At 43.1% G+C, this 72,089-nt stretch overlaps 2 pseudogenes; both read left to right on the forward strand.

Annotated features, from left to right (window-relative positions):
* Nucleotides 1-21,095: 21,095 nt before the first annotated feature.
* LOC147905102 (uncharacterized) lies at nt 21,096-33,146 on the forward strand (annotated as a pseudogene).
* A 41-nt stretch (nt 33,147-33,187) lies between these two features.
* LOC147905103 (rust resistance kinase Lr10-like) lies at nt 33,188-35,072 on the forward strand (annotated as a pseudogene).
* The last annotated feature ends 37,017 nt before the right edge of the window (nt 35,073-72,089 follow it).

Raw genomic sequence — 72,089 nt, forward strand, 5'->3', positions numbered from 1 at the left:
TGAGGCATCACCCTTCTTGTGAGAGTGAGATAGTGATTGAAAAACTGAGATCGAGTTTTCTCTTCCATGAGAGAAACTTCCATTGAGTGAGCATTCTTTCATTCTATTTATGAAAGAGATTTCCATCGATGTTGAGAGACTTTCATTCTCTCTTAAGTGTTTGTGATTATACTTCATAGTTGTCTCTATGTGTGTGTGTGTGTGTGTGTGTGAGAGAGAGAGAGAGAGAGAGAGAGACATCTTAATGCTCTTAGTGGAGAAAACCTAACCTTCCTCCAAAGGTTTCATGCAAGAGCCGGCTCTCCAACGCCTAGCTTCTCCAAACTCCACTCATATGCCTCAGCTGCTCAGCTCCAACCGCATGCAGTCCTCTGCATAGTGGGACGTTCAAAGACTCGATCTGCTCACGAGCCTCAACATGCTGCTTCGGCAAACAAAATCGAACAAACTTTGTTAGAAGTACCTCTCATGCACGAGGTATTCTTAATTTGATACATACAGATGTATGGGGTTATGCCCAGACCCACAGCATCAATGGTTCACTTTATTACTTGACCTTCATTGATGACTACAGCAGATATTTTTGGGTCTACTTTCTGAAAGAGAAATCTGAAGTGTTTTCCAGATTTCAAGAATTCAAAGCCATGGTAGAGAACCAGATAGGCAGAAAGATCAGGTCATGAGATCAGATAGAAAAGGTGAATACGTGTCTTCAGCATTCATGAACTTTTGTAGAAGTCACGGCATTCGAAGACAATTCACATGTGCAGATACTCCTCAGCAAAATGCTAGAACTAAAAGGAAGAATGGGACTTAGCAGACAGTGCTAGAGCAATGCTTAATGAAAAGCATCTTTCGAATCAGTATTGGGTAGAAGCAATAGCCACTACAAACTACTTGCTTAATTGGCTTCCTACCGAACTGATATAGGGTATGACTCCTTATGAAGCATTCACTGGACACAAGCCACACATTGGACATCACATATTTGGTTGCATAGTATATGCCCACAAACATGATGATCATCGTAGGAAATTGGATGCAAAGTCACGCAAATGCATCATGGTTGGCTATAGTGAAGAAAGCAAAACATACAAATTGTATGATCCCATCAACCGCAAAGTCATTATCTCCAGAGATGTACTCTTTGATGAGGAATCAAAATGGAAAACCTCACCTATACAGGAGATAGAAGCATCAACTTCACAGTCATCTACAGAACAGGTTGATGAAGAAGAGCAAGAATTGCCAGCATCACCCCAAGCAGAGCGATAGCAGCTCAGATGGTCTACTAGGGAAAGCAGACCTTCAACCAGATTGACATATGCTCAGAAAGGAAAAGCAATTCAGGTTGAAAGCACCAACTATGCTCTTATGACTACCATCATGGCTACAGAAGAGCCAGTGTACTTCGAAGACACAGTAGACAAGCCAGAATGGCAAACTGCTATGAATGAAGAAATAGATGCTTTATATAAGAATAATACTTAGGAATTATGCGACCTTCCACCAGGATAGAAGGCCATAGCAAACAAATGGGTATACAAAGTGAAGTACAATCCAGATGGCAGTATTCAGAGATACAAAGCCAGACTAGTTGCAAAAGGATTTGCACAGCAATATGGTCAAGATTATGATGAGACTTATGCTCTAGTAGCAAAGATGGATTCCATATGGTTCTTGATATCACTAGTGACACTCAGCAGATGGAATGTGTATCAGCTTGATGTCAAGAATGCATTTCTCAATGGTTACCTAGACAAGGAAGTCTACATGCAACAACCAGCAGGTTATGTTGAACTAGGAAAGGAGAATAAGGTTTGCCATCTCAAGAAAAGTCTCTATAGCATAAAGCAAGCACCCAGAAGTTGGTATAATAGAATTGATAAGTATTTTGCTGATCTGGGATACATGAAGTCCAATGCAGATCATACTCTCTACTACAAAGTTTAAGGGGAAGACATTACTATTGCACTTTTGTATGTAGATTATCTGATTGTGATAGGAAGCAAGGATAGCTTCATCAGAAAACTAAAACAAGACTTATCTATAGAGTTCGACATGAAAGATCTTGGACTGATGCACTATTGTCTTGGAATTGAGTTTTGGAGAGATTCAGATAGCACATTCATGAGTCATCTCAAGTCAAGTATGTTGACAGTCTCCTAAAGAAGTTTCATGTGGCAGATTGCAAGATTGTAGCCACTCCCATGGAACATAGTTTGAAACTTACTAAAGATTCAGAAAAGCCTACAGTCAATGACAAATACTACAGGTAGCTCATCGAATCTCTTATATATCAGGCAATCACACGGCCAGATATTTGTTATGCAGTAAGCTCACTAGCACAGTTTATGGCAAATCCAAAACAGTCTCACCGGAATGCAGCCAAAAGAGTCTTGAGATACATCAGAGGTACAAGATAGTTTGGGATAGAATACGAAAGAAGTCATCCATGGTTGCATGGATATTGTGACAGTGACTATGTCGGAGATCATGAGACCAGGAGATCGACACAGGGATATGCATTTTTCCTTGGTCAAATTGCTATATCATGGTTGCCAAACAAACAGCCAACTATTTCTTTGTCTTCGACTGAAGCAGAATATAGGGCACTCACTACATGTGCATGTGAGGCTATATGGCTCAAAAGACTATTGTCAAAAACAGATAAGTTTAATGAGTCAAAGCCAACAACAATATATTGTGATAATCAATCAGCTCAAGCATTGGCCAAGAATCTGTTGGAACACTGAAAGGAAAGAGTAGAGTGGACACAAACTCAGAATACTTGCATAACTTGCTTGTAGAATGAAGAAGAGTGAGGTCCTTAAGTAGGCACCTCATACATGCTCACTGACATCACTGATGACTTCAGAGCTCCACAATCATCTCCTCAATCTGCTCCTAGATTCTCTCAATCATCCTATGTGGCTTTCCACCACCTAACTGTGCTTGTGGGCACCTAACTATGCCTCTAGCACTCACACATAGAAACATAAGGTGTGCCTGAGGCATACACCTTGAGATATCCCAACAAACCCCCCCTCAAGGGAATGCCTCAGGCTATGTCAAGGATACATCTAGTCTCATAGTTTCTCATGCCATCTCATGGTGGTCAAGGATTAATCTATGGCTAGGTTCTCATGCTAGCAAGGGTTCCCTTGGGTGTAAGGTAAACAAAAGGGATACAAAAAGACCTTCCAATGGTTATCTCCCCTGCATGTACATGCACACAATGTCTGCAGGAGGTACCATGGAACAAAACATACACATGGCCTACATCATAAGGTGACCAGAGGTGTTTACAAAACACACAAAACACAATAGTTTATTTTCATTCATTTTGAAGGACTATCCAGGCTGAGTACCTTGACATAAAAAGAGAGATCTGGAGCATACATAGAGATGTGTTTAAAATGCATAATCTTCAAAGGATGCCTCATCTTGTGGAGGCAAAATATCCATGTCAAGGCAAGGTCTTACCACATGGGCAGTGTCTAGTGCCTTATAAGATGGTACTATGATAGAACAAGTGGATCTGAAAGTCATATCCTTCAAGAGAACAATTATCTTGTCATCTCCATAGTTGTGTAGAGAAGCATATCTTAGGTATCTGACCTTCATCTTTTTCTTGTACTTGGAGTCAAATAAAAGTGCCATGAGAGGGTAGATCTCTGTAGTTGCTTCCTTTTTGGCAACCATTGTTTTGGCAATCTTCAACAAGGAAGTCAGGTTGGCATTTTCATCCTTTGTAGCATAACAAGACATTGCTTTATGTTTTGGCTTTTCACATATTTTGCATAAGCAAGCCATGAGAGGCTCTAACCCAGGTATTGGGTAGTGTCTTCTCTCTTACAGAGCTTAGAATAACAACTAAAATGCTTCAAAATATAAGCATTTAATGTAGCAAAGTCTTGTGACCAAATTTCAAACAATGATGCTTTCACTTACATGCTTCATAGAAGTGGCTAAAATGAATACTTTCCAATCAAAACCAGGTCTAGTAATTCAAAACAAAAATGAAGCCACATTGTACTAAAGTTATTGAAAGCTTCAAAAAACCAGAAATGCTAGAGTAGCATTTTATGTAGCATCATCTTCAAAAACTTGTCCAAAACTATCAAAACTGAAAAGCTGAACTTGGAGGGCTTGTAGCTCACTCTTCAAAGCAAGGAAAAGAGGGCTTTCTGAAGCAAAAGAAAGCTCATATACCAGAGAGGGTCCAGCACAGAGGTTGGACGAAATGGTGTGCACTTTTGCTCGGGAAAGTTGCTACAGACTGAAACTGTTTTTTGACGATTTCTCCCTTGTTACTTAACCAAATGACCTAAAAACTGGCTCAAAATCTTTGTCTTGAGGTCGCCCATCTACTCCTAAGAGGGCTCAGGCAATGGCAGAGCAGCCAGGGAGTATTGAGCAACAGAAAAATTTTGCTTTTTGGAGAATGGCAGCCACCACAGACGTTTTTTCTTCAATTGCTTGCAGGTGGAAGTTTGCCCATACTAGAGGAGTTTCCAGCTCAGAGGGTTTGGGTAATGGTCATTTGTAGGTGGAGAACCAAGCTCTCAAAGATTTTGGGAAGAAAGAGGAAAATGGAGAAGAAGAAGATGAAGAAGAAGATGATGATGTGGCAGAAATGGGCTCAAGGGGGATCAAATGGCTCTGATACCATGTTGGAACACTGAAAGGAAAGAGTAGAGTGGACACAAACTCAGAATACTTGCATTACTTGCTTGTAGAATGAAGAAGAGTGAGGTCCTTAAGTAGGCACCTCATACATGCTCACTGACATCACTGATGACTTCAGAGCTCCACAATCATCTCCTCAATCTGCTCCTAGATTCTCTCAATCATCCTATGTGGCTTTCCACCACCTAACTGTGCTTGTGGGCACCTAACTGTGCCTCTAGCACTCACACATAGAAACATAAGGTGTGCCTGAGGCATACACCTTGAGATATTCCAACAGAATCTAGTATATCACTCCATGACAAAGCACATTGATGTCAGACAGCACTTCATCAGAGAAAGAGTGTTACTTGGTGACATCACACTGCAGCATTGTGATAGCAAAGAGAATGTTGCGGACATCTTTACCAAACCACTTGGTAAAGAGCTATTTGAGAAACACCGACTAGCTCTTGGTTTGACGCAGAGGAAGGACATTCCCATTAAAGGGGTGTGATGGAATGTAATGCTCAATCCTTCTTCGATTCCCCAGAGTCATCATCTTGAGGGAAGGCCTACTTCATTGATCTTGAGGGAAGATGTTGAGAGTACACGCTCAACATCATGTGATCATGTGTGCATAGCACCATCACGTGATCATATATATGTGCATAGCACTAACCTTATAGAGTGCTATAAAGGAAAGGGTTAGATCCCCTAACCCTAACCCTAAATGGGTTTGTATATATTCTATTTTTTAAACTAAATCTAGTGTAAAGTTAGTCATTTGTGGTGTGCTCTCTAGCTGTGCCCTCTCTCCTCATATCCACTCTTCTCCTCTCCCCTCTTCATATTTTGTCAGGTCAACCCTAACTTTTGCATTGTCTCGTAAGTCATGATATTGACACTGGTACCACCATCCACTAGCACCTCTGAGATGAAGTAGTCATCAATTTCCACCTCCACAGTAGGTGCACTCATGTCTACAACTTGGATGTCTACAGCTTGCATTGTCATGGCAGCAACCGACTAAGGTTCAAGCTATGAGGACAATCCTCATTGACATGTCCTTGTTCTTTGCATGTTTTGCACATGGGAATGTAATTAGTTTGCTTCTTAGGGTTAAGGAAGTTGGTGGATATATGTCCTACCTCACCGCACCAATAGCAAGTCACCATCCTTCATGGTTGTCAAGCATTGTTGTTCATGGTTGAAGGGTTTGGTTGTGGCATCACTGCCATTACTTGGGGTTGACTAGGATTGATCGTTGGACCCATGTTTCCCATTGGTGCCATCACAAAAGTCTGATATTCTTGCACTGGAGGTCGATAGGCTACCATCTGTACTGGCATAAGGGGATTTTGAAGATTAGAAGATTGAGTGGGTGGGTTATAATTCCTCCTTCAACACTGGTTCATATCATGATTGGTGATGTTACAATTATGGCAATACCTTTGAGGGTCACTAGAGCTAGGAATGCTTTTAGGAGTAGGGCATTCATTTTAATAATGCCCATATCCCTTGCATCGAATGCACCAAACATTGGCCCACTCATTCTTCATTGTGGGCTTGTCTTAGCTTTTAATCATGTTCAAATGCAAATCTTGCCTTTGCTTAAGCAATGCCACCATCCTATTCGCTTTGGCATCTGTAATTGGTACTGTAGGCGATATGATTGGTGTCGTAGCTTGTGACATGACTAGTTGTTGTGACAGCATTAGAGCAAAAGCATTCATTGAATGTACATTTGTCATGGATGGCACTGACTGCATAGCTTGCATTGGCTACACTACATGAGTACTAGCCACCAAAGGTATTGAGTTATAACTGCCACCCAATGTTCCAGGAGTAGAATACATGACATTTAATGGTTGTGTAGCTTTCAGTACTGCGGCAATGGGATTGTTCTACATATTTCTCGCTTGCATTGTCAACAAGGGGTTCTATATCATAGGTATGGTCATACCAGAAATTCCATTGGGATTAGACCACAAAGGGTTATCGAGATAACCAATTGGCTACATGACTGCTTGGTTAATTGCCACAAGAGATGATGGAGACATAAAGTGTGACATGGCCATGTTGCCAAATGAGCTACTTCATTTAGCTATTTTCCAATTCCCCACAATGGCAATTGCCGCATCTAGAGTGGTAGGTTGTTGCATCGTCACATAAAATTTCACCTCATTATGCAATCCCTATATGAACCAATCAACTTGGTCTTGCGGAATTGATGGCTACGCCCTTTTGATGATTAGCCACTTAACTTTATTGGCATACATCTGAAGAGTTTCTAAAGAAAGTAGTTGTACATTGGACAACTCATCTCGTACTCCTTCTACATAACCAATCGGATGAAATGGATTTAAGAATGCCATTCTCAATGTGTCCCATGTAGCAAAATGTTTAGCAAGAAATTGAGCATACCAGTCACTGACATATCCATCCAATGTGGTGGGAAATACCCTAAGCTTGTCTACGTCTGTTGCATGATTGTTAGCTTGTGCAACCATATTGAACCGATTGATGTGCACATTTGGTTCTTCACCTAGCCCTCGAAAGACATTGTGTCTTATGGTTAAAATCGAATTGGCCATGTTATCAGGCATTTGATTAGCATTCCCAGTGAAAATACTATCACCTGAATATGAGATTGATGGAGTTTTCTGTCAAATAGTTATTGGTCGACTCGAGTTCACACTCTCTGTCACTTGCTTCCTTGGACCTAGTCCTTATGAATCTCATTTATGAGCTCTCTCGTCATGCTCTCTAGCTTGAGCTCTTTTCTCATCTTCCGACATGCTCGTCCAAGGTCATCAACATGAAACCCTAATTCCAATGACTCAAATCTTCCACAATCCTAAGCTACACTTCCTTCCCTGGCAACAGCACCAAAAAAAAAATTGCGAGCCAAGGCAAACCTAACCCATGCACAAAGGTCCGGGATCTTGAAGGTGGGAAAGTAGCAACACGGTGAATAAGGTTATCAGCCAAGTATAGCCGATAATAGCCAAGGCTTTGTCATTGGACTTCTCCCATAAGAGAATCTCACTTTCATCTAAGTCTGGCTTTTGATCTCTTCCATTTACAAGGTTCCAGAGCCCTTTATGCATCAGGAGTCTCATATTTGTTTGCCATATTGGGAAGCCTTCCCCCATGAACTTCTCCGCGAGCATCGATCTAGAAGATGTCGAAGTCATGATGAATACAAAACTCAGAAGAAACATGATGTTGAGAGTCTGAGAAAGGAGAGATGCTTTAGCTCTCACGTGGTGATCAGCTATAAGACCTCGAGTAAAAAATCTATCATAGATAGGCTTGACAATGCTCCAGTTACAACTGTTGCAAACTGGAGATATACCTCAGAAACATGGGCATCTAGATGATTACACAGGCAAGAACCACAAGCACCACATTGCCCAAACAAATGTGAATTTCAGTAGTAGCTACTGCTTGATGTATGATCACAGGTTGGAGCCTCAGGTCCACAAGCAAGCATTCACATACCGGATGAAGATAGACTGCATAAAATGGTAGCTCATAACCATAAAAAGAGCTATAAACCTTCATGGATCAGATCACCATCGCAACATAGAATCAAATCTTAGAAATAGGCTGATAGAAGAAGCTCCACTTATTGAAATGCGATGGCATTAGTAGCGCTCTTTAGCTAATGATTAAGATCAATTGACCAAAGACATTCGCCAATATGCTCCACAAGACATGTTCAAATTGTCGAGTGACTCCTCATCAAGCCCTCCTATGACTTCTATGTGAAGGAGAGCTGGTGGGTTTAGTGCCTTCCTGAGCCAGAAGCGCTTAACTGACTTGCAATAGGAAGAGCTCACCGTACTGAGCCGTGGGAAGATTACGGAAGGAACTCAATTGTTCTTGATGGATATGTAACTCTAGTTGGTCGTCGTGCAACTCACAAGCAGAGAGATGGAGTGACACTTCTATACCTGCAAGTCATCTTGATGAAAAAGTGGCACAAGTGTTCGGGCTTGTGGAATGCATCCACTAGCAGCAGCGCAACATCTCCTTCAGCAAAAGGTAACGCCTACAGCTTACCACGTTCAAAAAAATAGGCAGCTGAGAAATCACAAAGTGGAAGAACAACGAGCTTCCTAAGCTCAACTAGGAAAGATATATCAGGAAATCGTGCAGCTCTGATACCAAATGTAACGAATTGAGAGTAGCTATGGAGGGTTGAAGATAAACATAGCTGAAAGGGATGAAGTGATGAACATGAAATGCAACTGATACTCTCATTCAGAAAGAGAAGCCTCTAAATAGGCTCAATACAAAGGTAGATGACATCACACATGAGCTCAAGAGAGCATCTCGTGATCCATAAATCACTCCTAGATTATCTCCATCATACCTACCAAAGAGTCGAGCTCAATCCACTCCAAACACACATATAACAGTGCTTATGGGCACCTAACTGTGCCTCTAGCACACACACATAAAACCTAAGGTGTGCTTGAGGCATACACCTTGATATATCCCAACATGTAGGGCGTGCATAATCGGCCCTTCTTTATGTACAAAGTCCCATTTATTGCTAAGACAAGTACTAATGGAGTTATCCATTCTTTCATGTTCTTTCATTTATAAATATTAATAATTCAATAAGAATTTCAAGTGGGATGTTGTTTAATCCTTAGCATTGCATACGCAAATCAATCAATCAATCAATCTCTCCTAATGGATACTACATGCATATATGCGATCTCACATGCAAACAAGAAGTAATATCGCAATTCGTCATAAAAAAGCAAGATCTCTCTCTCTCTCTCTCTCTCTCTATATATATATATATATATATATATCTGTGTGTGTATGTGTGTGTGTGTGTGTGTGTGTGTGGTCTTTACAAATCCTATGTTTCTTCAAGGCATTTAAATCCACACATTGATGATAACATCTTGCATTTGATGATGATGTTGATGTTGATGTTGATGATGATGCTGAGAGTGATATATAGTCGACTACCGACATGACTATGTTGTACTTAGGACTTAGTACTGCCATTTTGCATTGGTGTGGATGCTCGTTTGGTAGCTCCACTACCACAGCTCATTATATCAAGTTTTTCACAGTCTCATAGACCCATTGGTCTTCTGAAGACTTTAATAAACTCTCTCTCTCTCTCTCTCTCTCTCTCTCTCTCTCTCTCTCTCTCTCTCTCTCTCTCGGCAGCCCATAGCTTGGCTTGGTTGTGAGTGCAGCGCAGGCCCTGCCTAGGGCCCTTTTCACACCCCCTTTGCTATCGGATCCTTCTCAGCACTTGCCTGAGTTCATGGACCCGCAAGCAACAGGAAGTTGTCAAACACTCATTAAGAACCTCAATATACAACTCAAGAACATCAAGATCTTCAATGTAAGTCACAAGATTGCTGCATTTTATTTTTGACAGCTGGTAGAGATTCTCAACTACTTTGCACAATGCCTACACGAGAAAGCCCTCTTTGTAGGATCAGATCATAAAGGTTCTTCAGATATACTCGTATGCCTTAACAAGATATGTCTCGAATTGATAGAAAAGGCTGACAGTCTGGACACCACAAATGTGGGAGAAGCCCAAGCACAAGTGTGTTAGAAGTTAATCTAGTGGAGGGAGATCAAAGTAAAAATGATATGTATACCATCTAAAATGTATTGATGTTATGGGGAAGTAGCAAGCTAAGGGTGTGCACTTTTTTTTCACTCCCCAATCCTTAGGAGGTGGAAAAACAAGCTTTTTAGCACACAAAAATGCAAATCTCACCTACTTCCCTATGGATCTAGTCTTTGAAGTCTTCTGACACAACATCCCACTTGCTATTGTGCACACAATCATATAGTCTGATCGAAAATTCGATGCACACACAAAAAAAAATTTTGTGTCACACGGCATGGTTCCAGGGTGGTCACACGTTTGTCACGAACAGAGAGTGTCATATTAAATTCTAAATTTCTCACTCATTTTAGATTAAATGTTATTGAAACTTTGTAAGTGGTCTCTTTGCATTATGTAGAGCTTAACTTGACTTATTGGTAATTTTTTGAATGATTTATCTAATTATAAATAATTATTTATAATAAATAAAGTCATAAAATACATGCATTTTAGTAGCACACCACATTTTTTTAGTATTTTGAATAATTAAGCAAATCCAATTCGGTGGAAGGTTAGTAGGCACATAAGGGTGTGTGGTTGAATCATCAAATCCCAAATCCAACGGTTAGATTTAGGAAGATTGAAGTTTAATTTTTACTTTTACTCCTTAGAGGATCAACAAAGAATATTAAAAATAAATCTAGTAATTCTCAAACATGACCAAACATTTCAAAAATGTCAAAATTTTTAGTCCTCTGCATGATGAATAAGAGGAAAAAATTTTGGTTAAATTTGAGTAAGCGAAACGTACGATATGGCCTCCAACAGTGAAATCTCCCTTTTGTGGGGGAAAAAGGGCCACCCAAGCCTAATACCAAGACAAGGTAGGCTTGGTATTAGGCTTGGTGAGGTAGGCTAGGAGCATTACCGACCCTAGTGGCAAGCCTTTGGAGTCTGCATGCTGCCCATGCGGAAGGCTGAGTCATCAAAACCATGCCACGTTGTTAGACCATGTGGTGCCATCTCATCAGGGAGATGTGACATCACTCCTTGCCATGTCACCTTGCATTGCCACACGTGCTGCCACATGTGCCACCTCATCATTCCACATCATGAGCCATGTGATCACACAATGCCACCTTGGCATACCTCCTCAACCTTGCCACGTCACCAATCCCTCCACCTCAATTTGCCATGTCAATCTACCACCTCATGAATGCCAACTCATCATGCCACATCACCTTTCAATGTCATGGAAGAGACTATATTACCACATCATGACCATGCATGGTGCCACATGAGCCAGATGTATACACATGATGATGTGCGAGGCATAGAATACCTCGATCGAGGTATATGACCTGCGTGAGCCATACAATACCTCGATCGAGATATATGACCGAGGACATCTAGGGATACCTCGATCGAGGTTTATACATGCGTAATGCATTGAATACCTCGATCGAGGTATATGGTCTGATCGAGGTATATGATCTGAGCTCTGGGCATAGCAGACCTCGATCGAGGTATTTGAAGGTACAAAACTTAGCCAATTAGTTTCAATCTTAGCACCTCTCCACCAATAATAATGAAGAGCACAATCTAAGAGCAATCTAGTGGATGAGTTGAGGCTCTCTATAAGACACCACATTTTGGTTCATTTCACCCATTCTTAGCCATTCTTGCCTCCTCATCACTTTGTCACACCTTCCATCCTACTTTCATTGAGAATGGGTTCTCAAAGCCGTAGAGCTAGTAGACATGAAAGATGTAGGAACCCCCCCCAAATCTCATTGACGAGGAGCGCAAGTGGAAGGCTCGTGAGCACAAGAGAGCCTCTAGAGCTCGAGCTCGCACTGCCACCACTGATTCACCTCCAGCTCTACCTCTACATCCCACCTCCACCCCCACCTCCACCCCCACCCCCACCTCCATTGTCCCCCCATCCTCATCCGCTCCCCTACCTCTAGCCTCCGCCCTTCCCCTAGCCACCTACATTTTGGCCTCCACCTCTACCTCTTCCCCCGCCACCCTCCCCCCTCCCCCTCCCCCTCCCCCTCCCCCCACTCCGCTTGGCGCCTCCCTTCCCCCGTCCACCCTACCATCTCCCATTGATCCCCTTGCCCCACCTTGCAACAGCAGTGTTGCTTCACGACGTGACTTGCCGAAGTCCACTATCCGTCGTCGTACTAGCAAGATTGTGCAGTCTTTTTTTTTGTGACCTCACACCAGCTTCGCAATCTTCTCTTCTCACATCCCTGATTGATCACCCTGACTTGGTAGAGTCTAGGAGGCTTGTTGGTCTTGGTGCATGTAGAGATAGGGTTGTATCTAGCGAGGTCCTTCGCAGTGTTCGATGTTCCTATGCTTCTATTAATCATAGCAACTCAAGTGATGCCTTGGCAGTACGTCGTGCTATTGTGGCTGCCATTAGTAGACCTCATATGATAGGCCATGTGCGTACCGCTTCACGTCTTCTTCAGATTGCACCGCGCACATTGCGAGCAGGCATCATTAGGAGGCAGAGTCTAGAGGATAGTGAGACTGATGCTCTTTGTGCTTCGAGTGGTCGTGCACCTCGCAGCGATCGATTGTTGGATGATTCCACTAGGTCCTTCATACAACAGGTTTGGGAGGAGCATTGCAGAGCATCCCCGGTGTTCAAGAAGGCATTGCAGAAGAGGGTGTCACGCGGTGTGTACATTGAGCATGGTGCATGTTTTTTGGAGTGTACCCAGACTGAGTTGTACACTCAGTTTGTAGAGGCGCACCCGGAGTTCAAGATTGGGTAGAGGTCATTTGAGCGATGCAGGCCATGGTTTGTGCGATGCTCTCAGGAGCGTGACACATGCTGTTGTCGCTACCATGTGGATTTTGGATTGATGTATGACGTATTCCGTTCCCTTGATGGTCATAGGGGAGTGGTTCCTACTAGCCCTCACGACTTCATTCATTCCATATTGTGTACACGAGATGGTGATGCTTTATTCCACTCCCTTGATTGTGTGGAAGGCACGTGTCCTTTGTGTGGTGACTTTGCTAGAGTGCCACGAGTTGCACTAAATACTTGTGATGTGCAGATGGTTCGTTGGCAGCAGTATGAGTACTGTACCTTGACATTAGATGGTGGTGCACAGTCGAGGAGGTTGCAGCTTGTGGGGAAGGAGACACCACGTGTTGTATTCATTGACAGTTTTCGAGGGAAGCTGTACCGCTACATACACCACTCGCACACTGGGAAATGGGAGGATCGTCAGTTCCGTGCATGTTTGAGGACATTTCCTATAGGGGTGGTTGTCTCAATGGTGGACTTTGCAGAGAATTACACCTTTGCACCACAGCATGAGATCCAATCGGAGTATTATTTCTCTGAACAGGTGACGTGTGATTGAGTATTGATTTTTTCCCCACCTCATTATATTGAATTATTTCAATAGTCATATTTTTTTTCAATGCCATATTGCAGGTTGCTATATTTGTGCACATTAGCTATCGTCATGCACAGGCTCATGTGGATGGCATTGATAGCACCATGGACTCATGCGTCATTGTGCGAGAGTATCACTTCTACATTAGTGATGATCGATCACATGATGCCCATTTTGTGCAGCATTGCTTCACTTTGCATGATAGTTTCTTGAGGGATCATGGTGTCACATGGCAGCGGCGCTGGATCTGGTCAGACGGCTGCGCTGGTCAGTTCAAATCCACTAGATAGTTTTATTGGTTCTGCAGATGGCACCGTGAGACAGGCATTCTGATCACATGGAGCTACTTCGAGACAGGGCACGGTAAGGGAGAGCACGATGGTGCAGGTGCTTGCGTGAAGCATGCTTTGCGTCGATACCAGTTGCGTCATAGTGCCGATCGCTTCAAGGATGCACATGATGTGGTGCGGTGGTGTAGCCAGCACTTATCCACTAGTACTACCTCCTCGTTTCAGTCGCGTGACGATAGGGTGGTGAGCCGGTATTTTTGGTGCGTGGACATTGGGAGTCTTGATCAGTCTAGGCCTTTTGATTGTCGTTCTGTGCCTTGCACTCTTGATTTCCATTCCATCAGGAGCGTAGGTGAGTCTCACCCCGCGATCTTTTCTCGACAGTTTGCATGTTTTTGCTCTGCATGCATTGATGATGATTGGGAAGGGTGCTCCATGATACCATGGGCCGATCCATGGGTACGGCGAGTGCTTTCTCCCTTCTAGCCTTGGGAGGAGGTATATGATGATCAGGATGCGGGATTCAGTTCCTCTAGAGATTATGACCAGCTTACAGATATTTTGCGTATTGGTGATATCTTCGCGGTTATTGCTTCGGAGGGCAATGAGGAGGGTGTGGATTATTACTTATTGCGATGATCTATGCTGAAGAGTGTGCTAAATGAGGATACAGTGGATGGGCATGGGATGCACTTCAATGCTCATAGCATGATCGTAGGTGGCCACTATTTTCAACAGATACAGAGGCGTGGTCACTATATTGAGTTCCAAGAGTACATGGCGGATCAGGAGGCATACATGTATTCTCATCTTGTTGTTGGGATCAAGATTACTTTGAGTCGTGTTCGCACTCGCAAGGCGATGTCCACTCCACGATGGCGCCTTGCAGTGGCGGATCACGAGAGCATACTTGCAACTATTGGCATGAGAGCTGATCCTGAGGAGTAGCACAGTACATATCATATTTTTTGGGATCATAAGTTGATCAGATTGATTTTTATTAGGTATCACTAGTTGATTACACTTTTTTGTATTCGATATGTATAGGCTCACTGTGTGACCGTACCATTGTAATTTTCATGGACTCATATTTTGTATTTCACTATGATGGCTGTATACACATTCATACATATCATTATATTAGATTCTATTTTATACATGATGTTCGATGTCTTCTCAATGGGATTTGTTGTGTTTGTAAAACAAAAAATTGTTTATTAGTAGTAATGTTGTAATTTGTTTTGTGCTTTAGGACATTTTAAAAATGTGACTAAGAAAATTCGCACACGTACTAACGAAATACGCGTGTGGACTTACTTGTTGGGGATGAAACTTCGCACAACTCTTAGGCTACCCTAAACATACATCCACGTGAGATTTGGTCTGAACTGATATGGTATGCGCCATGTGGAAAGTACAATGCGTACATTTTTACAATCCCTACTAGCACGACTGCGGCAAAGCTGTGGTGCATGTACTAACAAAATACGTGTGTGGACTTATCTGTTGGGAATGAAACTTCGCATGACTCTTAGGCCAGCCTAGACATACATCCACGCAAGATTTGGTCTCCAACTTATTTGGTATGCGCCACGTGGAAAGTATAATGCGTACATTTTTACAATCCCTACTAGCACGACTACGTGTGAAAAATGGCGCACGTACTAACGAAATATGCATGTGGACTTATCTGTTGGAGATTGAAATTTGCATGACTCTTAGGCTACCGTAGACGTACATCCACGCAAGATTTGGTGCCCAACTGATTTGGCATGCGCCATGTGGAAGGACAAATGCGTACATTTTTACAATCCCTACTAGCACGACTACGTATGAAAAATGGCACACATACTAATGAAATATGCACGTGGACTTATCTGTTGGGGATGAAACTTCACACGGCTCTTAGGCTACCCTAGATGTACATCCACACAAGATTTGGTCTCCAACTGATTTGGTTTGCACCACGTGGAAGGTATAATGCATACATTTTTACAATCCCTACTAGCACGACTATGTGTGAAAAATGGCACACGTACTAACGAAATATGCATGTGGACTTATTTGTTGGAGATTAAACTTTGCACGGCTCTTAGGCTACTATAGACGTACATCCACACAAGATTTGGTGCCCAACTGATTTGGTATGCGCCACGTGGAAGGACAAATGCGTACATTTTTACAATCCCTACTAGCATGACTACGTATGAAAAAATGGCACACATACTAATGAAATATGTACGTGGACTTATCTGCTGGGGATGAGACTTCACACGGCTCTTAGACTACCCTAGACGTACATCCACGCAAGATTTTTTCTCCAGCTGATTTGGTTTGCACCACATGGAAGGTGTAATGCATACATTTTTACAATCCCTACTAGCACGACTATGTGTGAAAAATGGCACACGTACTAACGAAATATGCATGTGGACTTATCTGTTGGAGATTAAAATTTGCACGGCTCTTAGGATGCCATAGACTTACATCCACACAAGATTTGGTGCCCAACTGATTTGGTATGCACCACGTGGAAGGACAAATGCGTACATTTTTACAATCCCTACTAGCACGACTACGTATGAAAAATGGCACACATACTAATGAAATATGCACGTGGACTTATCTGTTGGGGATGAAACTTCACACGGCTCTTAGGCTACCCTAGACGTACATCCACGCAAGATTTGGTCTCCAACTGATTTGGTTTGCGCCACGTGGAAGGTGTAATGCGTACATTTTTAAAATCCCTACTAGCACGACTATGTGTGAAAAATGGCGCACATACTAACGAAATATGCATGTGGACTTATCTGTTGGAGATTAAACTTTGCACGGCTCTTAGGCTGCCGTAGACGTACATCCATGCAAGATTTGGTGCCCAACTGATTTGGTATGCGCCACGTGGAAGGACAAATGCGTGACCTCTGACTAGCATGGTGCAAGCACTCTATATCATTTGGTGTCATCCTCCCTATCCAACTCACTAACTTGTCATCACTCATGCGAGAAACACGAGACCTCTGACTCGAGTGAGAGTCAGAGGAGTCCGACCTCCTGTGAGACATGATACCTGCAAGTAAAAGACATACACATGCATATACACATGAAAACAATGATTGAAAAATGAGACACTTGCCAAATACATAAACTGTCGATTATTTCCGTGTTTATCATATACACAGTTTAGGATTTAGGTCCCAGCTTATCAAGTTACAATGTCAAAAAATGAGGGGTAGGAGGAACTGTAGTGATAGGGTGGAATACATTATCGATTAGGAGTGGTAGGGTTTAGATACATTGCCTGAAAAGAGTGGCTGGGTATAATACACTAGCCAAAAAATGGGGGTGGGACATGATACAATGGCAAGGGGGATACAATGCCAAAAAAGAGAAAGAGGATAGGGATACAATGCCAGAAAAGGCAAGAGGATATAAATACACTACCAAAAAGGAGAAGAAGAGAGAAAGAGGTCTCTCCTCAACGACACTCTCTCCGAGTAGCATGTGGGGCACGCTCTCCAAACAAGACAATGGAGGGGTCTCCATATGATGAGGTATGAGTGGTCGGGGGTATTAGGCGACCACCAACCTACTCTGCATCCCAGGGGTAATGCATGTGGGCAAAAAGACACTGCACAAGCTTGTCTGTGGCACATGAAAGTGCTGCTACAAGCAATAGGACCCCAACTACCAAGTACAAAAAGAAGTGGGCCTCCATCTTGCTTGCACAACAAGATGATGGTTAGATGATGCGAAATGGATATAAATAGGCATATAGGGAAGGGAGGCAAGGGAGTAGGCATATGCCCAAGAAAGGGGATAGGCGTATGCATATTATATATATGCATTTGTATAAATAGGGTCGGTATGCAAGGAGATAGGGATATGCATATGTATATATAGGCATATAATGCATAAGAGGGAGGACATAGGCATATGCATATGCATAGGATAGGGAGGGCATAGGCATAAGGGTAGGGGAGGGCATATGCATATGCATATATGCATATATAGGCAAGGGGTTTGGCATATAGAAGGGGAAAGAGGATAAGGTTTAGGCATATATATATATATAGGCATATAGGCATATAGGGGATAGGTAACTATAGGCATATATACATACATATATATATAGACATACATACATGTGTATATGCAAATGCATATATAGGGGATGCATATGCATATATATGCATGTATACGGGGGATCATATGCATATATAGGCATATGGGGATAGGCATATGCATACGGATAGGGGAGGGATATGCAAGTGGAAGAGGATATACATATGGATGTATAGGGGAATGCATATGCCTATATAGGCATATGCGTATATCCCCTCTCCTATCCATATGCATATATAGAGGAGGGATATGCATATATAGGAGAGGGGATATATGCATATGGGGGAGGCAAGGGGATATACATAAGGGGGAGGACATAGGCATATGCATATGCATATATGCATATATAGGCAAGGGGTTTGGCATATAGAAGGGGAAAAACGATAGGGTTTAGGCATATATACATACATACATATATATATATATATATATATATATATATAGGCATATAGGCATATAGGTGATAGGCAACTATGGGCATATATACATACATATATATAGGCATATATATATGTGTATATGCAAATGCATATATAGGGGATGCATATGCATATATAGGCATATGGGGATAGGCATATGCATACGGATAGGGGAGGGACATGCAAGTGGAAGAGGATATACATATGCATGTATAGGGGAATGCATGTGCATATATATGCATATGGAGGGGGAGGGGAAAGGCATATCGGGAGGGAAAGTCATATGGGTAGGGAAGGGGAAATGCATGTGGATAGGGGAGGGGAAATGCATATGGGTTTAGGGTGGAGGCATATGCATATGGGAATAGATAGGAGGAGGGGAATGGCATATGCATATATCCCCTCCCCTATCCATATGCATATGCCCCTCTATATATGCATGTGGATAGGGGGAAATGCATATGGATAGGGAAGGGGAAATGCATATGGGAATGGATATGCATATGCCCCTCTATATATGCATGTGGATAGGGGCAAATGCATATGGATAGGGGAGGGGAAATGCATGTGTGGATAGGGAGGCAAAGGCACATGGGAAGGGGAAATGCATATGGAAGGGGAGGGGAAAGGCATATGGGGAGGGGAGGGGAAATGCATATGGGAAGGGGAAAGGCTTATGGGGAGGGAAGGGGCTTCGCATATGGATAGGGGGGGAAATGCATATGGGTTCACGGTGAAGGCATATGCATATGGGAATGGATAGCAGGAGGGGAAAGGCATATGGGATAGGCATATGCATATATCTCCTCCCCGATCCATATGCATATGCCCCTCTATATATGCATGTATGCATGCATATGCATATATATCCCCTCTCCTATGCATATGGGAAGGGGGAATGCATATGGACAGGGGAGGGGAAATGCATATGGGGATAGGGAGGGGAAAGGCATATGGGGAGCGAAACGCATATGGGTATGGGAAGGGAAAGGCATATGGGGATAGGCATATGCATATATCCCCTCTATATATGCATATGCATATGCCCCTCTATATATGCATGTATGCATGCATATGCATATATCCCCTCTCCTATGCATATATAGGCATATGGGAAGGAGGAGGGAAAGGCATATGGGGAGGGGAAGGGAAAGGCATATAGGGATAGGCATATGGAAATGCATATGGGGGGGGAAATGCATATGGATATGGGGAGGGGAACTACTACTACCCAGCTCTAATTTAAAGAGAACAACTTCAAAACACAAAATAGGAGGGGATAGGCATACCTGGTTGTGTGAAGAGTGAAGAGTTTACACCCAAACCTGCAAAACATACAACACAAATCAAGAAATAAGTTAGACTCATGTACATTGCATAAATTCAAGGGAAAGTGTTAGAAGCTTACCTTTACTTGTAGGTTGGTGGTTTAGGGTTGCCTGAGTCCTACAAGACAAGACAGGGAACTTACATTATTGTTACATGTTAGCTTTGGAGAAGGAGAACAAAGACAAGAGATAAAGACAAAAGAGAAGAGGAGCAACAAGCATTCCAAAAGAAGAACAAGGTAAGCCTAACCCTTAAGCTTGCATAACAAGAAAACATAGAGAAGAAGGAGTGAGGAAAGAAAGAGAGTGAGAGCACTTTGCCTTTGTTCTTTTGCAAGGAAAGAGAAAGACGTAGGAGGGGGAGGTAGGAAGGGGAGGTAGGAGGGGGTGAGTCATCATCAGCTTGTGAGCAAGGAAGAAAGTAGGAGACGCGATGTGCATTTTGGTAGAAATTGCCTCTGTTATGTTTTTTTTATGTTGACAGTGTCAATATGGGCGTCGGTATAAGCGTCGGTATTTGCGTCGGTGCATACTGATGCCCATACCAACTCTTTGTTTTAAAAAAAAAATCCAAACCTGTGCATTTTGTTGGATTTCTACTGCTTATTCATGGTTACTTGTAGATGGCTAGTAATAGGTCTTCCCCTTCAGAAAACCCTCAGCTTGGGACCCACGAATGGTTAGACGAGATGATTTTATGCCATTGCAGTTGTTGGAAGCGTCAAATTCGTTGTCAGTGCTGCATTGTGGAATGTCATGTGTGAGATTATGGCGTGTTTCAGTGGGATGGTGGAAGCAATGCTCGCAATTTGCCATTAGTGAGTTGTATAAGCAATTTGCTTAACATATGTTCTTGTCATTCTTAATCTTCTTTATTACCTTATTTATTTCCTTGGGTGTACAATGATGAGGACAACATTGGTCTGAGGGATCCACAACTCGCACCGCATTTGAGCATGCAGTCAAATAGATTCATAGCAACGAAGAGACAGTGGAGAGACGCAACTAGATAGGAGGTAGCAGGCGAGTCATCATATCCCCACTCTGATATGGATGTGGATGAGGATGATAATGTTGTTGACATGGTAGATGAGGGAATGGATGACATGATGGATGCTTTATTTACACACACCCACATAGGAGCACATGTCATGTCGAAGCTAGAGAGAGTTTTGAGAGACTTGCACACCTGCCCATTGTGGGAGAGTGCTTCCATGTTGAAACTTTGAGCATGCCTGCAGATCTTGAATCTCCAGGCCACATACGGATGGTCGGACACCAGTGCCCCAACTTTGATGAGGTACATGTACATCCAAAGGCGATGCTTCTTTTAGAGTCATATTCGTGAATGGCACCAACATGAATGGCATATATTACTTTGCAGGTTGCTCCAGAAGATGTTGCCTAAACTGAACACCATGCCTTTGTGTCAAAGATGAGGCAAAGAAGATGCTATTGAGAGTAAGTATGGATTATGATAGTATTCATGCTTGCTCGAATGATTACATTCTTTTTTGCCATGAGCACGTAGAGAAAGCATCTCTCCCAGAATGTGGAGCATTGGGCTACATGCAAGATTTACAAGGAGACACAGTGCCCATGAAAGTTTTGAGACACTTTCTGATCATTATGAGGATACAACATATGTTCAGGTGTAAGTCCATAGCAGAGTTGTTGATGTGGCATGCTACTCTTTCCTCTACAGATGATACTCTGAGGGTTCCATCAGATTGTGCTGCATGGAAGCACATCGATAGCACATGGCCAGACTTTGCTAGGGAGCCAAGAAACTTGCATCTTAGACTTGCCATGGATGGGGTTAATCCGTTTGGCTTACGTTCCACCTCTTGGTCCACATGGCCCGTGGTTTTGGTCAACTACAACATCCCTCCTTGGCTTACAATCAAGAAAGGGCATCTTATACTTGCTCTACTTGTACCAAGGAAGTACAAGGCAAAGAATATGGATGTGTACATGGCACCAGTGATAGAGGAGCTCTAGACACTGTGGTTGGGCATCAAGGTTTTTGATATTTCTTGGTCTTCGCATGTTAGGGACGAAGCCATCATTAGGGCCATCTTGATGTGGACAATGCATGACTTCCCAGGATACGGAGAGTGCTCAAGTGCATGCCGAATGTCTCAATGCTTCATGCATCACTTGGTTTTTTAACATAGAGTTGTAGCATGTTTTATGCAACATTTGTTTGTCTTCAGTAGTTGTGATATGGATGTATCAATGGTTCCATGCATGTAGGTCTACAAACGAGTAGCTATCATGCTTGTCCTATTTGTGGCCCCCGCTTGGAGGCTCACCACTCTACGTCTTTGAAGAAAATGGTTTATGAGGTGCATACCAGGTACCTACCCTCCAACCATGCTTTACGCGAGGGGATCATTGGACCTAAACCCCTCATTTTGAAGGCGAGTGACTGGTTTGATGCTTGGAATGCCGGAAATGGGGAGGAGCCTCCACGTGGCATGAAGAGACTCTCATTTTTCACGACCTTCCTTATTGGGCTGCCCTTCAAATAAATCATTTTTTGGATCCCATGCACATCTTCAAGAATGTGGGTGCTGCTATTTGGATGCATTTGGTCGGTGGTAGGGACACATTGGGAGCACGTGAAGATTTGCAAGCCCAAGATAGGATGCGAGAGTTGTGGCCAGTAAGGCACAGTGCACGTGTTGTCCTCCCCAAAGCTCCTTGGGTTTTTTCCAAGAGAGAGGAGGCGATAGTGAAGGACATTGCATCTTTCCGCACACGAACGGGACACATGCATTGCTTGAGAGGGGCATTTACAAGGATAATAATGTTGAGATATCAAGCTCCACTCATGATATGCCAAGGTGATCGTTGTGCATTTATGTCATCGACTTGTTAGCTACAGATGCGGTTGGTACACCGCCCATGAATAATAGCTAGATGATAGCTATCCTTATGTACTCTAGTTTGTGGTTCAGTTAGTATGCCACCTTAGTTAGTTGAGTTTGGTTTGAGACTCACATATAGGTTCTTCTATTTCTTTGTACTAGTGTTTTTTTGGCTTTCACAACTAAAAAGAGGAAAATTGTTTTCAGCCTCCACCTTTGTGTGTATTCCCCCATTGTGTATGTGAGAAAGCTGCAAGTGAGACTCCTTCCTTCTCTCCCACTATCTTCACATGGTATCAGAGCCTGGTTCATGGTAAGGAGCTCAAGAAAGCAAACTAAGTTCACGGTGTGCTGGTAAGAGGACCAGTGTTGCTTTCCTTTTTCAAGTTTGGGAGCAAATCTCTGCAGATAGCACAGCCGAAAAGTGCAAGAAAGCATTGTCTCAGATTGAGACACCCTTCACGGTGTGGCGAGAGGGCTTTATTTTTGTGATTCGAGGCCATTTCGGGGCCCATTTTGGAGGTGGAAGTTCTCCGTAAGCACTGAGAAAAAGGCCCTATTTTTGCTGTGCGACCACTGCTCTGTAGGTCGGTGAAAAGTTGCCATAGAAATTGCATCATATGCCTATGCACAGAGATATTGGGAGTTACAAAATCATCCTTATTGCCTGTTCATGCAAAATCGTCACTAGGAAGTGATTGTGTGGTCAAATACCACTTTCATTAGTTTTGCAAATTTGCCCTTGTGAGGCAGAAGCTGTGTTTTTTGCAGTGACCGAATATTTTGCAGTGTTCTGTAATGGCGTTTGATTCTCTTTCACAGATTGTCACTGAAAAGCTTGACAAGAACAACTTCCAAGCATGGAAGTTTAGAATGACGAATTTCGTTATGGGAAAAGGCTATTGGGAGTTCATTACAGGAAATGAAGAAGAACCAGTTCTTCCTAATCTTCCCAATCAACAGGAAATGCAGGCATTTAAAGGATGGCATGAGAGAGCCATAAAAGTTATGTACTGGCTGTCTTTCAGTATTTTAGATTCTATGATTGTGCATATTCAGGATGCAAGTACGCCAGAGGAGGCATGGGATACTTTGGCAAAAATGTATAGCACAAATACGCAAGCCAGGAAAATGCAGCTCATGCAAGAGTTGCATAATGTGCAAAGAGAAAATATGAGCATCAATGACTACCACATGAAGGTGAAGAAAATTGCAGATGCACTTGCTTCCATTGGGTCACCAGTGGAATATGATGATTTAGTTTCTGTGACCTTGAATGGTCTACAAAAGGATTATGCACAGTTCCGAACATCCATTGCTATCCATGAAAAATTTCCTGATTTTTTTGAGTTGTTTGCTCTTCTAATTTTTGAAGAGCAGAGAAATGGTGGTGCATCTTCTTCAGGAGGAACTTCAAAAGAAACTGTCTTCTACTCAAATGCTAGAAGAGGTAGAGGCAGAGGTAGAGTAGGCCGATCTGGAGGCCATGATAGAAATTAGAATATGCAGCAAACTCAAGAAAACTAGTCCTATGGAGGAGGACATGGTAACTCTAGAGGCAGTGGGAGCCAAAGAGGTCATGGTGGATGGCAGAGAGGCCAAAATGCAAACAGCAATGTTGAATGCTACTACTGTGGTAAAATGGGTCATATGGCTAAAGACTGCTATAAAAAGCAGAATGACATCATGAATGGAAAATTGCAGCAAGGGAATTATGGATCTTCTAGTAGACAGGGTGATGACAGAAATGAACATCTGTTTATGGTGCAGCACATGACCAATTTAGTGACAAGTGCAGAAGAAAGCAATGATGTGTGGTATGTAGACTCAGGTGCGTCAAACCACATGACAGGTCATGCGGAATGGATGCAGGATGCAAGAAAAATGGGAAGACCAGGATTTGTGGAGACTGGTGATGATACTGCACATCCTATTGTGCAGATTGGTAAAATTCCTTTGTCTATGTAGGATGGGAAAAAGAAATACCTGTCTGATGTATTTCATGTCGCGAATATCACCAAGAACCTGGTTTCTGTTGGTCAAATGGTTGAGCAGGGCTTGCATTTCAGACTTAATCCTCATGGATGCTTTGTTGAGGATATGAAAAATAGCGGTCGCTTGATAGCAAAAGGAAAGAAGAAGGGTAGGATGTTTACATTGGATGCGGACATGCCTGAATTGAGTGCAGCAATGTTTGCACATGGGACCGGTGTAGTTGCAGATATTGATATCTAGCATAAACGCATTGGTCATGTTAATGTACAGCGACTTAAATCAATGCAGACCCAAAATATTGTTGCAGGATTGCCTAAATTCAAGGTTGCAGAAATGCATAATTTATGTGAAGCCTATCAATTTGGAAAACAGGCAAGGAAACCATTTCCTAGACATGTTCAAGAGAGTAATAAGCCATTGGAATTAATCCACTCTGATGTGTGGACTACTAAAGCTATATCTATTGGAGGCTATCATTATTTTGTCACTTTCATTGATGACTACAGCAAAAAAGTTTGGGTGTATTTTATGAAAAAGAAAAGTGAAGTGTTTGGGCATTTCAAAGCTTTTAAAGCTATGGTTGAAAAAGAAACAGGCTTGCAAATAAATGCCTAAGGTCAGATGGAAGGGGAGAGTACCTCTCAAATGAGTTTGCAAGGTTCTTGCAGGAGCATGGCATAAAGCAGCAATATTCATGCAATCATACCCCACAGCAAAATGGACTTGTAGAAAGGAAAAATAGGCATATTGGAGACCTATCTCAAGCCATGCTAAATGAAAAAGACTACCAGATTATTATTGGGCTGAAGCAGTTGCTACAGCAGTTTACATAATGAACAGGACTCCCACTACAGCAATACATGGCATGATGCCAGAAGAGATGTATACTGGTAGAAAACTAGATATTTCTCATTTGAAATTTTTGGTTGCATTGCCTATGTTCATGTGCCAGATGAGTTGAGGTCCAAGTTGGATCCAAAAGATGAGAAGTGCATCTTTATTGGTTATTCTCTATAGCAGAAAGGGTATAGATGCTATAACCCTTCTACTCATAAGTTTACAGTGAGCAGAGATGTTTTTGATGAGATGAGCAGCTGGTATAAACTAGTAAATGTGATTGATGATGTAGATGCACAAAATGGTAATGCTGCATAGAATTCACAACAGCAATCACAAAATATTAGTGGACCTGCAGTGTCCTCTAGCAGTGGTTCACATACTTCGCCATGGATAGACAAATTGAGATCAGGAGAATCTCCTCAAAACAATGCAGATAGTGGTATGCAGGTATCATGAAAAGGAAAAGAGAAGGTAGATCAGCCCATGTTTGATGTGAATGCAGGTCACTCTTATGTGGATGGTGAATCCAGTGGCTCAGAATAGAGCATTGATGATGAGTTGGGTATTCCTTCTGTTGTTACACCTAGAGTAAGGAAGACCAGGGATGTTTTGAGAGCACCTGGAAGTGAGCCTATTTTGTGCAGGTCTACCAGAGCTAGGTATCCTATGGATAGGCTGAAATATGATGGATTTATAGCCATTCACTATGCCTATATGGTCAAAGTGATACAAGAACCAGAACCCACTTCTTTTGAGCAAGCCATGGGAAAAGAAAAATGGGAGAAAGCCATGGATGAAGAAATGGATGCCTTGGAAGCAAATGCGACATGGGAATTGGTGCCTTTGTCTAAAGACAAGAATGCAATTGGCTGTAAGTGGGTTTATAAGGTGAAGCACAATGTAGATGGTTCTCTGAACAGATACAAGGCAAGATTAGTTGTCAAGGGGTATGCACAGACATATGGCATTGATTATGAAAAAACAATCAGTCTGGTTGCAAGGATGGCAACCGTAAGAGCAGTCATTGCTACGGCTGCATCAAAGGGATGGCCTTTACATCAGATGGATGTAAAGAATGCCTTCTTGCATGGTGATTTGCAAGAAGAGGTATTTATGGAGCAACCACCAGGTTATGTTCATGCTATTCATCATGAGTTTGTTTGCAGGTTGAAGAAAGCCTTGTATGGCTTGAAGCAAGCACCTAGAGCATGGTATGACAAGATAGGACAGTATCTTGTCATTATTGGCTTTCAGATTTCCAAGGCAGATTTCTCACTTTATGTGAGAAAAACAGAGAAAGGTATTATGCTGCTTGTCATTTATGTTGATGATTTGATCATCATAGGTGATAGTGATGAAGATATCCTTCATGTAAAAATGTTATTGAAGCAGAAGTTTGAGATGAAGGATTTGGGAGAGCTGCGTTATTTCTTGGGCATTGAGGTGATTAGATCACCAAGTGGGATACGGCTCTTACAGAGGCAGTATGGATTGGACATGCTGTCCAAATATGGGATGACAGGTTGTAAGCCTATTTCAGTTCCTTTGGAGTAGAATGTGAAGCTGAGTGCAAATGCAGGTGAGCTTTTGGAAGACCCTACTATGTATAGGCACATAGTAGGAAGTTTGATTTATATGACTATTACCAGGCCAGATTTGAGCTATGCTATTGGATTGGTAAGTCAGTTTATGTCGGCTCCAAGGAAACCACATTTGGATGCGGCTAGATGCATACTCAGGTATGTGAAGTCCACATTGCAGTATGGACTATTTTATGAGACTGGGGTTCAGATATAGTTGCATGGATACACTGATGCTGATTGGGTTGGTAGTATTTCTGATAGACGATCTACCAGTGGATACCTGTTCTCTTTAGGAGTGCTGCAGTAACTTGGAGCAGCAAGAAACAGCCTACAGTTGCCTTGTCAAGCACAGGCTGAGTACAGGGGTGCAGCAATGACTGCATGTGAGGTAGCTTGGTTGCATAAGCTACTTTATGATATGCATCAGTTTAGAGATGGGCCAGTTGTCATTTATTGTGACAACATGAGCAATATACACTTGGCAAATAACCCAGTCTATCATGCTAGAACAAAGCACATTGAGGTGCATTATCACTATGTGTGGGAGAAGTTTTTACTAGGTCTTATTGATCTAGTTTATGTCAGCACAGAGGATCAGGTAGCTGACATATTCACGAAGGTATTGGGCGCAGAGAAGCTACGCAAGTTCAGAGACCTGCTTGGTGTGCACGAATTGGGATTGAGCTCGAGGGGGAGTGTTGAGATATCGAGCTCCACTCGTGATATGCCAGGGTGACCATTGTGCATTTATGTCATCGACTTGTTAGCTGCAGATGCGGTTGGTACACTGCCCATGAATAATAGCTGGATGGCAGCTATCCTTATGTACTCTAGTTCGTGGCTCAGTTAGTATGCCACCTTAGTTAGCTGAGTTTGGTTTGAGACCCACATATAAGGTTCTTCTATTTCTTTGTACTAGAGTTCTTTTGGCTTTCACAACTAAGAAGAGGAAAACTATTTTCAGCCTCCACATTTGTGTGTATTCCCCCATTGTGTATGTGAGAAAGCTGCAAGTGAGACTCCTTCCTTCTCTCCCACTATCTTTACAAATAAACTCAGTGGTCTCAAATCCCATGATTGGCACAAGATGTTGCAAGTGTGGTTTGTTTTATTTTTTATATTTGTTTCATTTTAGCTTGAATGAGGAGAGGAAGACATGCATACACATTTACGGTCTTTTTTGTTGGATAGTTCATCCTCCCTATTATGGTGAAGGGGTGCCTGTGAGACAATGTTAGGCATGCTATTTATAAGATCAGTGGCATTCACTACTACACACGGATCCTATTGCGATGTTTACGTACCGACGTTTAGCACCCGCATGGCGTTAATCATCAGTATGAAAAGCGGGTTCCAAAAAGCGTCGCTATATAGCGACGCTTGCTAAAAGTCGCTATATAGCGATGCTTAAGTGTCGCTATATAAAGGCCTTAAAAGTTAGTTTTTTCCAATGATAAATTGTTTTAAATTTTCATACATATTTGATCTCATAGAGAATAAAAATATGAGAGCATGTACATCAAGCCTTTGAAGCTCATATATTCATGTCCAAGTTTGAGATGAAAAAAATCAATTAAGAGCATTTACATCCACTGTTTCATCTTGAGCCAAGTCTAAGGCACCAAACAAGTCTATCTCCAACTCTATACCAAGTTGATCTCCTATATCATCATCGTACTCTAGCATCATACGTTCACCTTAAAGTATTTGATCATCTTCTTCAATAAAGTGTGGTGATTCTTGATGATCGTTGTCTTCTTCCTCAATATCGTGATCTCCATCTTCCTCCCATGTGATGTCATTATGCGCATCTTCCTCTTGGCTCATATGATGATCTACATCTTCTTCACTTGATTCATCAATTGGATCCGGCATTGGTAGTGGCATCTCCATATCCACATCTCTATCTTCAAAAATTTGCTTACTTCATGGTGCAACTTGGATCACGTACCACCATCTTAGATCAGAACGATCTGGATGAAAAACCACCTATATTGAAGATGGGTGCCAAATGTCGTCAATTATATATATGAAATTATGCTCAAGTACATGTATCAATGGATCTTTAAAAACGAAAGCTTCGATTAATTAAATCATTAGCCTGCTCACAGTGATCGGGAAGAACAAAAGTATCACTTTCATCGGTCCAATGTTTGGTGGAGTCTATTGCAAAGAAACCACTACTATCTTTTCTCAGAGGAACTATCCTAACCCAGGTTTACTAGCCTAACCATGGTTAACTAACTTAACCCAAGTTAACTAACCTAACTTTTTGCAAGGGACACACCTTATGTTCCTTACCATGCTGAATGTGACCGAGAGGTTGAGCCATATAGATAGGCTTGTCTTCTTCCAATACAAGATTTAAGAATGTCATTTTGACATCCATTTGGTGCAGGAGGGTCATGTTGAGCAGTAAGGCCACCATCACATGCAGGGTTTGCATCTTCACCATGGGAGCATATGTTTCGGTCTAATCTACACCCTGGATCTGTGTGAACCCACGAGCTACCAGCCACAGTTTGTATCTGTCCATGGTGCCATCAACTTTGAATTTTCTTTTCAGTAGCCACTTGCAAGTGATTACTGGATGATTTGGAGGCATATCTACTTATCACCACGACTGATTGTCGCTTAAAGATTAGAGTTATCTTTTAATAGCTTGCTACCATTGAGCACATTTAGGTTTGGAGAGTGCCTCTTAGTACAATATGTGATCGTTAAGGGAGTGCACATCTTCTTTTGATTCCTCCATGGCTGTGTTTGGGCCACTGTTATCAGATATGGCAAGATGGTTGAGAAGAAGAATGCAGGGGTGGCATGTCGAGGTGGTAGTTTGCCCTTTGTAGAGCATTGAGAGTATCAAAAAAGGGGTTAATGCATTGTCTGAATAAAGGGTGGAGCCACCCAGAGAAGAAGCATCAGAAGAGTTTGGATCAGTGTCTATATGAGATATGGGCAAGTGAATCTCTAGATTATCGGGTGTGAAGTGCAACTTCCTTGACTAGGGCAAGCATGGGGCATCACTATGGAAGTAGCCGCTGGTTATATTTTGTAGATAACATGCGGGTGAGAGAGCCTCACTCCACTAACTTGTTGGTAATATGGTAGCATAGAGTATGGCCCTAGAGGACTCCACAAGTGTCTGACTTTTAAGCTCAACAACTGGGTTTTGATCAAGGGTGTGAGGCAGTGTAAATTTTTGCTAAATACCATATTGATGGCAATAACCTCAAAATGCATGAGATCTAACCCATACAAGGTCCCATTATTGATCCACCTGCAATAATGCATGTGCAGCATTTACAAGGGAAGAGGCCATGGAGTCACAAAACAACCAATGTGCATTGTCCCATTGTCAAAAGGAAGATGAAGCATAGACCCATCATCAAGGCTTTGAGAAAGATTCAAAAATACCAATAGAGTACGGAGATGTTGATTAGACATGCACCATTTCATAGGATAGAGAGAGAGATTGCATAGAAACACAAAAGCGATGTACGCTTCACCATGGAAGCTTTGGTAGCACTACAAGAAGTTGCAGAGGCAATGCTTTTTAATGTTTTTGAAGATGCAAACTTATGTGCAATCCACGCAAAGCACATAACAATAATGCCAAGGATATGCAACTTGCAACGTGTCTATGTCATGATTGAAATTAATGTTAGTCATTAGTGCTACAATTTTGAAAGTTTGGTGCTATCTTGCCTAGTTATAATGTAATTTTGTAAGTACTACTTTTATTATTAGTGGTTTGACTTTATTTTGAATATACTTTTTTGAACTTTATGCAACAATAGTCCCTTTTCAATGTGCTTGATTTTAACATATTCTTGCATTGAAGATTGATGTGACATCTATGGTAAAAGTTATGCCACAATCACTTGAGATTCATTATTGCACCGCTTAAAAACAAATCTTACAAACGTTATAGACATGGATTTTTTCTTGAAGAGTGACGTTAAGACTCAAGAAACAACCTTATTGACATTATAAAGCATCAATGAACATGTCTTGCAATAGTGGAACTAGCACAGAGAATAAGCGCTAGTATATATTGCATTGAAACTTTTGTACATCTACTTAGGGATGCCACAAATGCGCAAGGTAAGTAAAATATCCTTGGGCATTATAGTAACCCTCTTGGCATGGATAGCACAGAGGTTCGCATCCTCGATAATTGCCACAACATGCGTCTCAGAAGCCTCTTGCATAGTCTCATTAATGCCACCAAGATCTATCGCATGTCAAAATGCTGATAGAATTCTTTCACTACATGATGGAATGGTGCCCGATTGATCATGTTCTCTGTTGATTGTTGATATTTCCTTATCTCCTTCAATGCCTTGGTGCCTAGCTTAGTCTTCCTCTTGCATTTGGGTGGGCAAATTTGAAGTGCTCCTACCCCAAAGGCCTCTTGTCACTCTTGAACTTTTTGTGCCTTTCAAGCATCGCTGTCTTACTCTCTTCCTCCTCGAGACTAAACACGGATGCACCCCTTCAACAATAGGAACAAAAAGCGGACTGATTTCTCAAAAATCCAGAATTGGCATCTCAATAATTGTTGACTTTCGAGCTGTCAACTTCACTTTACTCCAAATGTCCTCCACCTCCTCCCGTGGAAGTGGCCCAATAGGGAAAATGTAGATGGGTGGAGGAAGATTTTGTTGTTCTTCCATTTCCTCCTAGGTCAGGGGACCAATTTCAGGAGGAGGGCAAGGGGGAGAAGGAGCACGATCATCCACCATATCAGAGTCAAAGACATAGTCCTTATACTTGCATTTGTGAGAAGGCTGGGGATGCTTCAACCTTGTGGTTTGCTTGGTCCTAGCCATAAGCATAACGAAGTCACCAAATGACCCTAAGCCCTTATATAGCAAGACCCTCAACCCTAGTCTAGCCCCTAAATCTCACCCATGCCTCTTGTGGTTAGCGTCAACCGATGCCTCCCATGCTTTTTATTGGCCCATGTGCTTAGATTTGATGGTTTCTTGCTCGACTTCGAATCATTACATGCGCGGCAAAATTGATGTCATTTGAAAAAAAAATGTGAAATCATTTTCTCAATATAATGAATTGATGGTTGGAATGGCAAGGGGCGTGCATGCTAGGAGGCCCAAAAATCAAATCTCTTTCCAAGTAGAAATTTTCATTTGAAGGAATTAAAATTTCTCAAACACGTATGTAAGGGGGGCCATGCACATGCCAAGAATGGAATTGGGGGGGGATCCTAGAGGCCTCCTGACATGCCATAGTGGCATGGGGCCATTTTGGCCTCTTGCCTCCCCTGCCCCCCTCTGCCATTCTTTGCATGTGCAATGGCCCCCAACAATGGAAAATTTTAAAAAAATCACTTTGGAACCAAAAAAATTTCTCGTCTAAAAAATTTCATACATGTCTTTGCAAATTTTCAAACCCTTTGCCATATTACTTCTTGTCTGCATGTGAGATGACATATATGCATGTAGTATCCATTGGGAGAGATTGATTGATTGATTTACATATGCAATGCTAAGGATTAACCAACATCCCACTTGAAACTCTTATTGAATTATTGATATTTATAAATGAAAATTTAAAATTTATTTCTTGAGCTTAAACTCTTAAGATCATACCTTGAGACCTAGCAGCTTGTCTCTCAAAATTAGGAGTGAATTCGTAAGTAAAGAAGAAAACTTTGGTATTTAGAGATTTGTGTATGCAATGCTAAGGATTAACTAGCATCCCACTTGAAAATTTTATTGAATTATTGGGATTTATAAATGAAAATGGAAATTTTATTTTCTTGAGCTTAAAGTCTTAAGATCCCACCTTGACATGAGGGCCTTTTTCTTAGAATTAGGAGTGAATATTTAAGTAAAGAAGAAAATGTTGGTATTTCTGAGGGAATCCTTGAGTGATTCTCAATGCAAGTTCTCATGATTAATTGGTTGTCTTGAACATGTGCAATCAGACAGCATTGGAACCTTGTGCAGCACAGGATTGAAAGTGGAGAGCCTAGGTGTGCCTTTGGGATTGTTGGTGGTTATGGTCTTCGTCCTGTGCCTTGTCCAATTACAACACAAGCAGAAGGCCAGGCGTAGCAAGGAACAGGAACACCAATGCCAACTGGAACTGTGAGGACTCACCGAGAATCTTTAGCAATTCAGCTACCATGCCTTGTTCGCAACTACCAAGAATTTCACCGCAATGCTTGGCAAGGGGGGGTTTGGGACGATGTATAAGGGGTGGCTACCCAATGGTGATGCCATTGCAGTAAAGCTCTTGCATGAGATCAGCAGCGGGAGTGACGAGCAATTCTTGGCTAAGATAGGCACAATGGGAAGCTGCACCACGTGAATGTAGTGTGGCTAGCGGGCTTTTGTTTCGAGGATTGCAAGAGGGCACTGGAGTATGAGTTTCTACCCAACGACTCACTGGAGAAGTATTTGTTCAAGGAGGATAAGAAATAGTTTTTGTATGATGACGAACATGACAAGCATTTATCATATGAGAAGTTGATCTTGAGCTGGGAACAGCGCTACGAGATTGCCAAGGAGATCATCAGAGGGCATGCCTATCTACGCGAAGGCTGTAGGCACCATATCATTCACTGCGACCTCAAGCCTCATAAAATTTTGTTGGATGCCGCATTCTGTGCTAAGATTTCTGACTTTGGATTGGCAAAGCCTATGCTATGTGATCGCAGTCGACTCATCACTCACATAAGAGGTACCCCTGGTTACATCGCACCTGAGTTCTGGATAGTTGATCTTGGCCCTCTCACCACCAAATGTGATGTATACAGCTTTGACATGCTCGTACTAGAGCTTGTGGCCGGTTGCCGCAATGTCCGCACCGACATCGACGATGCTACAACCCAGTATCTTCCCTCGTGGGTGTTCCAACAAGCCCGCACTGGGAATGTTAACATCATTGTCGACAGTAGCATTGCCATCAATGGTGAGAACCTCCATCAGGTTCATCTCTAAACCCTAAACCCCAAACCCTAAATTTCTATTGTGCATGCATGCCGTTGTGTTCACCAAAAGGAGTGTCAAGTGTTGATTATTTATTTGAGAGTCACAAAGAAAAGGTTTTTTACTTCAAAGTATGTTAAGTCTTTCGGAACACTAGTGCCCATTGTGTGTATGTGCACTGCTTCTTTAGCTCATCAATATTTTATCCTTCAAGTATTCACACGATAAGTAAATGGGTCATTTCTTAAATCTCATAATTGAAGTTTGCATTGCAAGTTTAGAGCAAAGATACAACTAAAAGGTTTTAAAACTCAAATGTTCATTCAACTTGTGAGCCATCTTGTCTACACATAGGAACAACTCCAGCATGGCTCTGGCCATTTATATTGGCTAATAATTGGAGCACATTCGGCTGTGTGTGTCTTGTCTGATTAAAACAATTAAAAAGGTCCTAAAATTGTATTTTGTTGAAGTTTGAATCTTAAGATCAAGCCTTTCATATCTTTAGTGCCCATGTGTATGTCTGTGCATGCTTCTTTAGTGCTCGTGTGTATGTCTCTGCATGGTTCTTTAGCTCACCAATTTTTTATCATTCTCTTAGTATTTAAGTGGGGTCATTTCTTAAACACTACAAGTGAGCTCTCTCTCTCTCTCTCATGCTATTCCATGTCTCTTCATAGGTGCATACTTTTGTCATTGTGGCCCTGTGGTGCATTCAAGAAGAGCCTTCCCTTAGGCCTAGCATGAGTCACATTGTGCAATACCTTGAAGGCTCTCAGCTCAAGTCCCCAATGATCCCCCTCCACCTTTCAAGCATTCCCCCTTCTACTCTCGATATAGCGATGGGCCTTATGGAGATATCTCCATCCCTAGCAGTACTAACAAATTTTTTTATGATTTAGACAAGTCAAATGTCAATCCATTGTGTGGGCATTGAATTAGTTTTACAACCATCTAATACAATACACATTTTTCTTGCTATTTTGTTCAAATTTTTTCCACGTCATTCTTTGTCCTCATTATTTGTCATATTTTCAAGGAATAATTATGACATTGGAGGGAAAATAGGATTAACCAATATATGGAAGAGTGGGTATGATTGTATCAATTATTCTATATTTTCTAGACAAGTACACACCCGTATAGATTTATACCAACTAGGGCTTATATAAGTCCTCACAAGTCATTTTTTGCCATCATAAGTGACTATCACAGGATAATGGGCTTATACCAAATAAGGCTTATATACTTGTCCTCATAAACTTTTTTTGGCCATTATTAGTGACTATCATTTCAAGGGGTAATTTTAAGATCAAAGGGGCTGGAAGGGGAAAGGTGATGACTAAGAGAGAAGTGAGGGAAAGATTGCACATAAATTTTTTTTGCATATAAGTATACAATATTAAAACATCCATATGTCACTAGACTTATACCAAATAAGGCTTATATACTTGTCCTCATAACTTTTTGTTGCCTTTTGCAACCAATATAGCGGCATTGATTGTCCATATCCTCAACAAAACATCCATCAAGACTAGATTTAACTTTCAAACCCTACTCAACCATGTGGCCAATAGAAACTAGGTTCTTGGTAATATTAGGAACATGAAATACATTTTCCATCAAGATTAGATCTAACTTGCAAACCCTACTCAACCATGTGCCCAACAAAAACTAGGTTCTTGGTGATATTAGGAACATGAAGTACATTTTGTAAGAAAACAATACAAGCGATGGGCATGCCCAAGTGATGACCCCTCAGTCGAAGGGGCTAGAGGGGATGGCTGGACAGTACGTCGAGTTGTCATTGAGGGAGAGGGATTTGCTAAGGTCCTTTGGGATAGCAGAGAGAAGAATGTTGCTACCTTTGCATTGGTCATCTGTGCGACAAACTCATCAGGACTCCCGACGACAAAGCCATGGGCTGCTAGCAAAGGAGTTCCCCGAGGGGTAGTCATAGTGCTAGGTCTGAGAGGAGTCGGTGGGCCAGGGGTAGTCATAGGGGTAGGCCCCTGAGGTGTCACCTAAGTGGAATCAAAGTCATCTAGAGAGTAGAGATCATGATGTCTCCTCCTATGAGGGTTTTTGTACTCGTCGGACGTGCGACGTGATCCCATGTTAATTTGGGGGGATTGGACAAACGTAGACACAAACACAAAGACAAAAAACAAAAAATAAAAAATAAGAGTGGGTAAGAAGTGGATAGACAATTAATTATTTAAATTACTAACAACCAAGATGGCCCATGATGCCCAAATTTAGGTTGAGTGATTGAAGGTGGCTCAAGAAAAGCGCTGCATTTTTTACTAATTGAAGGTGAATAATTATTTGGAGAGTGTAGTAAATTTCTAGCCAATGACTGTTTAGAGAGTTAGTAAATTATTAGCCATTGAGCCGGCCCATGATGCTCAAATTTAGGTTGGTTGATGGAAGGTGGCTGTCCCATGGTGCTCATTTCTTGAATTTGGTTGGAGTTGGAGAGTTGATTATTTAAAGAGTGAATGACAAGGTTAGGAGATGAGACTGAATCATTGTGTTTAGTGCATGCATAAAGTCAAGACCATATCAATTTTGATTAAATAAAGAGCCCATGATTGAACGCTTGCATCAATTTCAAAATGTTCCAATACACTAATGAATCAGTTTTGAATTTTAAATGGTAGGATTTTAAGTGGAGGCTCTCTTGGTGCCATTGCCACCACACTAGTGAATCGTGTGACCAAGATCAAATTTTGGTGAATTGCATCTTATTAGTTGGAGTCTCATTGGAGTGTCATAAATTACAATTGACTGATTGAAGGTGGTGGCTTGTGATTATTTGTACAGAGCCATTGGGCTTCCATGCTAGTACACTTGTATACATTTGTCCAAGCCATTGAAATAAAAGGAGTACTGATAATACCTAGTTCAAACTCTAGATTTTGACAACTATGGGTGAAAATATATAGCATTGGGCTTTAGAAAAGTCCTCTAAGTGTATCACTTGATATTACATTATGGGGCATGGTTGGGTGTAAGTACTAGTGTAAGTTAGTCAAAAGGTGAATGGGATTGGTGATTGAAAGGTGAGCTCTGAAGGTCACAAGAAGCACTTTGGCCTTGGTCCTTCTAAAGCATTTGTTAATGTAGTTTTAGTGGTGTCCTTCCATTTCTACCCTTATTGCTCAAGTGGATGTTGAGGTAGGTTCTTGTGGGGCTACCTTGGCCTTGGTCCTTTCGAAGCATTTGCTAATGTAGTTTTAGTGGTGTCCTTGCATGTCTTCCCTTGTTGCTCAAGTGGATGGTGAGGTAGGCTCCTGTGGGGCTACCATGTAGGTTTCTTTCAACAAGAGTCTTGCAAGCTACATCATATTAGAGATATTGAGAAAACTAGCCTTTATGATAATGATGTTTCTAGTAACAAACTATGGTGCATGCCATAAAAATGCCCTCAAAGTGCTCACACATTTTGTATTCATAAGCACTTGTATCTTATTCTCATTAAATGTTTTTCATACTGTAGAATTGAAATTCTTTGGCAAGCTCCATATTGTGGTACCTCTACAGAATGACATTCTTGACCTTGTAGAAACCTCTTACCACTTTGTCATCATAACTTTTGGCATTGTTCAATCATTTGACCTGCCATGGGGATATAGCTTTACCAAGGGGAGTAGGTTCTTGTGTGGCTACCTCCTTAGTCTCTTCACTTGGACTCGTTGGTGATATTCTATCAGCAGTCTTTGGGGATGCAACATTTGGCATCTTCACACTTCGGACATGCTACCTCCTTAGTCTCTTCACTTGAGCTCATTGGTGCCATTATATTAGTCTTTGGAGCTAAAACATTTGACATCTTCACACTTGGGGTGGGCTTGATCACTTGGTAGCTACAACATTTGTCTTGTTGAACCATGTTGAGAATTTCTTCACTGCACCAGCTACCTTTACCTTGTGCTTTTGTGCCAGATCTTGGGCTTTATTTAGTTGTGTTTTTATAGATGCAATCACTTTTGATTCTTACTGCAAAGGTTCTTATGTTTCTAGCCATGATGGGATAGGTTCTTGTGTATCTTCAAGCATGATCATTGTGACTCTTGCAGCAAGTCCTCGAGGCATTAAAGTGAATGAGATTTCATTTGTTGATGCCACATGCTGTAACCACCTTATTGAATCTTGTGGTTCAACTGGGATTGTAGGAAGGATGACATCCTCCTCATAGATCACATTGAAATGCATTGGTATGACGGGATTCCATGTTGGTGTCATGGTGGTAGATACATGAGTTCCATATTCGCGCCCCAAGTAGGTCCTTATGTGTCTACTTGTGGTAAAAAGGTTGGCACAATTAAGCATGCAGCTGTCATATTCTACAACCTTTCCATGACTTGTGCCCAAGTGGGTTCTTATGGTTACATGTGACATAACCTTCCTTGGTACAACCATCTAGTGGTAAAGCAAAGTGGGTTCTTATGTATCCACCTTGATCATTGAGTCCTCAAAAATGTTGATGGGTGACTTTTGGAGCAAGTCTTTCTTTTTGTCCAAGGGGTTAGGTTCTTGTCTGGCAATCCCTTGGACCTCTTTGATATGACTTGCACTATTGGTCTTTTATCTAAGGAGGCAAGTTCTTATGGTGTTTCCCCTTGGATCTCTTCTTGGTGACAAGCTAGCATAGTCTTTTTGCCCAAGGGGATAGGTTCTTGTGGGGCTATCCCTTGGACCTCTTTCAGTGCTCATATAAACCCAGTGACCTCAGGACCACTTGTCATCATAGAAACTACCACAAGGGTGATGACACCACCCTCTGAAACTGATCTATGGTCTCAAAATTTGCACGCCACTGAAGGAACTAACTTTCGGTTCGATTCGGGAGGTGAACCTTCCGAACCCCAAAGAGACTATCATCAATACCCAAAGATGCAACAACCAGAGGGATTTGCCCCAGGGTTCCCACCACCACCTATTAGACCAAAACCATCGTTCCAAGGTGGACCTCAATTTCCAAGACCCCCAACCACAACAATGGCATATCAAGGGCCAACACCAAGGTTTAACCTGGTAATATTGGGTTCGACATTTACCCCAACACATCCAACGAGAAACCCACTATCTGATGGGCCAAGTACATCGTTCTTTGTGGATCTAAATATGAGACAATACATAGGGCCGAGTCCACCTCAACAACAATATAGACCCCAACAGCCACCATTTCCATATCCAAGTCAAACACAAATGCCATACCCACAACCACCTCCTATTCATTAGATGGTTTTTTTTTATGAAGCATTGAGAGCATTAGTGCAAGCTATAGGAAGGGGGGTGCCAGTGCAAGCTGCAGTACTCATAGCTAGAGACAATCATGGGTCTAGAAATAGATCCATAGCCATTGCCAAATTGACCACGAAATTCCAAGGTGAAGGTGATCCCATCACCTTGCTGAGAGTTCATGCTCAACATCATGTGATCATGTGTGCATAGCACCATCACGTGATCATATGTGCATAGCACTAACCTTATAGAGTGCTATAAAGGAAAGGGTTAGATCCCCTAACCCTAACCCTAAAAGGGTTTGTATATATTCTATTTTTTCAACTAATTCTAGTGTATAGTTAGTCATTTGTGGTGTGCTCTCTAGCTGTGCCCTCTCTCCTCATCTCCACTCTTCTCCTTTCCCCTCTTCATATTTTGTCATGGTATCAGAGCTCCCTTGTCTTCCGCTGAGACATTGAGATTCTTGAGAGTGTGAGAGAGATTGAGAGATTGAGAGGTTTCTATCTTTCATTCCGTTGATGAAAGATTTCCGTTCATGTGAAGAAAATTTCTATCCGCAGTTTCGATTTGATTTGAGAGCTTCTTGAGGTGTGAGAGAAAGTATCTTCTTCTTCAATCTTTGAGTGTCTTCTTTGGAGAGATTCAGTGAAAGAGAGGGAGGTTTCGGATTTTAAATCTGCGAGAAAGAGAGCTCTATACTTTCTCTTAGTACTAGTGAGCCTTTGAAGGAGAGAGAGATCGCCATAGTTTTTAAACCTGCAAGCAAGGAGCTCCATAGCCTACCGAAGGCTCCTCCAACTGCCAACGAAGGAGCTCCAAGCTCACAACGTCTCATGCTCAGAACCGGCTCATAGGCCGCTCATCGACGATAGAGAGTCCAAAGCCTTTGCTCCAACAAGACCTACGCAAAGGTCGCCTCCATCTGCGCACACACACGGGCGAAAGCATCGACGAAAGCATCGACGACCCTCGAAAGCATCAACGGTCGCCTCCCGTAACAACAACGGGCGACCTACATCGACAACCAAACGGTCGCTCCACGCAACCTCTCCACAAGCAGCTCCTCTGTAGCAGCAACTAAGTCAAGCAACATCCGGCTCTGCTCGCAACCTACGGGTGAGCTCCAGCCAACGAGCTAGGCTCCTATGACAGCCCACAGCAAGGCGGCTCAACAGATCGCCATTGGCCTATGGTACCTATGCCCAGCCCACCGGCGGCTCACTAAGACAACCCTGCTGTCGTCTTCACGAACAACAGCCTCAACGGCCCTCCGGACTCAAAGCTCGAGACTAGCAGTGCCAGCGAACTTGCCAGCCCAGATGACCGTTCCTCCAGCAGCTCTCGTGAGCTCCTAGCCGCCACCAAAACAAGCCGCGACTCCCGATGGATCTCATTCACAAGCACCGACCGGCGGCTCCTATTCATTGACCATCATCGGAGAAGACGACGGAATCTTGAGATTCCTTCGGCATCTCAGACATTCCGATAACGCTTTCGATCTCCCTCCTTGCGACACGTGGCAAATAGCCTTATCCACTTGCCACATCATCAGGCACCGGATGTGCCACGTGTAGCTATCTTATCCTCTACCATGTGGCACCCTTATCCACACTACCACATCATCACCGACTGCCATGTTATCAGTGACACATCATCAACCACGTCACTTGCCACATCATCAGTGACATGTCATCAGCCACATCACTTGCCACATCATCAGGGACATGTCATTAGCCACATCACCTGCCACATCATCAGTGACACATCATTAGCCATGTCACCTACCATGTCATCAGTGACACATCATCTCTGCCACATCACCTACCACGTCATCAGTGACACGTCACCTCTGCCACATCAGCAATGCCACCTCAGCACTGTCCCCTGCAGGCACAGGCACACTGTTCACACATTGCATGTGCACACTCCTGCCACCTCAGCACAGAGCTTCACTGGCACACCTCCTGCTAAGCATAGTGCCACATCATCACTGCATGTGACTCACAGTGACACATCATCATTGAGCACCATTTGCACTCCTTTTGCCCCTCCACCTAGATCAAGTCGTATCTCTTGATCCAGGAAGAATTTGAGGGTGCTCCAAAAAGGAAAGTCACTCGTTTTTTCATGCTCTACGTGCTCGTCACATTAGGCACATACTTCGGCGCAAGTTACACTCACATTTGAGCCTCGCCGACAAAACCACTTCCTTCATGCACATTTGCCTCTACATCGACGTATCTGACCCAGCACTTAAAAAGAACAAAAAGAAAAGGAACTATTTGCTGCTCTTTCATCGATCGACGGTTGGTTTAGATCTAGATCAGAGTAGACCAGATCGCCATAGAGGGGATGCTTTGAATTCCCCAAGTTGCCAATCTAAGCCATGCCCGAAATTCCCGACTAGTACCTACTCGGAGTCAGTCCATATGCTCACATCTGATTTCACATCATTACATTACCTGAAACCTTACGTTCATCAGTTCAGTGAACAGCCTTCAGAGTACAGAGGCATTGCAGATTGGTTCAGTGGGCAGATAGCACTTGATTTCACACACACATGCCACCATTGTAAAGCCTATTTGGCTATCTCACGGCATCGTGCACATCATTTTTTCAGCCTTGTAAAGCCTCTTGCCTATTCCCGGCATCATTGCCACAAGCCTTGTAACACAGATCAGATCTTATATACTGCAGTTCTATCTTCACCGACGGTACAGAGATTTCACTTGGCATCTTCAGTGTATTTGCAGTTGATTCATACAGAGTTTTCGAGGACACTTTTTGAGTACATTGTTTGCACCATGTCGACTAGCAACCTCAATCTGGAGGCATCTGCTAAGTTAGACAACTCCAATTATGGTACATGGAAATACCGAATGGAGACCATTCTTGTGCTTCAGGACAAATGGGAGTATGTCGATGGATCTATACCTAGACCATTGGCCGATCTAGCCACCAGTAGCTCTACTCCATCTGTTGTCACAGCACCAGCAACGGGATCTACATCGGGATCTACATCTACACAAACAGTTTCCGCACCAGTAGGATAGCTCAACACAGTTAAGACATCAAAAGAAGCATGGGATATGTTCGCAGCTCTCTACGAGTCCAAGAACACATCCAGGATTCTCACCCTGAGAAACCAGATCAACCAGAGTTTCCGCAACAGTAGTGAAACCGGTCATGCTTATGTACTCCGCATCAAAGACTACAACAATCAACTTGCAGCAGCAGGAGAGACTATGAATCCCATAGAAATGGTTCAAGTAATCCTAAATGGACTAGGAGAAGGATATGAGAATCTAGTTCAGAGTATTGCCATCCAACGGCAAATTCCAACACTGGAAGAACTTCAGTCAGTTCTACTTGGTGAAGAACTCAGGACTCAGGACATTTAAGCACGTAAAGGTCATTCTAATGATCAGGCATTCACAGCTTCAGATAAAAGCAGAGGCAAAGGCAGAAACAGAGGTAGATCATATCAGAAAAGTGGTCATCATCAACAAAATCAAAGTCAGAATCAGCATCAGCATCAACATCATCCGCAGCAACATCAAAATCAGCAAAGAGGAAATCATTCCAAGCGAGGAAGATTCCAAGGACGAGGGAATGCATCCACCAATGTGTCAAACATCCAGTGTAACTACTGTCACAAGTTTGGACACTATGAAAGAGATTGCCGCAAGAAGCAGTACGACCAAGGCGGTCAATCCAGCAGTAATCGAGGGAATTCCCGAGGAAGAGGAAATCATCGTGGTGGACATTCTAGTCACAGTCATTTTGCAAATGAACATGGAAATATGTTTCTTGCAAGTGAGGAATTGCATCAGACTGATACAATGCACCTAGACACTGATTTCAATCCCAAAGAGGATTTCAGCTATCAAGTCGACCAAGTGGAACAGGATCCTTGGTACATCGATAGCGGTGCATCATCTCATATGACAAATCATCAAGAATGGTTCACAGAAATGAAGCCATTAGAAGGTCAAAAGAATGTCATCTACACAACGACAATACACCGAATCCGGTTCAAGGGACAGGTGTTATCCCTATGAACAATTTCACTGGTACAAAAGGATTAGTCAAAGATGTGCTCTATGTTTCGAAGCTCAGCAAGAACCTATTGTCAGTAGGTCAAATGACGGAACACAACTACAAAGTCATCTTCGACGGTGATGAATGCACTATCAGAGACAAATCCAAAAGAGGTCAACTAGTAGCAAAAGGTGTCAAGGAAGGACGCTTATACAGGATGCTAGCTATAGTACCAAATACGCATGCCATGTCAGCTCAAATGCAACAGATGCCACTATCTACAAAATGGCACAAGAGATATGGTCATGTCAACTTCAAGTACTTGTTAGATCTCAGGAATCAAAATATGGCAATTGGGATTCCAAAGCTACAGTTTCTTGGAAAAGTTTGTGAAGCATGCTGTTTCGGCAAACAAAAGCGAACCAACTTTGTCAAAAGTACCTCTCATGCACGAGGTATTCTTGATTTGATTCATAGAGATGTATGGGGTTATGCCCAGACCCGCAGCATCAATGGTTCACTTTATTACTTGACCTTCATCGATGATTATAGTAGATATTGTTGGGTCTACTTTCTGAAAGAGAAATCTGAAGTGTTTGCCAGATTTCAAGAATTCAAAGCCATGGTAGAAAACCAAACAGGCAGAAAGATCAAGGTCATGAGATCAGACAGAGGAGGTGAATACATGTCTTCAGCATTCATGAACTTTTGCAAAAATCACGGCATTCGAAGACAATTCACATGTGCAGATACTCCTCAGCAAAATGCAAGAGCTAAAAGGAAGAATGGGACTTTAGCAGACAGTGCTAGAGCAATGCTTAGTGAAAAGCATCTTCCGAATCAGTATTGGGCAGAAGCAATAGCTACAGCTAACTACTTGTTTAATCGGCTTCCTAGCGAACCGATACAAGGTATGACTCCTTATGAAGCATTCACTGTGGACACAAGCCACGCATTGGGCATCTCCACATATTTGGTTGCATAGCATATGCCCACATACATGACGATCATCGCAGGAAATTGGATGCGAAGTCACGCAAATGCATCATGGTTGGCTACAGTGAAGAAAGCAAAGCATACAAATTGTATGATCCCATCAACCGCAAAGTAATTATCTCTAGAGATGTAATCTTCGATGAGGAATCAGAATGGAAAACCTCATTTACACAGGAGATAGAAGCATCGACTTCACAGTCATCTACAGAACAGGTTGATGAAGAAGAGCAAGAATTGCCAGCAACACCCCAAGCAATGGCACAGCAGCTCAGACGGTCTACTAGGGAAAGCAGACCACCAGCCAGATTGACATATGCTCAGAAAGGCAAAGCAATTCAGGTGGAAACCACCAACTATGCTCTTATGACTACCATCATGGCTACAGAAGAGCCAGTGTACTTCGAAGACGCAATAGACAAGCCCGAATGGCAAACTGCTATGAATGAAGAAATGGATGCTTTGTATAAAAATAACACTTGGGAATTATGTGACCTTCCACTAGGAAAGAAGGCCATAGCCAACAAATGGGTATACAAAGTGAAGTACAATCCAGATGGCAGTATTCAGAGATACAAAGCGAGATTAGTTGCAAAAGGATTTGCACAACAATATGGCCAAGATTATGATGAGACTTATGCTCCAGTAGCAAAGATGGATTCCATACGGTTCTTGATATCACTAGCGACACTCAGTAAATGGAATGTGTATCAGCTCGATGTCAAGAATGCATTTCTCAATGGTACAGACGAGGAAGTCTACATGCAACAACCAGCCAGTTATGTTGAACCAGGAAAGGAGAACAAGGTTTGCCATCTCAAGAAAAGTCTCTATGGCTTAAAATAAGCACCCAGAAGTTGGTACAGCAGAATTGACCAGTATTTTACTGATCTGGGATACATGAAGTCCAATGCAGATCATACTCTCTACTACAAAGTTCAAGGGGACGACATTACTATTGCACTTTTGTACGTAGATGATCTGATTGTGACAGGAAGCAAGGATAGCTTCATTAGAAAACTAAAACAAGACTTATCTGCAGAGTTCGACATGAAAGACCTTGGACTTATGCACTATTGTCTTGGAATTGAGTTCTGGAGAGATTCAGATAGCACATTCATGAGTCAGCTCAAGTATGTTGATAGTCTCCTGAAGAAGTTTCATATGGCAGATTGCAAGATTGCAGCCACTCCCATGGAACAGAGTTTGAAACTTACTAAAGATTCAGAAAAGCCTACAGTCAATGACAGATACTACAGGCAACTCATTGGATCTCTTATATATCTGACAATCACACGGCTAGATATTTGTTATGCAGTAAGCTCACTAGCACAGTTTATGGCAAATCCAAAACAATCTCACTGTAATGCAGCCAAAAGAGTCTTGAGATACATCAGAGGTACAAGACAGTTTGGGATAGAATACAGAGGAAGTCATCCACGGTTGCATGGATACTGTGATAGTGACTATGCCGGAGATCATGAGACCAGGAGATCGACACAGGGATATGCATTTTTCCTTGGTCAAGGTGCTATATCATGGTTGTCAAACAAACAGCCAACTGTTTCTTTGTCTTCGACTGAAGCAGAATATAGAGCACTCACTACAGGTGCATGTGAGAAGGCTATTGTCAGAAACAGATTACTTTGATGAGTCAAAGCCAACAACAATATATTGATTATCTCAATCGGCTCAAGCATTGGCCAAAAATCTAGTATATCACTCCAGGACAAAGCACATTGATGTCAGAGAGCACTTCATCAGAGAAAGAGTGTTACTTGGTGACATCACACTACAGCATTGTGATAGCAAAGAGAATGTTGCAAACATCTTTACCAAACCACTCGGTAAAGAGCTATTCGAGAAACACCGACTAGCTCTTGGTTTGATGCAGAGGAAGGACATTCCCATTAAAGGTGTGTGATGGAATGTAATGCTCAGTCCTTCTTCGATTCCCCAGAATCATCATCTTAAGGGAAGGCCTACTTCATGATGTTGATCTTGAGGGAAGGTGTTGAGAGTTCATGCCCAACATCATGTGATCATGTGTGCATAGCACCATCACGTGATCATATGTGCATAGCACTAACCTTATAGAGTCCTATAAAGGAAAGGGTTAGATCTCGTAACCCTAACCCTAAAAGGGTTTGTATATATTCTATTTTTTCAACTAATTCTAGTGTACAGTTAGTCATTTGTGGTGTGCTCTCTAGCTGTGCCCTCTCTCCTCATCTCCACTCTTCTCCTCTCCCCTCTTCATATTTTGTCACACCTATGTTGAGCGCTTTGAACAAGTATGTACTGCCTTTGGAGATGTCTCTGATGGTGACAAAATAGGAGCATTCATAATACAACTAGATGGAAAGGTAGGGGCTTGGTATCAAGCTCTCAAGCCTGAGGAGAGGGATACTTGGGCCACCCTAAGAGGAGCATTTATTTTGGAGTATTCTCCAAGTGGTCCAAAATGGAGTCCTATTAATCAGTTGAATCAAATAAAATAGGAGAAAAGTTCCTTGCAGGATTACATAGCAAGAATTAAACATCTGAATGCAAGATGTGAGCCATGAAAGGCTCAATGATGAACAACTTTTACTTGGATTTTTATTAGGGTTAAGAAGTCTAAAAGTGCATGACCAACTCATAGTGTTGAAATATTACGTCATTTGAAGCATGCAGTAAGGAAGCAATCAGGTTGGGAGACAACATGAGAGAGGTCGATGAGACCATCGCAACATCGGTATCCTCGATCATGGGATCCAAAGACCCTGATGATGGTTCATATCCCGAGTTTCTAAGGAACCATCCAAAGATGCCAAGGGTATGAACGTAGACGAGAGCTTGGAGACCTTATAGTGGCAAGGTTGAATCCTCAAATCAAGGGTGTAGCTCATAGAGATACCCAAGGTAACACACATTTGTACCCAAGACAAGATATGGTTTGGTGCAGTGTATGCATAGGAAATCATCCATCCAATGAATGTCCAAGACTTTGTGTGAGACAACAAGTCTTGTGGTGTGGACATTGTGTTAGATGGGGAAATCACAAAACGTCACAATGTAGATATCCTAGAATATTGCCCCCTGCATAGACACAAACATATCAACAGAGACCGCAACAATTAGCACTGCTAGCTCCACCAATGCAATTAACTCAAATGATGCAAGGAGCTACAAACCCCAACCTAACACCATATCGAGCATAGAATGTGCCATTACCACCACTGATCCTAGGGCCTCAACCGCCTCCACCAAGAATCACTCCGATGAATCAAGTGATGGTAGAAGAGTTGGTTGGAATCTGATCTTAGGTTCACAGATACATATGCTGAACAATTGTTATCCATTCAAGAGGAAAGCAAATACATGAGTTACCTCAGTCACTATGTTGTTCAAGGTGATCAACATATCCTGGTTTACTAGACACTTCCAGTTGACGCCAAGGCTAGGGATATGAACAACATGATGCAAAGACCTCCAATCCAATGCTACAAATGTAATGGGCCACACAAAGCAAATGAGTGTCCTTAGGTGATGTAAGTGGGACAACCTGTCCAATGTTATGGGTGTGCAGGACCTCATTATTACAAGGATTGTACATACAGGCATAACAATGCCCCACCAGTTACCACGATAGTTGCTACCAATGTTCCATTGTGTCATGGTTGTGGAATCGATCATCTCTACAAAGATTGTTCAATGAGAAGAGCACCTATAGATGCTGCAAATTCAAAAACGACAAGTCTTAACTTGTTGGGAATTGAACGCGGACACATATCTCAAGTATCCTTAAATGCAATCATGTGCATGCAAGCAAAAGTGATAACATGAGAACTGCATAAGAGAGGGAGGGAAGGTCAAGCTATAACTTCACAAACTCCTAAATAATCGAATAACCTACCCAAGAAGCAAGTGATTAACCTAGGTAAGGAGATAGATAAGGTGATAGTCTAGAGTGGATCTAATTAAGACACAACAATGATAGCAACTTTAGAAATGGCAAGGAGTTCAAAAATGAAGTCTAGCCAAGGAGGTAATCAAAAGTTAACTCAAGGGGAATGGAATCTCGACCTAATACACCTAAGGGATTTCAAGAATATCCTAATCCCATCTAGGAGAAAGAGAGGTTGGTGAAAGCCAAGGCTCTTGTGGAAGAATATCAAGGTGCACAGGTGGAGACTAGGGCACAAGTTAACATAAAATTCCTCCAACATCAGAAGTACCCAACTCATAAACAACCTCGGGGGGGTCACTCATTATATGTAACCCTATCACGTGAGTTCAACAAAAGGATGTTTTTAATATCTAAATTTAACAAAAATTAATTTACATAAGGGAGCATTTAAAATAATTTTTTAAAAAATTTATAGATTTGTATAGAAAAAGGGTATATTTTATTGATGAAAAATTTACAGATGAGGGATTTTAGAAATATGCCTTGACGCACATGATATAGAGGGTTTATACATAGTGACCGCCCCGAGTAAACAACCTGTCAAAATACCTTCCATTATAGCAAAAAGAAATGAGGATATGTTGTCCAATGAAAGTCCTATGCTAATGGATCATATGTGGCCTATGGAATACTTAGTGCCAAGCTTGAGAGTGGCAGTAAGGGAAAGACTTACCGAAGAAGCCTTATCGGAATGGTTAATTGAACTAGAAAAGCTAGAGGAAACAAGGCTAAGGGTAGCCTATGGAATGAAGGTCGAGAAATTAAGACGAAAAACATGGTTTGACTGAAATCTCAAGGACAAGGATCTCTCGGAAGGAGATCTAGCTCTTATGTTTAGTGTGTGCGATACGAAAAGAAAATTGAAATACGAAGCAATGGGTTGTTATCATGTAGTTGAAATCACACCATACGGAGCCATTCGGATTACCACACTAGATGGAGTTATCATGGATGGATATATAAATGGTAGTAAGATGAGAAGGTTCTATGGACCTATTATGCTACAAACACTACAAGCCATCTAGCGAGACTAGGAACAAAGGAAGGAGCAACTCCTTCTTAAAAAGAAGGCCCAACAAGAAGCCAAAGCTAGGACACTATGCCCCCAATGCGCCCCAAGTTGAACTAGCTAAACTAATGCTCAATTTGTAGATAACACAAGGATCATCTCACGTTGCTCCTGCCTCGGCACATTTTGTGAAATGGTCTACTGCCATGATGATATATCGGGCTTGTGTTGTTTTTGCGGTAGGATTTATGGGACCTACAAAGTCAATACCCCACTTCTCAAAAGGTTGAGAAGCCACGTTTCCCGTTAAGGGCATTCTATCCCATTTCTGTGGTTTGGAGGTTCTTTGGCATGGATTACATCTCTTAGTGAATTTTGTGGTGTCTCCAAAAAGTGCCAGCCACCATAGCTAGCTTGTAACACCTATCTTGTGATCGTCTCAGTGGAGAAATATCCTCTTGCTATTCCGAAATGTGCTTCTTTGAGAATGGTTAGAAACTCATTCTCTCGTACACAACTTCTAACAATGCCATCTTTTTCAATTTTATGCAGCTATCCTACAATCAGTTGATAGGGTGCTATGCTTAGAAGTTAATCGTGGGGATCTTGCCTTGTCTAAGTGTATTCCTCTTGATAGTCCATTGGCAAGATAATGACATATCTCATCCTGCCATATCTATAAAAATAGTGAGGTGTCTAGAAGATCGTCATCTACTCCTATAGTGATAATGATCCCTCACAGTGGCTGCATTGACCTATTTGACGTCAACACATACTCGTATTTCCATTCTTTTTTGTCACTATTATGGGTGATACCCATTCTGTGTGCTCTATCTCATAAATGAATCTTGCATCGAGTAACTTTCAACTCTGAGGATACCATTGACAAGTTGTACAAATATGCAAAACAGTTCGTCGACTCAAATGAAGAAAAAGGCCCTAAAACAAAAATTAGAGCATCATTTCACCTATCCAATTGATCGTGAAGAACTTCTACAGCAAGCCCTCGATTTAGACACAGGTACAGAAGCCTCATCATCAAAACCCACCCACAAAAGATCCACCTCTGAATCCTCAACACTGGCCCCCTACTCTGAATACAATCTCACCATCTCCCACCACTCACCTCTAGGGACAGACTCGGTTAAAAAACTTAATGACACAGTAGTTCACTCAAACTACCAAATCAAAGGAACCAAACATTTCAAGATAACATACCACAATTCAGAATGCTACCAATCCCTACAGGACCTTGAAGTGCTGCTACACTTGTAGGCAATAGGTTTTGGCCCTTTACGAACCAAATTTCCATGCCATCTTGACATAAAATTTGTGGCACAATTTGTCAAAAATTACAACAAGAATACAAGAGAGCTTCATCCTCTTGATGATGGTCGACAACGAAGATTTTCAATCAATGTGGATACTGTATAGAATGCATATGGGTTGCCAGTGGTCGTGGTACCATATGTAGATCTAAGAAATCTTTCATTGAAGTTACAAGGAGTGGCGAGGTACAACCAACATAAGCACAAGGGTGGCATTCCCTTTACCAATGTCATGCCTCCACTCTAGAAAGCAACTCGCATCCTAAGGTTCTTAACAAGGATAAAACTGGCAGACCATCATAATATCATCCCAGCAAACTTGCTTCTATGCCTGCATAAGCCACAGTTGTACGAAACAAACTGGGTGGATTGCTTCTATCAAAAATAAAGAAAGCATGCGAAAAACATAACCACCACATACTCCATCCTATGTTCCTAGTCCCCTTAATTTACCATGCTACAACCATGAAATTGTACATGACAACATACAGATCAGGGCCTCAGTCTCATCAACATCATGGATGTGAGGACCCTTACAAAGATCATCAATGATTTCTTCTAGAAATGGAGGGATGAACATCCTAAGAAGCTATGTGGAGGCTACAAAAGACCATCTCATAGCAGCTTTCCACCAACACTAGGAGACATGGGAGTACAACCTAAATGGCACATACCATTTCTCACAAATAATTTCATAACCTGGAATTATTACTGCTATTCCACCTAGCCAAAGCGCATCAACCTGAACTACATGCCAATCCAATGCAAATATGGTTGGCAAACATTCTAGAATTTGAGGAAAATGGACTCGAACGTCAAATATAATTTTCCCAAGTTGTTGGCTCTTTCCTACTGCTTTCGTAGGAAGAGCTGGGTGTTCTATGTTTGCAGGGTTCCGAGGCTTTTTGTCACCTACAGATATATTGGGATTGTCAGTTGTAGTATATGTGTAGCTTAGGACCTCGAGTCATGTTCCGATGAGAGACATAGGCTTAAGTGTGGTAAGCAAAAAAAGTGCATGCATGTGTAAAAGGAACGTAAATCATCTTTGTTGAGGTAATGAAGGCTTTCGCCTTCATTGGTGGGGGTTGTAGGGTTTAGGAGGAGTTTAAGGGTTAGAAGGAGGTTCCAAGGTTCAGAAGGAGGTTCCAGGGTTTAGAAAGAGTTCCAGGGTTTAGAAGGAGGTTCCAGGGTTCAGAAGGAGGTTCCAAGGGTTAGAAGAAGGTTCCAAGGTTACGGTAGAGTACATGGTGGAGAACTCGTCTCCCTCGTAGATCATGGAGTTTTAAGGGTTGAGGAACAAAGGGTTTAGGGGAGCATAGGAGTGGGAGAGGAAGAAGGTGTAAGAGCATGGGGGAAAGAAGAGATAGGAGGGAGGAGGAGGAGAGAGGAGGAGGAGGAGGAGGAGGAGGGAGGAGGGAGGAGGAGGAGGGAGGAGGAGGAGGAGGAGGGAGGAGGAGGAGGAGGAAGGAGGAGGAGGGAGGAGGAGAGGGAGAGGGTGGGTTGCAAGGTTGGAGGAGAGGGGAGGAGGAGTTGCAAGGTTAGGACATGCTTTTGGACGTGCAGTGCAAGGAAGCATGGACACTTGAGACAAATGCTTGGAATACCAAAGTAGACTCAACACAATGCCCCAAAGAGTGTGGGCTTCATTCCATTATGGGGTATTTATACAAGTTCAAGAGCTTCTCTCTCTGCATGTAACACAAAGTTGTAACACAAAGTCGTATCACAAAGTTGTAACACAAAGTTGTATCACAAAGTTGTAACACATTCTCTCTCTACATGTAGAAGTTGTAACACAAAGTTGTAACAAAAAGTTGTTACACAAAGTTGTGTCACAAAGTCGTAACACAAAGTTGTAACACAAAGTTGTGTCATAAAGTCGTAACACAAAGTTGTATCACAAAGTCGTAACACAAAGTTGTATCTAGAAGTTGTAACACAGAGTTGTATCACCTTTTTTTTCTACATAAGTTCATGTTGGCACAAAGTCAACATACTCCCGGATCCATTTCATTACCCGTCCTTGGGTTATGGCTTATTTTGATTTCAGAGTTGGGATGCCATGTGCATAATCCAGTGGCTGTTTAGCTTGTGGCATGCGAGTCATTCCTACTGTAATGCTTTTGCACCATACAATTTGTAGTCAATAGTCAAGAAGCTTATCTCCTCTTAAGGAGGGGTAGATGACTGTGAATGTCAGAGGGGATCTCGTTGCTGAGGTTGCAGACTCTGCCATCGAATCTTCTTGGGAAGAGGTTTAGCGGGGGTCTCATTGTTGAGGCTAGCATTTCTTGCTATCTTGCATACATGTTGGATGCGATTGCACCCGTAGCATTGAGCTTGTAGATAATTAGTATGCAAGTCTGATATTTTTGCATATAGGTGGGTCTCGTTGTGGAGGATTGGTATAAAAGGATGTTGGTCAAGAAGCTTATCTCCTCTTAAGGAGGGGTAGATGACTGTGAATGTCAGAGGGGATCTCGTTGCTGAGGTTGTGGACTCTGCCATCGAATCTTCTTGGGAAGAGGTTTGGTGGGGGTCTCGTTGTTGAGGCTAGCATTTCTTGCTATCTTGCATACATGTTGGATGCAATTGCACCCGTAGCATTGAGCTTGTAGATAATTAGTATGCAAGTTTGATATTTTTGCATATAGGAGACGACTGTGATGTTTGGCGGGGGCCTCATTGCGAAGGCTGCAGACTCTTTTGCCAATTCATCTTGAGTTTTGGCATAGCTTCGTGTACTGCTTGTGAATTCATTGCACGCTTTGAGAGTATGGAATGAAAGTGTGTGATACTATTTTTTATGCAATCTATTATGTGCCTATGCAAAATCATATGAGTGCATGTGATGTGTCTAACTATATGCTTATTTGTGGGATTTGATAGGGAAACTAAGACTCAAACATCCCTAATGTGCAAAAAACGTGCATATGCAATGAGTGTGTGTGTAACAATCTAGTGCAAACTATATGTGCAAAAACGTGCATATGCGAGTGAGTGCTTGTGATACAATCTAATCCTAACTAAGGAAGACTTGGTTTCCCAAATCTTCGTTTTTGTCGGGGATGGCTTGCGTGTTGATGTAGTAGCGCTTCAATCGGCTCCCATTTATTGTTGTGTTGAATTGGACTCCATCCAATGTTTCAAGTAGCACAGCTCTAATGGGATTCATCTTTCGTACTAGGTATCGTCCTTGACCTAGATACTTTAGTTTCCCCTTGTGTACTTTGGCATTGTATAACAGGACTAAGTCGCCTTCCTTGATGTCTTTAGCTTTCAGATTCCTATCAAACCATGCCTTTCTTCTGCATTTTTCTATTGTCATGGCATGGTAGGTGACTAGTCTTATCTCTGTATGCTTTTCCAACTGACAGAGCCTTTCTTTCAAGGATTCATTGTCACCCATGCATTCCTGTACTCTGCGATGCATAGACTTGGTATTACAAATTCGAGTGGGACCATAGCTTTGAGAACGTACACCAATTGAAAAGGTGTGTTCCTTGTACTGACCTTGAATGTGGTTCGGTATGCCCATAAGGCTGCATTCAGTTTCTCTGCCCCAATCAGAACGCTGTGGTTCTACTACCTTGGTGAGGATATTGCATATGATTTTGTTTGTGGATTCTGCTAGTCCATTCCCTTGGGGGTAGTAGGGTGTGCTTTTTCTATGGATTACCATGAAGCCAGATAAGAGTTCTTGGATTACCTCATTGACAAAATGTGTGCCTCTATCCGACACAATTTCATTGGGGCATCCGAATTGAGTGATCACATTTTTGTATAAGAATCTTGCTGTGCTTTTGGCATCTACCTTTCTGACTGCTTTAGCTTCAGCCCATTTTGTAAAGTAATCAGTGGCCACAATGATGTAGCGTGCCTGTGTTCCTTTTGCTGCTGGATGTATGGGACCCACATAGTCAATCCCCCATTTTTCAAATGGTTGTTGTGCAACAATTGGTGTTAGGGGATTGAAGTCTTTGTGTTGTGGTTTAATAGTCCATTAGCATACATCACAGCCTTTTACATATTCATAGGCATCTGCCCACAGTGTTGGCCACCAATAGCCTACGAGGAAAACTTTTCTTGTTGTGGCTTCCCCTTGGAAGTGTCCTCCTACAATGCCTTCATGGACTTCACTCAGGATTGGTAGGATCTCATGAGGCATTACACATCTTCTTAATATCTGGTCCTTGCCCATCTTGTACAGTTGTCCTGCAATGAGTTGATAGGGTGCAGCTTTTAGAATCAATTTGCTGGCATCTACTGCCTTCATGTCAGGGGGTGTTCTTCCTGCCATCAAGTACCCAATGATATCTCCACACCACTCTGGAACAGCATCTATTTGAAAAAGTGTGGCATCTGGTAAGTCGTCTTCTACTCCAGTGGCTTCTTCTCCTGACTTGACTCGAGACATGTGATCGGCAATGTAGTGTTGGGCACCTTTGCAGACCACGATTTTGAAGTTAAATTCTTGAAGCAAGAGGAGCCATCTGGTTATTCTTCCTGTGGTACATGGACGGTTCACAAGATAAAGCAATGCTTGATGGTCGTTGTAGAAGATAAAATCATTTGCCAGTAGATAGTGCCAAAATTTCTTTACACTATACACCATTGCTAGGGCTTCTCTTTCTGTGGTTGTATAGTTGATCTCTGCATCATTGAGTTGTCGACTGGCGAAATAGATGGGGTAGTCTTTCTTATGTTCACCAGGTTGACAAAGCACACTCCCAATTGCATACTTGGATCCATCAGTATGAACATGAAAATCAATATCCCAATTGGGAGATATAAGGATGGGTGCTATGATTAGGCGCCACTTTAAAAGCTCAAAGGCTTGGTCGCACTCTTCGGTCCATAAGAACTCCACTAATAATTTGTAAAGTGGTCTCGCTATCATGGCATACCGCAATATAAATCTTCTACAATAGCCGGCATGTCCCATAAAGACCTGTACACCTTTGGAATTTGTAGGAGGAGGCAATTCCATGATGATTTTGATTTTGTCCATGTCAGTTGCAATCCCATGTTGAGAGACGATGTGTCCCAAAACAAACTCCATGGGTGACCATGAACTAGCATTTTGTTGGATTTAGGGAGATGCCATACTCCTTGCATTTGATTAGTACTTCTTCAAGACATTTGAAGTGGTCCTGTTTGTTTGAATGGATGCACAAATCATCCAAAAACACCTGTAAAAACTCATTCAAAAATGACTTGAAAGCTGTGAACATGACTCGCTGGAATGTGGCTGGGGCATTACAAAGGCCGAATGGCATGACTCTATATGCAAAAATACCCCATTTTGTAGCAAATGTTGTTTTTTATTGGTCTTGAGGAGCAATTTACACTTGGTTATAGCCACTGAAGCCATCCAAGAAGCTATATATTTTGGATCCTGCCACCTTTTCCAACACTGTTTCTGTTAAGGGTAGGGGGTAGTGATCCCTAATTGTGGCGGCATTCACATTTTTCAAGTTTACACATATTCTGAGCTTCTTGTTGCATTTAGGTATAATGACAATGGGTGAAACCCAATCAGTGTGCTCTATCTCGTAGATGAATCTAGCATCTAGGAGTTTTTCCAGCTCGTCATAAACCATGGTGCCATATTTAGGATTTGTGTGATAAGGTCCACATACCTTAGGGTGAGCACCTTCCCTTATAGGTATCATGTGTACTGCCACTTCTAGTGAAATTCATTTCACCTCTTTGTATGACCATGCTAGGCAATCACGGTATTCCATTAGGAGGTCTTTGAGTTTGGTTTCATCTTCTTGACGGAGTTGTTTCCCAATGAAAACCAATTTTTCTTCCTCCCCTTCAAGGGCGAGGTTTATTGTGCATGTTTTTGCCGGTCCCTCATAGATTGGAGTTTCTCCAATGCTATCGGTTTCTTGAACTTAGATTCTCTGAGTGGTCGTGGCATTGCTATTGGCGCACTACCACTTGTATAATTCTTGAAGTATTCTGGCACTTCTTGAAGATCGGCCTCTAATGGGGTTGAACTAGCTTGACATGTGTCATTTGTACTGGGTGGCATAGTTGCATTTATTAATTTGTTAGGCTCTTCTTTTCTTTCTTTTTCTGAAGCTGCTTGATCGAGCTTCATCCGCACATGTGGCTTATATTTCTGAAACTTCTTACGTTGGGAACTGTGGGGTAACTTTTCCACTGGTAAGGTGATTCCAAGTAAGGGTTCATGTGCTGCACATACTCCTTCCAGTCCCTCAGGGGACCATTCAAGAGGCAGTGGTTCTGATTTTGAGGGAGCTGACTTTGCAAGGTACAATTTGACAATCCTTGTTTGGACTCATTTGAATTCATTGAAGTGCTCGGCCTTGGCTTTTCTGTGATTTCCTCCTGCGGCTTTCTTGCGGGATCTTCTACTGTTATTCAACTACGGAGGTTCAACTTTTGGGAGCTCAACTGCCATTAGGGCATGCAGAATGGCTAGGTCATTATCAAAGATTTGATCTTCAATTTCAACATTCGCAGCCTTTGTTTTAAGGTCCCAAGGAAAATCTGAGTCATCATTGGTATGGGTACCTTCTTTAGGTTCATTATCCCACTCGAGGTCAGCCATAAAGAATGGCATCTCTAGATCGATTGGTTCTTCATGTGTCGATGGAGGATCGACTCATAGTGCATTAGCATATAGCTATGAGAAGATGGGGTCTAATGAATGGCAGTTGTCGATGGTTGCCAATGTTTGTATCCAATTATTGACATTGCTTTGTGAGTCACCTGCTATGGCATGCTATTGCAAGGGAGCTGATTTGCTCGAGATTGTCGTGGAAGATGTGTCATCCAATGCTCTAGGCACAATTGGTTTAATAGCTCCTGTCCCCACATTCACCCTGACTGTAGTGTCTCGATTCTGGATTGTCAATCTATCAGTTCCCCAGTCATGGAGGACTGATGCTTCCCGTAACCAAGGACGTCCCAGTAAGATTTGATAGGATTTTTTGGGGAGATCCTAGATTGTGGATTGAAGGGAAGTGGACTCCTGCGATCTTTGTGGACACGCCATTCACTATTCCCAAGGGTTTAGCCTGTGAATCATCGGCAAGGCGTATGTTGAAATTAGCCTTTTGCATTGGTGGGAGACCCCATTCTTCATAGAGCTCCTTTGATAGGACATTGACACCTGCTCCACCATCCACTATGGCTTGGACTTCATTATATGCCTTGTGGATCAAAGGCACAGTAATGTTGCGTATGTCATCTCTTTCACCCATCTGCACAGGGATATCTTCAATGTGTTCATAGGTGGAGGGGGATTTGCGAGTTCAATCCATCCTTTGAGACTCTCCCAGAGATTGGGACAATTCTGTAAGAGGATTCTGATGGGAATTGACACAGGGCAACTCAGGATGCTAGAGAGTGTGGCTCCTTCAAGTTGATGTGGCGGTATATTCTATTGTGGAGTCTGTTGTTGGAACAAAGGCTCGAGTACAGTATCAATACTGTGTGGGGCCAAGTCATGGGTTGGGTCTTGAGCTTGTTTCTCAGCCTCAAATTGAGCTTGTTCATTTTGGACCCATTGTTGAAGTACGTGAAAACGAGCCTTCTCCACCTCTGCATTCGGGTATGGAGATTCTTTTATTTGAGGCTTGGGAGTTGATGTGGATGAGCTCAACTGCTCATTGCTTGGTGGAGGTGGAGGCACTTGTGCCTTCTTTTTCAGAAGTCGCTTTGGTTGGATTGAAATGATAGGGTCCTTCGTGGCCTCTTTCTATTGGCATGTAATTACATTAATAGGTTGTGACTTTACACTTGCCGGGGACCCAGACTTTGATGGTCCACCCCAATGATGCTAATGGGGATGTTAAGCTTAACCTCTGTTCATTCTGGGATCTTATTTTTTGTTGGGATATCTCAAGGTGTATGCCTCAAGCACACCTTATGTTTCTATGTGTGAGTGCTAGAGGCACAGTTAGGTGCCCACAAGCACAGTTAGGTGGTGGAAAAGCCACATAGGATGATTGAGAGAATCTAGGAGCAGATTAAGGAGATGATTGTGGAGCTCTGAGGTCATCAATGATGTCAGTGAGCATGTATGAGGTGCCTACTTAAGGACCTCACTCTTCTTCATTCAACAAGCAAGTATTCTGATTTTGTGTCCACTCTACTCTTTCCTTTCAGTGTTCCAACATGGTATCAGAGCCATTTGATCCCCCTTGAGCCCATTTCTGCCACATCATCATCTTCTTCCTCTTCTTCTTCTTCACCATCTCTCCCTCTTCTTCCAAAAATTTGCTTGAGCTTGTTCTCCTCTGATTCTCACCCATTTCCCACGCCCTTCCAGCTGAAGATCCATCTAGTTGGGGTGAACTTCTGGCTGCAAGGAATTAAGGAATCTTCGCTTCTGCTCGTCGCCATTACAGGAAGGTCGTCGATTCTTCTTGCTGCATTTTCTCTGCGCCTGCTCCTTCTTTCTCTAATTCCTTTCACGGCAAGCTTCTCCATCCTTGGGCTACCTTGTGCTGAAATCTGAGCAGCAATGGCTGCATATTGAAGGAGAAAACAGAGAAAAACCAATCGATTTTGTTGAAGAAGGAGAAGGCGACCTGACACGTTTTTTTGCCTCTTCTTCCCAGAGGTTCTACTGTGGTATACCAGCTTTCTTTTGCCTCAGAAAGCCCCCTTTCTTTTGCTTTGAAGAGTGTGCTATAAGCCCTCCAAGTTTAGCTCTCTAGTTTTGACAGTTTTGACAAGCTTTTGAAAATGATGCTACATAAAATGCTACTCTAGCATTTCTGGTCTTTTGAAGTTTTCAATAACTTCAGTACAAGTGTTGCTTCAGTTTTGTTTTGACTTGCTAGACCTGGTTTTGATTGGAAAGTGTTTATTTCATCCACTTCTATGAAGCATGTAAGAAGAAGCATCATTGTTTGAAATCTAGTCACTACTATTTGCTACATCAAGTGCTCATATTTTGGAAGTCTTTCAGTTATTTTTGCCTTGTAAGAGAGATAGACACTGCCCAATATCTGGGTTAGACCCTCTCATGGCTACCATATTTAATCTTGAGAAGTTCAATGGAAAGGGCTTCCATACATGGCAAATGAAGGTGAAATTTGCATTGATGCGGGAGAACTTATGGGGACTTGTCAAACCTACTCCTACCGCTTCTTCTACGGCCTCCAATGCTGGACAATCTTCAACTCCGACACGACTGGCAAGGGATCCAGCAAGAGAAGAAAAGGCATATGGTATCATTGCTCTTGCTTTGGGTGATGATTATATACACCATATCTCTGACTTGGAGTCTCCTTCGGAAGCTTGGCAGAAGCTAGACATGATTTTTGGTGCAAGCTCTCACATCTCTAAACTATCACTTAAAGTCTCTTTCTTTGAATTAAAAATGGCAAGTGATACTACTTTAGCTGCTCATGTCAACTATATGCGGAGTCTTATGACTCAATTAGCTTCTATCAACTCTCCTATCACCCCTGATGATGCTATGGCAGTGTTACTTAAGAGTATGCCTGAAAGTTTTGATCACATTGTTAGCACTTTGAAGAATCTTCCCAATCCTAACCTTGAAAGCATTATCTCTGCTCTCCAAGAAGAAGAAAGGCATATGGAGCTCAGGAAAGGCAATGACACTGCTTATGCTGTGAAATTCAAGAAGGGCAAGTATACTCCTTGCAATCACTGTGGAAAGACAAATCACCTTTCAAAGGACTGCTTCAAAGTTAATCCATGCAAGCACTGTGGCAAGAACAACCATAATGAGAAGTTTTGCAGAGCCAAAGCAAAGACAGAAAATGCAAATCTACTTACAGTTAATGAGCCTCCACAAGATGAGGCATCCTTTGAAGATTATGCATTTTAAACACATCTCTATGTATGCTCCAGATCTCTCTTTTTATGTCAAGGTACTCAGCCTGGATAGTCCTCCAAAATGAATGAAATAAACTATTGTGTTTTGTGTGTTTTGTAAACACCTCTGGTCACCTTATGATGTAGGCCATGTGTATGTTTTGTTCCATGGTACCTCCTGCAGACATTGTGTGCATGTACATGCAGGGGAGATAACCATTGGAAGGTCTTTTTGTATCCCTTTTGTTTACCTTACACCCAAGGGAACCCTTGCTAGCATGAGAACCTAGCCATAGATTTATCCTTGACCACCATGAGATGGCATGAGAAACTATGAGACTAGATGTATCCTTGACATAGCCTGAGGCGTTTCCTTGAGGGGGGGTTTGTTGGGATATCTCAAGGTGTATGCCTCAGGCACACCTTATGTTTCTATGTGTGAGTGCTAGAGGCACAGTTAGGTGCCCACAAGCACAATTAGGTGGTGGAAAAGCCACATAGGATGATTGAGAGAATCTAGGAGCAGATTGAGGAGATGATTGTGGAGCTCTGAGGTCAGCAGTGATGTCAGTGAGCATGTATGAGGTGCCTACTTAAGGACCTCACTCTTCTTCATTCAACAAGCAAGTATTCTGATTTTGTGTCCACTCTACTCTTTCCTTTCAGTGTTCCAACATTTTTCATGGGACAATCCATACAGGCATGTCCTATGCCACAATCTCTGCAGAGTGGTTGGAAAGTAGCTGGGCTTCCACGATGAGGGCACTCTGCAATCCGATGATTTTCTCCACAACTGTAACACTTGATTAGTGCTCGAAATGTGTTGGGTCATACTTGATTGGCATAAACTGCTATGAGACCCTCTGCACCTTCTACATAGTACATTGGGTACTCTGCTTCATACTCAAATAGCGAGTCTACTTCCTCGGCTTGTAATTGATGTATTGGAACTGCCTGAGGAGCTGGATTTGGTGCTCTTGGATATGGTCGTGGATTCAGATTCCTGAGTAGTTGTGGGACTTGTGTCCGAACGGGAACAGGATTTAGCCTTGGAGCTGGAGGCGCTTGTGTGAGTGCCGGTTGCCTATATACTAGCATGGGTGCTGCTTGGTATTGTGGAGGTCGAGGTGGATTGTTGCGCAGGTTGAAGATGCAACTGTTCTCATCATGACCGCCGATGACGCAGATATGGCACCACAGCCGTGGCGGTGGATTTGCTTATGCAGTGATCCTGGCTCTTAGGACTGGGCACTCATTTGCTGTATGACTTGTCAAGCAGTGTGGACACCAGACATTTTCTCGCCGTGGATATGTTTGAGTTGACGGTTGAGACAAGTGGAGTTTTTGATCCATGGCAGGCATCATATCTTCTTTCAGCTTCAAGGTCATGGCCTCTAGGCGATCTTCATTGGATGTTTTGGTAGTGTCCTTTGATTTACCTTTTTTTGGGCGCTTATCTCGTGTATTTGATCTGGCATCATCACTGCTAGTGTCTGAGTCTGTCATGCCATCTTTGATGTCAATGGCTGCTGCATGAGCAACACTGCATGAGCAGCACTGAATGTTTCATAGCTACTTATCTTTTTCATATCCTTGCAAATTTTGTTTCTTAGACCTGCTATGAACCATGCTGTGAGGTACTTTGCATCTAGGCATGGGTCACCTTTGGCGATCAATCTCTTCATCTTTCCCAGGTATGTGCGTACATCTTCCCTCCGGCCTTGTTCGATCTTGCTGAGTTGGAGAGCGGCATCATCTTGTAGCCTCTCCATTTGAAAGCGACGTTTGAATTCGGTTTGAAGTAAGTCCCATAAGGCACGTTCTTCCACGAGAAGGTCAAGGTACCATTCTGATGCCTCATCAGTTAAGGCCATTGGAAACCAAGCCACCTTGGTTTCATGGGATTGATCACCACCTGCTCGACATGCGACATCAAAATGCTGGAGGAAGCGAGCTGGGTCTCCCCTACCATTATATTTGGGAAGTTCCAGTTTTCCCAAGGGGCATCGGCTTTGATTGTTGTGATTTCATTGATTGAAGAAGTTGTCAGCCTCTGCATCGAGCTCAATATCACCATCATGGTCATGATGGCGTCCAACCATGTTGGGGCGTGGAGGAGTTAAAGGGAGTTGTTGAATCTCAGGGGGGGATTCGGGGTAGAGGATTGGCAGGGGCGGTGGTTACAGTGGAGTTAGATGCGGATGGGGCGAGCATTGGAGTCGAAGTCGTTGGCCGGAACGTAATTGCATGCAGATTGTGCGTGATTTGCTAAGGGTGTCGCTACCCCAAGTGCGGGTGTGGAGGTGGTGGTGTTAGGAGAGTTAGAGTGGTGTTAGTTTGTGTAGGGACCGTCATGTTAATAATGTGCCTAAGATTGTCCTACATGTGTAGCGAAATGTGCGGGTGTAGACGAAGTGTTAATCCCAGGTCACGGTGTGAAAATACGAGTGAATTAGTGCAAAATGAGGCCCACACGGGGGCACAAATGAACGTGTGCTAGGGGTGCTGAAATGGTGTGCAATGGGTTGGAAAAATACCCCGTAGCGTGGTGTTTGCGTGTGTGAAATCTGGGTTCAAACAAGGTTCAGTTTAGGTCCCAAACGGATGAATTACGAGGGGGTAAAGGAGGGGTAAAATTGGCCTTGGGGGGGTCCTAAAGGTGGTGTGAATGGACTTTAAGTCCAACCGAGGGGTTGAAACCAAGTGACTCTAGTTAAGGAAACTAACCTAGATCCTCCCAGTTACTATAACTGTAGGTTAATTAACTATAGTTAGTTACTAACTAAAGAGTTAGTCTAACCTAACTATGGGTAATCCTAACCGAACCTAGTCTAACTAACTGAGGGTTAATTAAACTAACCTAACTTCAGTTACTACTAACCTAGTTATCCAAACCTAACTAACCTAACCTAACTGTAGTTAATACTAACCGAACTAAGGTTAAAGCTAATCCTAGGGTTAGTTTTAGGTTAGTTTTTTTTTTTTTTGGGGTTCTTGTGGGGGGGCTTCCGACGGCGGCCACCCGGGGGGGGGGGGGGTCGCACAAGGGGGGGTTGCACAGGGGGGGTTGCGCGCAGGGGGAGGGTTTGCGCAGGGTGGGTAGGGCGGTGTAGGGGAGGGGGGGAGAGGAGAGGGATGGGTGAGGGGAAGGGGCGGGCGGGGCAGGTCGAGCGAAGGGGGGGGCGGAGAGCGGGGACTGGGCAGGGCGGGTCGAGCAGAGAGGGGGGCGGAGAGCGGTGGCACGGCGGGGCGTGCGCCGCCGCAGAGGAGGTGGCGGAGAGCGGTGGCGAGGCGGGGCGTGCACCACCGCAGAGGAGGTTTGGCGGGGCGGGCGGGCTGTGGCGCTACTCTGCGGGTGGGCGGTGGCGGGCGGCGCTGCTGGGGGTAGGCGCCGGCGGAGGGGTGACGAGGGGTGGGTCGCGGCACAGTAGAGGCGGCTCTGCGGAGCGCCATCGTGGGGCGGGGCGGGCCGAGGGGGGGTTTTAGAGAGAGGGGGGGTTTACAGAGAGGGGTGGGGTAAGGGGGAGAGAGAGAGAGAGGGGGAGGGTGGTAGAGAGAGGGGGAGGGTGGTAGAGAGAGAGGGGGGGATGGGGAAGAGAGAGAGAGAGGGGGGGAGGGTGGTAGAGAGAGAGGGAGGGTGATAGAGAGAGGGGGGTATGGGGAAGAGAGAGAGAGAGAAAAGAGGGAGAGGGGGATGGGGAGAGAGGAGAGAGAAAAGAGAGAGAGGGGGGAAGGGGGAGAGAGGAGAGAGGAGAGAGAAAAGAGGGAGAGGGGGATGGGGAGAGAGGAGAGAGAAAAGAGAGAGAGTGGTGTGGTAGAGAGAGGGGGGGTATGGGGAAGAGAGAGAGAGAGAGAGGGGGAGGGGGAGGTGGAGATGGAGGGGGGAGGGGGAAGGGGGAAAGGGGAGGTGGAGATGGAGGGGGAGGGGGGAGTTGGAGATGGAGGGGGAGGGGGAGGGGGAGATGGAGAGGGAGGGGGAAGAGGGAGGTGGAGATGGACAAGGAGGGGGGAGGGGGAGGTGGAAATGGAGGGGGAGGGGGGAGGGGGAGGTGGAAATGGAGGGGGAGGGGGAAGTGGAGATGGAGGGGGGAGGGGGGAGGGGGAGGGGGAGATGGAGGGGGAGGGGGGAGGGGGAGGGGGAGATGGAGGGGGAGGGGGAGGTGGAAATGGAGGGGGGGGGGGGGGAAAGGGGGAGGTGGAAATGGAGGGGGAGGGGGAAGAGGGAGGTGGAGATGGAGGGGGGAGGGGGAGGGGGAGATGGAGATGGAGGAGGGAGGGGGAGGGGGGAGAGGGAGGGCAAGGGGGAGATGGAGGGGGAGCGGGAGGGGGGAGGGGGAGGTGGAGATGGAGGGGGAGGGGAAGATGGAGGGGGAGGGGGAGGTGGAGATGGAGGGGGGAGGGGGTGGGGGAGGAGGTGGTGGAAATGGAGGGGGGAGGGGGTGGTGGAAATGGAGGGGGAGGGGGTGGTGGAAATGGAGGGGAAGGAAAGAGGGGGAGGTGGAGATGGAGGGGGGAGGGGGAGGGGGTGGTGGAGATGGAGAGGAAAGGGGGAGGGGGAGGGGGAGATGGAGGGGGAGGGAGGAGGGGGAGGTGGAGATGGAGGGGGGGGAAGGGGGAGGTGGAAATGGAGGGGGAGGGGGAAGAGGGAGGTGGAGATGGAGGGGGGAGGGGGAGGGGGAGATGGAGAGGGAGGGGGAGGGGGGAGATGGGAAGGGGGGAAAAAAAGATCAAAAAAAACTTGAAAGACAGAAATTGAAAAGGAGGGAGAAGTGGTCACCTGAACACGCTCCAAGTCTTTCTCGATGTAACGGGATTGTTGTGGAATAATGGATGGTGGGTGGATGGCTAGGATATCGCTATGAGATGAGCTCGAAGTTACTTACAATGTGAGGATGGGAGTAAGGTGGTGGTCGATGGAGAGGGAGGAGTGTCTTGCGTGGGGCTCGGAATGAAGAAGAGAATGGAGGCAAAAAGTGAAAGATGAAGAATGAGGGGGTGGAGTAGGTTTTTATAGGATTTGATTTTAGGTTTAGGGTTTAGGTTTAGGGTTTAACCCTAAACTCTTCCCGAGCCATAACTCTTTATGGAGAGCTCGATTTGCTTTTCTAAAGAAAGGTAATATGATCAAAATTGCAAGCTCTACGCATTCGTGTCCACTACCTAGCCTAATTGTATATCATGTGGCTTCTATTTAAGAAATAAAGAACATTTCTTAAGGAAGTAACCCAAGGTTGATGCTTGGGGTTGATATGTTTGGCTAGAAATGGGAAAAAAATTTTACTCTCCTTGCCCTTGAGTGTTATGTTCGTGAAAGTTCGAAGTAGTTTGTTGTTTTACACATACCTACGTATGTTTACTCACTACTTGAGATGCTAGTCTCCTCGGCAATGGCACCAAATGTTGGCTCTTTCCTACTGCTTTCGTAGGAAGAGCTGGGTGTTCTATGTTTGCAGGGTTCTGAGGCTTTTTATCACCTATAGATATATTGGGATAGTCGGTTGTAGTATATGTGTAGCTTAGGATCTCGAGTCATGTTCCGGTGAGAGACGTAGGCTTAAGTGTGGTAAGCAAACAAAGTGTGGTAAGCAAACAAAGTGCATGCATGTGTAAAAGGAACATAAATCATCTTTGTTAAGGTAATGAAGGCTTTTGCCTTCATTGGGGGTTGTAGGGTTTAGGAGGAGTTTAAAGGTTAGAAGGAGGTTCCAGGGTTCAGAAGGAGGTTCGAGGGTTTAGAAAGAGTTCCAGGGTTTAGAAGGAGGTTCCAGGGTTCAGAAGGAGGTTCCAAGGGTTAGAAGAAGGTTCCAAGGTTAGGGTAGAGTACATGGTGGAGAACTCGTCTCCCTGGTAGATCATGGAGTTTTAAGGGTTGAGGAACAAAGGGTTTAGGGGAGCATAGGAGTGGGAGAGGAAGAAGGTGTAAGAGCATGGGGAAAAGAACAGAGAGGAGGGAGGAGGAGGAGAGAGGAGGAGGAGGAGGAGGAGGAGGAGGAGGAGGGAGGAGGAGGAGGGAGGAGGAGGGAGGAGGAGGAGGAGGAAGGAGGAGGAGGGAGGAGGAGAGGGAGAGGGTGGGTTACACGGTTGGAGGAGAGGGGAGGAGGAGTTGCAAGGTTAGGACATACTTTTGGATGTGCAGTGCAAGGAAGCATGGACACTTGAGACAAATGCTTGGAATACCAAAGTAGACTCAACACAATGCCCCAAAGAGTGTGGGCTTCATTCCATTATGGGGTATTTATACAAGTTTGAGAGCTTCTCTCTCTGCATGTAACACAAAGTTGTAACACAAAGTCGTATCACAAAGTTGTATCACAAAGTTGTAACACAAAGTTGTAACACATTCTCTCTCTACATGTAGAAGTTGTAACACAAAGTTGTTACACAAAGTTGTAACACAAAGTTGTGTCACAAAGTCGTAACACAAAGTTGTAACACAAAGTTGTGTCACAAAGTCGTAACACAAAGTTGTATCACAAAGTCATAACACAAAGTTGTATCTAGAAGTTGTAACACATAGTTGTAACACAAAGTTGTATCACCTTCCCTTTCTACATAAGTTCATGTTGGCACAGAGTCCACAACTTTGTGATACATTCTCTCTCTACATGTAGAAGTTGTAACACAACATTGTAACACAAAGTTGTTACACAAAGTTGTTACACAAAGTTGTAACACAAAGTTGTGTCACAAAGTCGTAACACAAAGTTGCAACACAAAGTTGTCACAAAGTCGTAACACAAAGTTGTATCACAAAGTCGTAACACAAAGTTGTATCTAGAAGTTGTAAGACAAAGTTGTATCACAAAGTTGTATCACCTTCCCTTTCTACATAAGTTCATGTTGGCACAGAGTCAACACAAGTTCAACTTCCCTCTTGTACTCACAACAAATGGGTTCATGTCACAATTGCATGACTGGAATGAAAAGTACAAATAGGTGCCAGATCTAGTAGTAGTAGTGGCCTACCATTTTGATAGGCTAATCATCCTACTCTTGGATGAAATTCCTAAGCTCTCTTCCACCATAGAAGAACAGGAATTGGGAATCAAAAAGCCAATCTTGTTTAATCCAAACAAAGGCCTAGACTTAAAGCAGATCTACCGGCTCTACCTCAGGGTAAGAAATTTACATGCCTTTCATATACGCACCTTCAAAAATATGATGGACACACGATTATGGACACCGCACCCATACTTCACAAGCTTGTTTAAAAAACCTTTTGCTCATCACAACCTTATGAAAGCGGTCCTAGCGACTAACCTATTGCAAGCTTAGGTCCAAGGATGGCACTAAAAACAAGAAGGGGGCCATGTTACGCATCGTAAGATCCTCAACTACCTTTGTACATTTTTTCATTCTTTGTCATTCTATTAGTCTTCAAATTGATGTTGTATAAAGAAATAGGCCGTGGGCCAAAGAAGGAAAAGAATACAAGGCTAGAAGATAAGACTCAAAGGATTGGGGTTGACCCTCCCTTCAAAAGGTGTATGTATAAAAGCCAAGTCATTTGATTTTGGTCTTCATTTTTCATTTTCAAGTTTAAGGAATAGAGAACTTGGAGCTTCCTTCACTTGGGTGGTGTTTCCAATGTCTCTCCTTCCCCCTTACTACCTTGTTGCATTGCTACAATTACGTTTTCCCCTTTCACCATGCTCATGATTTCCTTTCTCTACTCTCTTCCCCTCTCCCTCCCCCTTGAGTGGAATGCACACGAGAAGAATCTGAGGAAAATGGAGTGATGACATTGGAAGATTCCATGAATGATGGCTCTCACAAGGAACTAGTGGTGGAGGTTGAGCTCTCCATAGTGGCTTATTTGGGCGATCCCCATGACATGTTAGTTCATCGATAGAGTTTAATACACTTATAATTGCACATTACATGTAATTTAACAAAAAAATTATCGTTATCAACGTTTTCAAGAACATTCTTGAGTCTTAGACACATGAAGTGATAGAATCAACCAAACTTCAATTGATTGAGTAATACATCAAAGACATGAAATCAACATTAAATTACGAATTACATGCACATGGAGATAGAGGTGTGGCTTTAGGTAAAAGTTGCCTAGGTTGTACTTGGTGAGGTTGTTGAGATATCGAGCTCCACTCGTGATATGCCAGGTTGACCATTGTGCATTTATGTCATCGACTTGTTAGCTGTAGATGCGATTGGTACACCGCCCATGAATAATAGCTAGATGACAGCTATCTTTATGTACTCTAGTTAGTGGCTCAGCTAGTATGCCATCGTAGTTAGCTGAGTTTGGTTTGAGACCCACAAATAGGGTTCATCTATTCCTTTTGTACTAAGAGTTCTTTTGGCTTTCACAACTAAGAAGAGGAAAACTGTTTTTAGCCTCCACCTTTGTGTGTATTCCCCCATTGTGTGTGTGAGAAAGCTGCAAGTGAGACTCCTTCCTTCTCTCCCACTCTCTTCACATGGTATCAGAGCCTGGTTTGTGGTAAGGAGCTCAAGAAAGCAAACCAAGTTCACGGTGTCTGGTAAAAGGATTAATGTTGCTTTCCTTTTTCGAGTTTGGGAGCGAATCTCTGCAGGTAGCACAGTCAAAAAGTGCAAGAGTGCATTGTCTCAGATTGGGATGCCCTTCGTGGTGTGGCGAGAGGGAAATATATGCTACGGGCGATGACAAAGCCCTCGGTGACATTATTTTTTTGATTTGAGGCCATTTCGGGGCCCGTTTTGGTGGCGGAAGTTTTCTGCAGGCACTCAGAAAAGTGCCCTATTTTTTACTGTGCGACCACTGTTCTGCAGGTCGGTGAAAAGTTGCCATAGAAATTGCATCGTATGCCTGTGCACAGAGATATTGGGAGTGACAGAATCATTCTTATTGCCTGTTGAAGCAAAATCGTCACTAGGAAGTGACTGTGTGGTCAAATACCACTTTTGTCAATTTTTGCAGATTTGCCCTTGTTAGCCAGAAGTTGTGTTTTTTGTAGTGATAGAATATTTTGCAGTGTTCTGTAATGGCGTCTGATTCTCTTTCACAGATTGTCAAGCTTTACTTTCTTGTGATGATAAGATATAGGAATGACTACATTCAAATCATTGCTTTCGAAGTATTGACCTAACTTGGTTATAGGCACCATCGGCATGTCCTCCTCTAAGTTTGGCCCTTCCTTACTTGACTCTTCATTAGGAATTTCTATCATTGAATTTAAATGTCCGTTCATCCAGTCTGATAAGTCATGCCATAAAGTCAGGTTTTCCCTAAGCAATGAAGCAATAGGCATCTTGACTTCATGGACAATAATGTTGCAAGTGTTGCAACATCTCTTAGTCGATTTGGCATTGTTATGCTATCAGATTGTCTTTCCATATCATTATGAAGGTTATTTGGATCCTCATGTCTCAGTCTTTCCATGGTTACGACAAAGGATGGTCTAGAGGGCATTAGGAGGAAGTGGAGTAGTGAGGTCTGTGTCCCCTCTTTCTCTACTCCTCTGCTCTAGTCCAACTACCCTCTCCCTCCATTGTGGGACCTTTTGGATGAGTTTCTTTTGTCCTCTAGCCTACTGCAGGCGTGCCCCCTCTCTCTCTTCTCCTTTGCTCTGGTACAACTGCTCTCTCCCTCCATTTTTCAAAATTTGGGTTGTAGCACCTCCTACAACTAGTCTTCTCTCTCCTACTCTTCTCACTATTTTTGTGCCTCCTCTTGCTCTATCCCCTCATGCTCTACTGCCTCCATTCCAAAAGCTAAGCTGAAGGGTGTGTGATCTATTGTTACCTTGTAGGCTGTTCAATAAGCCCAAAGCGCAGTTGTAAGTTTGTGCTCCTAGTCATTGCAATTGACTTCCACCATTTTGGTCAGTATGCTGCACAACGTCTTGTTTGTGCTTTCAGCTTGTCCATTGGCTTGAGGGTGGTAATAAGGGGTTGATTTCTTGTGAATGATGAGGAACTCACTTGTGAGTTGTAGAATTACTTCATTCAAAAAATGTGAACCTCTATCACTCTAGGAATGGAAGCATTGATTGACCCAGGAGCAAGCAATAACTTCATTTCTCAACAGGTTTGGAAATCACTACCAAAGGTAAGCCTCACCTCAACAAGTACTGCAGTACGATAAATTGATGGTACCCTGACCGAACCTCTAGGATTTGTAGACCTCACTAATGAAGTCAATGGCCATGTTGTAACAAGTAAATTTTTTGTGATGCCTGCAAGAGTAATGGATGAACACATGGTGCTAGGGAGAGCTTGGTGTTACCAAGTAAACTGTCAGGTTAACTGGAGATAATGAATAGCTACCCTAACCAACAATGGAAGAACCTCTATGGTTGGATTGTTAGAAATGAATGATCGTACAAGAACAGAGCTAAAAAGAGGAGCAATATTGCCTCACAAGGCAACAATAGCCCAACACCATTCACAACCCCTCACCTCTACCAGGAAGGTGTGGGTAAGGAAGGATCTACTTCAAGCACAAGGCAACAGGAGGGAGTTATGGATCCCTCAAAGACCAAAACAACCTTGCCAATGCCAATTCCATCATCAAACTCCAAAACCCTGACCAGGGACCTCTACACCTCGACACACTAAGACGATCACAGGAAGGGGAAATGTTAAAATGGATCAACAAGGAATTGTTAATTTCCCAAGGATATTACCATGGGGAGAAGTTTATTTGGATACCGAAGCAACACCATCACCACCCTCAACCATCAACATCCTTTTCGAGCTTGAGGGCTAAACCTCATCATCAACATCTCCTCTCCACACCAATTACCCAAAGATGGATACCTAAAAAATACCTATAAAATTTTAGATACAATCAAAGTACAAAGCAAATTTGGTTACCCAAGAATCAACCACAGTTGACTCCTATCAACAAGGCACCAACACTGAGATGGTACCCAAAAAGTGCAACACAGTTGAAGTTACAAAAGAACCTTCTACCCGCAAGGACAATGAGGGGCAAGCAACGGTAATACTTCCAGCAAGGTTAGTGACACAAGAATCTACCTACCTTTAATCTTCAATCAGGCCAACAAGAAGGATTTGTAGGGAATCCACAAGAACCCACTGCAAAATCCTCACAAGCATCAATAGATGGAAGGAAGACATGGATAACACCACAAGGATCCATATCTGATGAAAGCTCAACATCACAATCATGGGCAAACCATATAGTAAAACTTCAATAGCCTACCATGAGAACACTCAATGGCATATTGTCCACTGACACTATCCAAAGTTTCACTACCCAACTAAGGATGCTAAACACCAATGAGAGAGTTAGCACTAGCATCACTAGGGCATGGCACACCTATGCCTCATGGATGTCCACTCACACTGCCAACATCACTCAATAGGATAGGCATACAAAAGGTCATAGTTACCATAAGAAGGCACTCACCAATTTCCAACACTACCACATTGCACTTCACAACACAAACATGGAGACTAAGAGGCAAAATCAACAACCAAGAGGCACTATGTGGCTACAAAGTTATTACATGGCCACAAAATATTGACCATGTTAGAATGTCACCAAGATTGGTAGGCATGCTATGTAACCTACCTAAATAGGGAATAG

Source organism: Dipteris shenzhenensis, chromosome 2, assembly GCF_047967505.1.
Source record: "Dipteris shenzhenensis isolate YYH24624 ecotype China chromosome 2, Dip_SZ_1.0, whole genome shotgun sequence".
NCBI lineage: Eukaryota > Viridiplantae > Streptophyta > Polypodiopsida > Gleicheniales > Dipteridaceae > Dipteris > Dipteris shenzhenensis.